Source organism: Tamandua tetradactyla, chromosome 4 (genome assembly GCF_023851605.1).
Source record: "Tamandua tetradactyla isolate mTamTet1 chromosome 4, mTamTet1.pri, whole genome shotgun sequence".
Taxonomy (NCBI): Eukaryota; Metazoa; Chordata; class Mammalia; order Pilosa; family Myrmecophagidae; genus Tamandua; species Tamandua tetradactyla.
Window position 1 is genome coordinate 90,820,162 of NC_135330.1, and position 72,089 is coordinate 90,892,250.

The 72,089-nt window shown below is 35.3% G+C and overlaps 1 protein-coding gene, 1 long non-coding RNA gene and 2 pseudogenes across 2 annotated transcripts; 3 read left to right on the top strand and 1 right to left on the bottom strand.

The window, feature by feature from the left end:
• Positions 1–17,524: 17,524 nt before the first annotated feature.
• On the top strand, positions 17,525–35,048 carry LOC143679159 (uncharacterized). Its single transcript, XR_013173573.1, has 3 exons — positions 17,525–17,638; positions 18,661–18,785; positions 34,948–35,048. It is a non-coding gene; the product is annotated as an uncharacterized LOC143679159 (long non-coding RNA).
• Positions 22,592–23,509, top strand: LOC143679158 (olfactory receptor 9G19-like). The gene has a single exon (XM_077155806.1). It carries the CDS (start codon positions 22,592–22,594, stop codon positions 23,507–23,509), a length of 918 nt encoding a protein of 305 aa, XP_077011921.1.
• A 2,770-nt stretch (positions 35,049–37,818) lies between the features above and the next one.
• On the bottom strand, positions 37,819–38,756 carry LOC143680367 (olfactory receptor 9G4-like; annotated as a pseudogene).
• A 27,663-nt stretch (positions 38,757–66,419) lies between these two features.
• On the top strand, positions 66,420–67,336 carry LOC143679160 (olfactory receptor 9G19-like; annotated as a pseudogene).
• Positions 67,337–72,089: the final 4,753 nt, after the last annotated feature.

A 72,089-nucleotide genomic window follows, 5' to 3' on the forward strand; every position in this document is an offset into this window, starting at 1 on the left:
TTTGATTATGGGAAAATTGAAAAGGTCTATTTTCTCTGACACTATAAAATCAGATGATCATTTTTTGTCATTTTCAATAGGCAAAGTGCCTATTTTGTATAATTCTCTCCTTTTACTTTCATGCTCACTGAGTGTTTAATTAGTAGTTTAATATTTTATTGTGAACATTGATATTTATATATACTTCCTACCAGCTTATATTGTGTTATTAAAAATTAATCCTATGTTTTTATGCCTTCTTATTACAATTTATGCTTTAAATTGTGAATTTGCTAACATATTTCTAGCTCCTGTAGATAGATTTATTCTAATTTCTATTCTTAGTAGATTCCCATAACATTTACTATAAATATCTGACTTAACTGAACTTCCATTTATATGATATCCTGCCTTCGTGTGGAATAAGGTAGTTCATAACCTTCTATAAAAGGAACTTCAGACACAAGGTTTCCACAGTCATGCAGTCACTTTTAAAATCTGTATAGTTTTATAGACCTCTTCAAGAATCAAGGCTACTGGAACACAGTTCAGAAGTTTCAGATACTTCCATCTAGACACTCCAATACACCATAAACTAAAAAGGAATATCTATATGATGCAAAACATTAACCTCCAGGATATCCTGTTGCTTCCATTTGAAATCTTTCCACTGCTCAGATTTTATTTTGTCTCATTTCTCTCAGTGAGTTCACCTGCCTAGTTGCCTTAAAGAGAAAGACCACAGCTGAGCAACAAAAGATTTTTTCTGGGGGTGATTCTTAGGCATAATTATAAGTAGGCTTATCTTCTTCTTTGTAAGAAGAAGATTCATAACTTATTAATACTGAGTGCTAAATCTGTTGAATTGGTTGTCTCTATTGCTTGTGAGAATATCATGAATTCCCCAGATGATGAGTTTAATATTTCCTTTTTTTCTCCTTAGCCCCTGAAGGGGATTTTACAAATGTACATTTTTTTCTCTTCTGAAATTACTCTGGGATATATTGGGGCATCACACTAACCTTCAAAAAAAAAAAGCAAAAATTCAAACTCTATACAATATTCCTTATAATTATGGTGTTCCTTTGATCCTGCATAGAGGTTGCAGTTTGAAAATGTGTGCCATATTATCATTTACCCAGTTTTCTGATTTACCTTATGCCAATCCAGATCAGTTTCATTCATCGCTCTAGATGAAGTCTAATCAATTTTCAGCTTTTAAACAGCTCTGAAGGTGTAGTGGTGACTTTTGTAGCCTCAAGGCTCTAAATCTGAGTATCACATGTCACATAAATACGTGAATTTCAGAGAACAACTAGTTTGTATACCAAGAGGTCATTATCACAGAATTTAGAAATATCAATTACAACTCCTAAATATATGTGAGTGCTGTAAGAATTTATAATCTATGAACCTTTACAACAGTCCCAGAACTGATAATCCATTCTCTCTAATTCAATTATCTGATTTCATATATTATAGTCTGTCCACATGAGGCACGATAATATCTTCTTTTTGTTTCTCACATTTTATTCAACATACTGTCCTAAAGTTCATGCATTAATTTGTATGCTTCAAAACTTCATTCATTCTTGCAGCCACTCAGTAGCCCATTGTATGTAAACATCACAGTTCTCCCTTTCATTTCTCAGTTATTGTACCCTTTGGCCACCTCCATCCATTGAGAATCATTAACACTGCTGCCATAAACACCAGGATACAAATGTCCATTCATGTCCCCACTCTCAGTTCCATCAGGAATATACCTAACAACAGGGTTGCAAGATCATATGGTAACCCTACACCTAGCCTTTTGTGAAGACACCACACTGCCCTCTGGAGGACCTGCACCTCTCAGCTTCACTACCAACAGTGAAGAGGTACACCTGTTTCTCAAAATCATGTTCTCTAGTACATGCTTCTCTCTGTTCATTATTTTTTTTGCATGGACAAGCACCAGGAATCGAACTTGGGTCTCCAGCATGGCAGGTGAGAACTTTATCTATTGAGCCACCATGGCCCATCCTCTCTCTGTTCATTTTTAAACAATTTTATTTACACATCATACAATGCAACCTAAGGAAATACAAGTGCCTTTACCCCATAATTTATATGAAAACATTTCCTTTTCTTCTGCATAAAATCCACACACTACCTCCTGTCTCCTGCCTGTTGACATTTAATTTTGGCATAATGCTTTTGTCATATTCAGTGGAAGCATATTGCAATGTTACTGCTGACTATAGATCCTAGCTTGCATTGATTATACGTATTCCTATATATCATCCATTTTCAAACCCTTTCAATGTCGACATTGATTTGTTCTTTCTCATGGAAAAACATTTTTATATTGGTACATTTAATCACCATCATTGTCTGCTCTAGGCATTCTTAAATTATACTGTCTCAGTCTTTATCCTCTAACTTTCCTCCAGGTTTCATTTGTGCCCCCAGCCCTTCTCCTTCAGCCATACTCACATTCAACTTCATTCAGTATACTTATATTACTGTGCTACAAAAAGGTAGTATTTTGCTATCCATTTCTGAATTATTGTGGTCAGTTCTGTTTCACCACCTCTAGTCTTTTAGCATTAAATGCCTAATTTCAACCCTCTTTCTGTGTCCTCATAACCTGTATTTAACTCTGAAGTTTCACTCATTAATGTTAGTTGATTTTAGTGAGACTATACAGTATTTGTACTTTTGTTTCTGGCTAATTTCATTCATATCATCAAGATTCATTCACCTCATAAATACTTCATGACTTTATTCTGTCTTATAGCTGTTATAGTATTCCATTGTACATAAATATCCACAGTTTGTTTAGTAGGTCATCTTTCAATGGTCATTTGGGCTGTTTCAATCTCTTGGCAATCATAAATAATGCTGCTACAAACATCTGTTTGCAAATGTCCATTTGTTTCCATACCTTCAGGTCCTCTGAATATATACCTAGTAATAGGATTGTCAGATCATATCACAATTCTATACTTAGCCTCCTGAGGAACCATCAAACTGCCTTCCAGAACAGTTGTAACATTCTACATTCCCACAAACAGAGGATAAGTGCTCTTCTCCACACCCTCTCCAGCACATGTTGTTTTCTATTTTTTTTTTGTTAATGGCCATTCTCTTGGGTGTGTGATGTCTCATTGTAGTTTTGATTTGCATTTTTCTAATAGCCAGTGATGGTGAGTATCTTTACATGTGCTTTTTAGCGATTTGTATTTCCTCTTCTTAAAAGTGTCTGTTCATGTCAATTGTTCATTTTTTAAATGGGTCGCTCGTATTTTTATTCTTGAAATGAAGAATCGTTTTATATATTCTGGATGCTAAACACTTATCTGATACGTGATTTCCAAATATTGTCTCCCATTGCATAGGCTTCCTTCTTACTTTCCTGACAAAGTTCTTTGATGCATAAAAGTATTTAATTTTGAGAAGTTCTCATTGATCTATTTCTTTTTTCAGTGCTGATGCTTTGGGTGTAAATTTTAGGAAACCACCTTCTATTACAACATTTATAAGACTTTTCCCTACAGTTTATTTTAACAGTTCTTTTGTCTTATATCTAATGTTTAAGTATTTGAGTCATTTTGAGTTAATTTTTGTATAAAGTATGAGATACGGATTCTTTTTCATTCCTTTACACATGGATATTCAGTTCTCTAAGCACTATTTATTGGAGAAACTGCTCTGTCCCAGATAGATTGGGTTGACCACCTTATCAATTTATGATGTATGGATCAATTGATCTGTGAATGAGAAGGTCTATTTCTGAACACTCAGTTTGATTCTGTTGGTCAATATATCTTTTGTTATGCCTATACCATGATGTTTTGACCACTGTAGTTTTTTTTCTTTCTTTCTTTTTGCCACTATAATTTTGAAATATACTTTAAATTCAGGTAAAGTGAGACCTCCCACTTCATTTTTCTTTCTCCATATATTTTTATCTGTTCTGGGCTTCTTGCCTGTTTTAGTTTGCTACCTCCCAGAATGCAATATACCAGAGATAGGATGGCTTCTTTAAAAAAGTGGAATTTTATAAGTTGCTAGTTTACAGTTCTAAGGCTGAGAAAAATGTCCCATTAAAGCAAGTCTATAGAAATATCCAATCTAAGCCATCTAGGGAAAGATACCTTGGTTCAAGAAGGCTGATGAATTCAGGGTTTTTCTCTTAAGTGAGAAGACACATGGTGAAAACAGTCAAAGTTTTTCTCTCATCTGGAAAGTCATGTGGTGAGCACAGTCAGGGTTCCCCTCTCATCTGGAAGGGCATGTGGCAGACATGGCATCATCTGCTAGCTTCTTCTCTTGGTTTCTGGTTTCATGAAGCTCTCCAGGAGGCATTTTCTTTTTTCATCTCTAAAGGTCACTGACTGATGAACTCACTGCTTCATGGCACTGCAGCATACTCTGATTTCTCCAAATCTCCAATTTTCCAAAATATTTCCTTTTTTAAAGGACTCTAATAAACAATCAAAACCCACCCAAATGGGTAGAGACATGTCATCATCTAATCCATCTTAACAACCCCTCTTGACTAAATCACATCATCCAGGGAGATGATCTGATTACACTTTCAAACATACACTATTGAATATGGATTATTCTACCTTTATGAAATGGGATTTTGATTAAAACATGGCTTTTCTATGGGGTATACTTCCTTTCAAACCAGCACACTGCCCTTCCAAATAAACTTGATTATTAGTTTTTCAATTTTTGCAAAACAAGTTTTGGGATTATAATCAATATTGCATTGAATCTACAAACCAATCCAGGTAGAATGGACATCTTAACTATATTGAGTCTTCCAATCCATGAACATGGATAAACCTTCCATTTGTTTAGGACTTTTGTGATTTCTTTTAGCAATTTCTTGTATATTTCTGTGTATAGGTCTTTTCTATTCTTAGTTAAATTTATTCCCATATATTTTATTGTTTTGTTTGCTATTGTAAATGGAATTTTTTAATTGATTTCCACCTCAGATTATTCATCACCAGTGTATGGAAACATTACTGTTTTTTGGGTGCTGACCTTGTGACCTGCCACTTTGCTGTACTCACTTATGAGCTCTAGTAGCTTTGCTGTAGTTTCTTCAGGATTTTCCAACATATAGTATCAGTCACTGCAAACAGTGAAAATTTTACTTCTTCCTTTCCAATTTCTTTTTCTTGTCAAATTGCTCTGACTAGAACTTCCAGCACTATGTCGAATAGCAATGGTGACAATGAACATTCTTGTCTTGTTCCTGATCTTAGAGGGAAAGTTTTCAGTCTTTCCCCATTGAGAATGATGTTAGGTGTGTGTTTTTCATATATTCCCATTATCATGTTCTTAACTTTGAAGTGTTTTCATTGTGAAAGGATGTTGAATTTTGTCAAATGCCTTTTCTGCATAAATCAGATGATCACGTGGTTTTTTGGCTTTGACTGGATGATATGGTGCCTTACATTATTTTTCTTGTTTTGAACCAGACTTGTGTAACAAGAATAAACAACACTTGGTCATGGGATACAATTCTTTTAATGTGTTGCTGGATTCAACTTGCAAGTATTTTTTGAGGATTTTTGCAGCTATATTCATTAAAAAGTCAGGTCTGTAATTTCATTTCTTGTAGTACTTTTTCTCCAGATTTGGTATTAGGGTGATGTTTTCTTCATATAATGAGTTAGGTAGCCTTCCCTTCTCTTCAGTGACATTTGTGTAGCACATTATCTAATTCAATTTGCATGGTCAGTGTACTTGAACGTGAAAATCACATGCAATCTTTAATAGGGCATGAGATCTTTTTGGTTTATACAGGTTGGTGTGTTTTCCTGCTATAACCTAGAGAATTTGAGCCAAGTATAGAAATGTATATGCAAAGTCCCCTTGTAGGACTGGGTAAAAAGGATAAAATATTAACCTTATCCTTCTGGGGAATTCCTGATATTCTTGAAAACAGTGGGGACAACCTATTCAATAAGCTTAGCCTTCAACCTTGGTGTTTGCCCCTATGAAACATTTTTTCAAAGAAGAAGCTATACTTACTTATGATTATGCTTAAGAGCCACACCCAGAGAACCTCTTTTGTTGCTCAGATATGGCCTCTCTCTCTCTCAGACAACTTTGCAGGTGAATTCACTGCCTCCCCTTTATGTGGGCCATGACTCTCAAGTGTGTAAATCTTCCTGGAAACATGGGACCTGATTCTAGAGATCAGCCAGAACCCAGCATCATTGGAATGAGAAAATGTTCTTGATCAAATGGCAGAAAAGAGATAAAATAAAGTTACAGCAGCTGAGAGATTTCAAACAGAGTTTAGAGGTTATTCTAGAGGTCATTTTTATGCATTGTACAGATATCCTGTTTTTGTTTATAATGTATTGGAAGAGCTAGAGGGAAGTACCCAAAACTATTGATCTGTGTTTCTGTAGCCTTGATTCTTGATGAACACTGTATGACTAAGTAACATTTATAAGTGACTGCATGGTTGGGGAAACCTTGTGTCATATGTTCCTTTTAGCCAACATATGGACAGATGAGTTTATAAAATAAGGATAAATATAAATAATGGGTGAGATAAAGGGTAAAAATTGGGAAGATTGATACACAGTGTGTCAATGAGAGGGAGGGGTATCAGGTATGGTTTGCATGATTCCTTTTTTTTCTTTCATTTCTTTTCTGGAGTGATGCAAATATTGTAAGTAATGATCATGGTGAATGATATACAACCATGAGATGATACTATGTGCCACTGATTGTATAATATTGTTGGACTGTATGTGTGTGGTTCTTTCTCAATAATTTTTTTTTAATTTTTGAAGAATTTGAGTAGGATTGGTACTAAGTCTTTCTTTAATTCTCGGTAAAATTTTATATTTAAATTCATCTGGTTCTTAACTTTTTGTTTTTGGAGCTTATTGATGATTGATTCAATCATTTTACTTATGATTGGCTTGTTGAGGGTATCTATTTCTTATCAAGTCAATAGTGCAATTCATTAGGAAGACATAATGATCACAAATATTTATTCACCAAGCCATAGTTCCTCAAAAATCATGAGGCAAACACTAACAACACTGATGGGAGAAATAGATTCCTGCACCATAATATTTGGAAACTTTTGGAAATTTTCTTGCTCCTATCAATGTATAGAACATCTAAACAGAGGATCAACAAGGAAACAGATTTGGAATAACATAATAAATAAACTAGATTTAACAGAAATTTACAGAACATTACACCCCACAAGAGAAAGATACACATTTTTTTCAAGTGCTCATGGATCATTCTCAAGGATAGATCATATGCAGTGACACAAAGCAAGTCTCAATACATTTAAATAGATTGAAATTATACAAAACTCTTTCTTGGACCCTAATGAAATGAATCTGGAAATCAATCAAGGGCAGAGGGCCAGAATATTCACAAATATATAAACACTAAAGAACACACTCTTAAACAACCAATAGGTCAAGGAAGAAATTGCAAGAGAAATTGGTAAATACCGCGAGGCAAATGAAAATGAAAACACAACACATCAAAATTTATGGGATGCAGCAAATGAAGTATTGAGAGGGAAATTAATGGCATTAAGAGCTTATATTAAAGAAAAAGAAAGAACAAAAATCAATGAATAAGACAATTTCCAGGTAAAGAGAGACACCTGTCCATGAGTCCTACAACTAGAGTATAAACTGTCTGCCGAGTGAAAAAAGTATCCTATGAAAGGCACAATGTAAAATATCATACTTGCCTAAAACCAGAAAATTCCTCTTGGGTTTAGAAATTAGAATTGCCCACATTTAGAAGTAATGAAGAGAGGGGTTTCAATTCATCTAGGAACTTTAATAGTGTATTGCCTTCAACACACCAAATGGTGTCTTCTGCAAATATTATGATCCTGCCTCATGTAAAATCTTATCCTCCTGAACCTGACATATCATAAAAAATCATGAAGTGTAATAGCCACAATGGGGATTTTTTAACGAGTAGTAATATTTTTGAGACATATAACAGGGTTGATTTTGTTGTACAGCTATGTTTTGTCATTTAATTTTAATTCTTGTAACATATATACAAACTACAATTCCCCCTTTTAACTAGATTTACATATGTGATTCAGAGATGTTAATGACATTCACAATGTTGGACTACCATCACCAACAGCCACTACCAAATATTTTCAATCAACCTCAATAGAAATTGTGTATGCTTTGCCAGCCCTTATTCACCTATATTCTGAATTCATACTCTATATATTTTCTCATTCTAATTACTTCATATCCATGAGATCATACAATATTTGTCCTTTTTGCCTTTCTTACATTACTCAACATGATGTCTTCAAGGTTCATTCATATTGTCCCACAAGTCAGAAAGGGACACTTTCCAGACAAGTTAAAGTCCGTTCATGGAGAGCCTTTAACCCCCAACTTGTGCCTTTTGTACTCTTGGTTTTTGCACAGTGTTGATATGTATGGTTAATTTCTTCCAGATCTTGGCAGTTTAACAGTCAAAATTTGGAAAGTTAAGAAGTAATGAGGAAACTGAGAAGCAAGCACAGATACAATAGAAAACAGTGTCTGTCAATCATTCACACATTTCCTCATTCTCTTTTACTTTCCTTTTTAACTCCTCATTTAACTAATGTATTTTTGATAATATAGTTAATACCAGACCTAGATATACATGGATAAACATAACACATTTTTTATACTCTCACAGAATTTGCATAGCACTAGAAAGTTGTACTAAAGTAAGCACACTGGTTTCAGAGAGTTTGTAGATTCTTAGGAAGGAATTTTTGTAAAAATAACTTGCAAGTTATTCTTACCCAATATATCTTCTTAAAAATAATATTGAATAAAAATATTCCATAAATAAATAAAACATAATATTGAATATTATATAATATGTTTGGTTCTTGTATTTTTATTTAAATCATGTCTTTTCAAATCTAATAATTCTCTGAACTCATAAAATAAAATTTACAAGATGGGAAATTAATGGATAAGGGAAGGATGGAAAGAAATAAGGAGAGAGAAACAAAGGCATAGAATCGTTTCCATAAAGAACTGCAGAAAAGTGTTTTACTGAGGTCCTTTCCAAATCCTCCAAAGAGCTGTTAAGATGTTCTCATGTAAATAAGAACTATTTTAATGATTTTTTAGGAGTGATGAAAATAACAACAAATGATAATAACAATTACTTTCTAGTTGACATGCATCATGACAAACTATCGGGGGTTATATACCTAGTGGTAATGCAAGCAGGAATAGATACCTAACTTCACCAATCACCAGTGGAGAGGTCTTATGCAATTCAATTCATCAATCTATGCTTTACTTTCCTTGCCTGTCCTCTTTCCTGGGGCAAGTGTAGCACTAATGTCACAGGTCTGATGGATGGGTTAGATGAGATAATGCATATAAGGAACCTAAAACATAGTTAAGTAGACAGTGAAGACTCAAAATGTGTTAGCTAGTATCATTACGCATTTGATTATAATTGGAACCTTATTAAGTGTGCAGAACAGGAATTATGCCATCCTGCTGAATAAAACAGTGACTAAGACTTCAAGGCTTTGAAAATGAAGGGACTTGAGGAATTATTGTGTTTATGTGCAAGCACCTGTAACACATATGTATATATTATATCTATAAATAATGACAATCCATATGGCTTCCATTCTATTTCACATGATAAAGAGTGCTGTTTCTAAATACATTTTTCCAATTTATCTGCTTTAGAAACTCTTACTCAATTTTACAAAGCCTTCTTGTGCATGATATCCCCTCTCTTATATTTCTCCCTAATTTCTTTCTCCTGAATGTTTAATCAAAGTCTTCTCAAGTAAACCATTTCTATCCTTTGAATATACTCTATTTTTGTGCTTATATTTGCATCTATAAGCATGAAAATTTTTTATTAGTTTAACTTTCCAATTTATATTTTGTTTGTATGGATCCTGCTATATTTTACTTGCTTTTTTCCCCTCCAGTCCCTAGAAATTAATGGGCACTGTGAAATTCTGACAAAATTCATATTAACCATTCATTTTCCCTACTCTTCTTGATTAAACCTTGTGCTCAAGATTACAAAAGAATTCATTCATAGTAACCATGACTTTAGTTAAAAGTGTATAGTTAAGAAAATTAATTTATCCCCAATACCTTCTTTTTCAAAATTACACCATATGATGCTAGGTGAGAATTGTACATAAATTATTTTAAAGGAAAGCATATGACAAAAAGATTAAAACATGTTTAAAAGAATGGGTTCATGTTGATGTCTAAATATTAACTATAAAAAAAAAAATCAGCCATTTGACACACTATTTAGATTTTATTTACTTTAGGGGAGGAGTCATTACATTCTACAAAGGAGAAGAGACAATTTGAGTGTCCAGATTTCCAATCTCAGGTGGTGTAGTAGAATATTCTTGTTTTTTTCTTGAAAGGTTACCTTAATTTCAAAAAAAAATCTAAATATATTTCTAAAACAAGATAAGATCACAACTGATGCTATCAGTAACCATAGGATCTTAGAGCATAAAATAGAGATACAGTGAAAAATTAATTAAGCCTGAAGAATTATGATTTTAATTAGGCTTAATTGATCAGTTATTAACATGTTCTGTTATCAATTAAATTATAATGCTTTGTCTTCACTACGTACTTGAACAGTTCAAAAATCATCTACATTTAATGTTTAGTTAAATTTTCATTTTCTAAGGAAATGTAATTCACCAATAAAAATATGTATAGTACTCAAGAAGATTTAATTTAAACTTAGGTTATAAGTTTAATACAGAGAGCATTAAACATATTCCAGTTAAATTTATGCCTTTCTATGTAATGATACCCATGGGCAGGAAATAATATCAACAGAATATATTATTGAACTTATATATCTATAACCTCAGAAGAAAAAGAGAATTTCAGGACCACAGATTCCTCTTGATGTTCCATGAATCCTATTGCATAGGTTTATGTCTTTACAGTGACCATTATGTCTGTTAACATAGGATATATGAATTAAAGTATTTAGTAATTAGTTCAGAATTAGACAACAATCTACAACTACACTAAATACTACTACAACTAAATAAACTCTTAACTATAGCCTAAGTACAAATTTGCATTCAGAAATTCATTTTCTACAACCAAAAATCATTTTTTCATTTCTGTCTACCATCACCTGAACTGGATGGAGTTACTTGTTCATTGGTTAATCTTAACTTTCATTCTTGTGATATCTGAGCCTTTGTGCTTGGTGTTTTCTTTTTATTTCTTTATGAGTTGTCACACTTTTGCCTTTGACAAGGCCTATTCAGAAAGATAATTTTAAAAAAGCCATCTCATTGAAATCCTAGGGTCCCAAACATGTTCATTCTTAAACCCTTAGTGAGCAGAAACACAATTTCCTCCTCTCTAATTGAAATCAATCATCAAGATTCTATCTTATGTGTCAAAAGTACAAGGTCCCCAAAGGAGCCAGGGTGTAGTCATAGCTTCCAATTCCTCATCAATATGGCTGCATTCTCCTTTGGAACACCTCTTCTTTTAGTACAAGGAAGTTTGTTTCCATGAACCCAAGGTTGAGGGATCAAAAAGTAAAATTTCTTATATTAGACTTCTTTGGTTAATAGTGGAATGGCCCACTCCCACTTCCATGCCTTATTTTCTACACCAAATCACTCTGGCTATTGGGGAGACGGAATCAAATGTTTGCTGTTTATTAACATATATGACAAATCCTGTATCATATTAAACTAATACTCCAATCTCATATGATGTTGGCTTACCACTGTGAGCATAACATCTCTGAGATAACAACTGAAGCATTCTATTAGGCCATCTGCTTCTGGGTAATGCTATAAAATCTGTAAAGTGTTGTGTTTTCCATTGTTCTGTCTTTCCTACTGTATGTTTCTCCTCTTCAGAAATTATGTTGCGTGTGATATCATGTTTAAAAGCAATGTATCTATAAATAAATTTTGGTCTTGATAAAAGTGGCATGCAAAAGGAAAGAAAATACATGTCCAACATTTGTGTTTAACATTATGAAAAAAAAGTGTTGCTGAGCATAATGGATAAGATCAACCCACCCAGCTGGCAAATGACTAGCTCTACCTCAAAGGAATTTGGCATGCTGAGGATATATGATCAGTCTCTGATATTGGGAATTGAGGCACTAGCAGTGTGGTGACCAGAACAGATTTGATGAACATAGGTTTATGCTCTTTGACTATAAATGACCTCCAACCTACTGTCATGATCAGTTTTTATGGGGCCCAATTAAGCAAACACGAGTTTGGATGAAGGAACACTTGATTAACTTTGATGGATAAATCTTGTTGCTACATAATATTTAAATTCTCCTTCTGTGGATTCCTTCTTGTGGGTATTTACAAGGGAGTTGAATTAACTTCATGGTGTGGGCTTATGTGCAATGAACTCTCAACGTACATACTACTCTGCCAGTCTTGCCACTCATTTTTTTATATTTATTTTTGAAATATCTGACAAATGTTTCAACTCATTATCCACTGCCCATGAACAAGGGCAAAGTGCAGAAGAAAACCCATATTTCTTTCCATGAAATTTAACCAACATAATATTCTGTAATCTGTGAAAATGATCAATTTCCCTCTACACTATACAATGACAGGGAACCAAAACTATGACTTCGGTTAAGAGGTCAATGTGACTCCCATTATCTTTGTAGGGAAAGTGGGAGTTTGACATATCCTCAAAAACAAAGAAAAGCCCTTCTGTTCTCTCTTTCATTTGAAGTCGAAATCTCCTGGTTATCTTTGCTGCAGGAACTAAAGAGGCAATCCAGCAAACAAACTATTAAGGTACTCCCAGGTATTTGAGTAAATGTATTTATTCCATGAATCCTGGACAGGTGCAAGTGTGTTCATAAATTCAATTTGATCAAATTTTATTGTTCATCCTGTTTGATATACCACCATGGTAAAAGAATCTCATGTATTTTCCCAACCCCTGTCAATATATATATTTGAGGTTCTATAAATCTTTAGTGTATATATCCTTTAAGTGTAGCTGGATTTTCTTATCTGTGTTAGTTGATATTTGATGCTCATTGTATAAGCCAAATGGAGTGGTCAGTGTTGGCTGCTGAAAGATTTATATAAGCTTATCATAAAACTCACTAAATGTGGTCATTGAAAGCCTATCCAGAGTAAAGCTAGTTCCCTCAGGTAAGGGAAAGTTAGGGACTGCCTGCTCAGAAAGTTTTGCTGTTGTGGTTGTTAGTCGTATCTGTGACTGCCCAGTACCCCTAGCACATATTTTAAGGTCCTAAATCTTCCTTTAACCAATTCTCTCAGACTGCCATAAAACCTGTGGCAATTTTCAAACATAATTGATATTAATACTATGCACAGTCAGGTTGTGGCTTGAACCAAAAAAATCTTTCCTAAAGGACTACCAGAAATTAGAAACTCCTCAATGCTGCAAGTGGAGCATTTCAACTTCCTTTTCAAATTCTCAATAGGATGTTATTACTAGTTTTCAATTAGAAAAACCCCTAATTTATATAATCAATATTAACATGGTAGTAAGTCTGAATCATAACAAAATGGTCTTTCACACCCTGCTCTCTATATACACTTCATAAATTGACATTACTGAAAATAATTTAAATTATCTTAATGCTGCCATATGGCATATTCCATGCATTAACACTGTCGTGTTTACCCAACAAGAGACTTTTCTGCACATCCCTTAAATCTGTTAGCAAATTAATCCAAGAAACACGATCTGAAGAATTGATTCCAAATAACAAATTCTTCATCTGTCACAGTTCTGTCAGGACACACAGGTCACTAAAATTCATTAAATTAAGGAGAATTAGTAAAGGGCCCAATTACAATGATATGAACAGATTATGGGAAAAGTATACATATGCAATAGTCCTTTGTTACAGAATGTTGCTACATCTAGGCCTGAAGGATCAATAGTGAAGAGGAATTACCAGAACTATAAAGATTTTCTACTGAGGACAGAATGACAAAAACTGAGGCTTTGGGAAACAGGTAAATGTGCCTGTCAGCATCATTTTTTTGGCTGGGATTAAGTACTCTGACCTTAGATTTTTTTTTTCATTTTTATTCTTCCCTACTTTCTCTAAATGTAGGAATGTACATACAAGTTCATATTCTTAAGGAGAAAATAAAATAGAAAAATTTAGGAATAGATAAAAAGGAAAATGGAAACTATCAGGATATTAAAGGTGCAAAAGTGTTTATGTCTTTATTAATCTTCAAATGTATATCTAAAGATACATGTGTGCAGTATACATGTGTATACATTATATTTTCATTTGTTGTCATCAAAACTCAACAAATAATGTGAAAATTCATTATAACAAAATACATCTATGAATTGAGTATCATGGTATCCAAACAGATCTTTTTGAACCTTTTTAAATAATGTTTCTGTTTTTAATGCTGCTGGAATGCAATATACCAGAAATTGATTGGCTTTTATAAGGGGGATGTGTTAAGTTAAAGTTTACAGTTCTAAGGCCAAGAAAATATCTGAATTAAGGCATGCAGAGAAAGATATTGTGACTCTGAAAGAAGGCTGGTGGTGTCTGGGCCTTGTCTGTCATGCGGTTGACATCTGCTGGTCCTACTTTTTGGTTTATTGCTGCTCTCATCTTCTGATTCCAGTAATTCTTCATTATCAGTGGTTGCTCATTTAGCTTCTCTGGGGCAGACAAGTTTCATCTTCTCTACTTAGCATCTCCAAATGCCTGATTCTGAGGTTTCTCCCAGAAGTTTCCTTGTGTCAGCTCTTTTCAGGAGTCCTGTCAAATGAAGACTCACATTGAATGAGTGGATCACAGAACCATGGAAATAATATAATCAAGAAATTTCCCTCTACAAAAGGCCTGCCCCACGAGATTTTATAAGATTTAAGAGAACATGGCTTTTGTCTAGTACATAACAGATTTAATCAAGCACATTTAAGATTTTTTCCAACTTTCTCAATGAATATTTTTATCTAATTTCCTTGTTAGACCTTCTTCCATGCTGGAAAACCATGAAAAATTCCTTAAATCCAGTACAGTTGGAATGCAAACTGTTTGAAAAGATTCTGCTGCTGTCAATCTAATAATATTTGATATTCTGGCAGATAGGAGATTACTTGGGCAGACCTGATCAAGTGAATTCTGACCATAAAGAGTGAAACCCCAGAGCTGAAATTTTAATCATCTGTTAGGTGGGGCTTGATATTTCTGAATTATGCCACTGATTTATAAATGTTGCCCATGGTTCAAACCCTTTGCCAAGTAGTTTTAAAACATCATCATCTTTAATATTTTCAAAATTTCCATATAGATATTGTAATTCTTATTCTTTTAAACACACGCAACTGGGGTTTAAAAAGATTAAATCCCTACCAAAAATTACCACAGCTGGTGAACAGTAAGACAAACCTTGAGCCCGTGTCATCTGCCTGAACTGTGCTGTCCCCACTGCAGCACTGCTGTCTCAGGTTTGACTCCACTCAAGACATGCAGGCCAGTGATTCATAACTCATGGTTCCAAATAGCTTTTGTACATAAAAGATAATCTGATTTTATGACTGAAAGGCTGTTTTATATATGTATAACCAGGTATGTAGAGATAAGAATAAAGCCAATCAGGTCAGAATTAAGGTAATTCAGAACAATGGAATAAAGAAGACATTGGCCATATTTTAAAAATTCACCTACTCTTTGAGATCAAAGGTAGAAAGGTTTATTTTATCTAGAACATATTTTCTGTAGCACATAATCTAATCCAACTTGTCTGTATAGATCATTTAAACAATCCAAACACAGGGATCCCAGAATAAGAATGAGAGCCTTTAATCCTGTATAACTTAATGTAATGCCTGGATACCTCTCAGAGTATATTAAGCAGATAATCAAAAAGTATCAGCAAAGTCCCTTGAGGGATGGGAGAAAAAATATGGGACTATTAAACTTTACCACTAAGGAAACCATGGATACTGTGTTAGCCATTAGGGACACCCAAATCAACAGGCCAAGCCCTTGATCTTTAGGCTTGCTTTATGAAGCTTATGTATATAGTGGAGAAACTTAGCCTACCTATAGGCATGCTTAAGAGTTACTTATCAGGGACCTCTTGTTGCTCAGATGTGGCCTCAATCTCTCTAAACCCAACTCTGCAAGTGAAATCATTGCCCTTCACCCCTACATGGGACATGACAAGCAGGGGTGAAAGTCTCCCTGGCAGCATGGGAGATAACTCCCAGAGATGAGCCTGGCCTTGGCACCATAGGATCAGCAACACCATACTGACTAAAAGGGAGAGAAGAAGTATTATAATTATGGTATCAGTATCTGAGAGAGTTCAAATAGATTCAAGAGGCTACTCTGGAGGTCACTTTATGCAAGCTTCAGTTAGACATTGCTACCTATCATAACTTGCTAAACCCAGCCAAAACCATTCCTGCCAATCCTAAAGAATTCCTAGGGAAATATATAAGATTCTACAAAGTTTCCATGCAGTAGGGAAATTTTCAACCTCAGTAGGGAAACCTAAAACCTCCACATGGGTCCCTGGACCAGATTAGTTTTGAAATGCAGAGGGGTCAACTTCTCCAGAACATCAGCTAATTCCATCCCCCCCCTGATATTATCAACAGCCCCTTCAAACATGAGAAAGTTAGAATGGTCATATCCTAAATACCCCTATAGAGTGGGAGAAAGATCAGTGGTGATGGTGGAATTATACAGTAAAGGTAGGGTTTAACAAATAAGTATGATTGCTGAATCCTTATATTGATATTTCCTTTAGTCTCCAAATGAGCGTGATTGCTGAATCATTATACTGATATTTCCTTTAGTCTCCAGTACCTTAGAGAGTTAGAAGTAAAAACCTAAAATTGTGGAATTGTAACCCAACCCAACTCCGAAATCTATTCTACAACTAATTGTTGTTATGTACTTTGAATTTATTGCTTTATTTTGCAAATATGGTATTTTTCACCAAAAAAGAAAACAAAGAGAAGGACTGTAACAGAGAAAATAGCATTTAACAAATGAGTATGACTGCTGAATCACTATATTCATATTTTGTTTGGTCTCCAATGTCTTAGAGCAGCTAGAAGAAAAAAAAGAAAAATCATGGAATTGTCACCCATACCAAACTTTGAAATCTGTTCCATAACTACTTATTAAAATGGAAATTTGTTGCTTTTTTGTATAAATGTTATATTTCACAATAAATTTTTTTAATTATGCAAAAAAAGATAATCTGATGCTTAATTGAAAACTGCTTCTGTCACAAGCCCATTTGATTAGGAAATGCAAGTTGTCTGTATATTTCAATCATTAGCCTATGTACTAGATGACTATTTGTTCTCATTTTTCTGGAACTTGGCTGTGAAGTGGAGAAGAGGATTAGATATTTCTACCTCCAGAAAGTCTAGGGAACAATCAACAATTTTGAGTGAAGAATAAAACATTCTGTGATGTCATCTCATCTGCATTCTTTCCATACATAGACTCTGTATTCCAGACAGATCTGTTAAACTTCCACCAGTTCCTGAACCCTCTGTTCCACTACCAACTTTGATCCTGGTCACTTTTGCCAGAAACACCCTCCTACAACATGGTCAGTGTCCAATCAGTGTTTAAGGATGGATGCATGCTTCCTTTTCCCACATCAACCCCCTCATAGCACACATCTTCCCCTCTACTCCTATCTGGGTCTCCTTTTTGGCCTGTCACCCATTATCAAGTATGATAATTTGATAATGGCTGCTGTACTTATTTGTTAGCAAGATTTCTTTTCATTCTATAAAATATGCCCTTCTTGAGAACAAGGCTTGAGAGAAAACTTTAGATCAACCCTTTGTCCTTACTGCCTGGCAGGGTATCTGGAGCATAGGATGGGTGAAGTGTTCTAGGAGAAATTGTTTTGAGCTTTGGCTTAGTCAGTGTTCACATTTGCAACCTTGTGTAATGTTTGAAAAACCCTTTCTGTGTCTCAGATAACTCATCTCTATATGGGAATTATAATTAATTTTATTTTGCAAGATTATTGAGAGCAGCAAAATGAGATGAAAATTTTACAGCAGTTAAAAGAGTGTCTGGCCCATACTAAATGCTCAGTAACTGTCATTTTGATATATAATGGAAAAACTTGACAAGCTAATAGGGCACTCAATATGACACTGTCCTTTCACTTCAAAATTGGGTAACGATTTGATGGGGAGTGAGGAGGAATAAGGTGGTGCAAAATCTACCTGTATGGAAAATGAGGATAAGTGACAACCATATACACAGCAATATAGTCATACTTGGATAGTCAAAGATGATGCATCTCTGAGTTTATGTGGTAAACAACATATATCCTAAGTATTATAATTTGATCATCTTGAATTGAAATCCTAACTGCACTGAAGTTCTGAGTTTAGCTTGGGCAAAATAATTGATTTCACTTGAAAATCTTGTCTATATGGAAATAAGACATACTTCAAAGTTATTTGACAATTAAATAATGTTCTAGAAAAATGTTTTCTAAGGAGTAGATTACCCATATGTCATAATCATCACTTTATTTTTAATTTACACTTCTGTTGTTTGAGCCATGTTCTCCTAAATGAGGCAAAACATGTTTAATTACCTTTGCAGAGCTTTTCAATGCTATGAACCCCTGAGGTGCCTAAAGGATACAGTACACTGGGGAGAAGGAGCAGTAATAAGTTTCCTGAATCCACCGTGGACACCTTCATAGGTTGAGAATGTAAAAGTTGCAGGTAAGTGTCCTCACACTGGGGGGGGGAAGTGAAATGGATTGTTTCTATGCTCATATCAGTGTTGGTTGCAAATTTAAGATTACAAGAATCATCCAGCAGATGATTTGGATATTGTTGGAAACAATTCTCTGACCTTATGGTTATGAGGTACCCATTTTTGAATAAAATCTTAATCCTCTACATTTTGCTATACTAGTTATGAATTAAGAGCTATTTTCAAAAAGAGAGGGAACCATAGAGTCCAGTAGCATCCTAATATCATATAACAGAGGTGGCTTAGTGGTTAAATAAGTGGGCTCTGGAAAAAGCAACAACAGTTACTGTGCAATTATTTTTTTTAACGTGGGCAAGCACCAGGAATCTAACCCCCATCTTCTGGCATGACAGGCAAGCACTCTTGTCTGCTGAGACACCGTGGCCTTCCCACTGTGTAATTCTTGATACTTATTAAACGTTAATTTAGCCATCTATAAATCACTGCTATTAATCTTTAAACCTACTTATAATGAGTATTGTAGGGAATAAATTAAATGATGTATGGGAAACACTAAGCCAGAACCTGACTCAAAGTGATGGAAATCCTTTGCTTTGATATTTAAAAAATATTTTTATTGTATAAATATAACATATATACAAAGCAAAGAAAGAAAAAAGCAATAATTTTCAGAGCACCCTTCAGCAAGTAGTTCCAGGACAGTTTCCAGAGTTTGTAATGGACTACCATATTACCCTTTTCAAAATTTTCCTTCTAGCTGCTCCAGAAATAGGAGGCAAGAAGAAATAAATATTTTTTATCATTGCAATTAACTTTTTTGTGATAAATAACATTTATTCAAAACAGCAATAAATTTCAAAGCAGGTCACAACAATTAGTTGTAGAATGGATTTCAGAGTTTGGTAAGGGTTACAATTCCACTGCTTTAGGTTTTTACTTCTAGCTGCTCTAACATACTGGAAACTGAAAGAAATATCAATGTAATGATTCAACAATCACATTTCTTTGTTAAACCATACCTTCACATGTTTGATCTTAATATCCCACTCTTTAAGGGTATTTGAGCTATGGCCATTCTAACTTATTCTGATTTGATTCTTATAAATGATGAAATTTCGGGATCATTAAGAGAATCAAAGGATATTAGAATGAGGCAAGATCAAGACTGAGTTTGAATCCAGGTGTTTGCAACTTTCTTCCAGAGGAAACCTTTTTTAATGACATTGGATTCCATATTTTTAAAAGATATTATGCTTCATAAAATCGTTCTCAGTTTGTGCTGGGTTCATTTAAAATAGGCAGCCTAAGTGACCTCATAACAAAGCTACAAATGAACATGAGATAAAGAGTGAACTGATATGTTTCCCATCAAAATCACATGGGGAAGAGCACATTTTAGGGAAGGTGACATAAAAAAAGTGAAATGCAGAAGTAAGATGTTTGTAATATAACAAAATAAGCTGTACTGGAGAAAATAATAATGTAGTAAAAGGACCTAAGAAATGAAAGAGAGGCCACTCATAGTGTGGTGGAAAGGGAAACCTGTAAAAATGGTAAAAAGATACAACCTGTAATCTGATAATGTGAGGGAGGTAGTTATGAGGATACCTTAGATGCGCATTTCTCAAATACAGAGGAATAACTGCAAAAGACATCAGCCTGCTCCTGGCATTCTAGGAAGATGATGGAGGGAAGCAGGCTATAATATAGCAAGCATTGAAGGAGAGAATAGTGGGGGTCAGGAGCAGAGAGATGAAGGTCAGGCCTTACAGAGCTTGGACATCTTTGTGATAATTTAGGCTCTGACTAACTTGAGAATACACTGGAGGGTTCAGAGCAGCAGAATAACAGGATTTAAATGGCATTTTACTGAGACTTCTCTGGCTCCCTGTTGAAAAGTGACTCAACAGTGCTGATGACAGCAAGGGAAAAGCATTCAGTAGCTTCTGTAGTAATGGAAGTGGAGAGGACAGGAGATTAGTCTAAGGTGGAAACACTGGAGTTGGGAAAATCTGGTCAGTTTTTGATATACTTTAAAGATAGAGCCAAGAGAATTTTGCTAATTAATCATGTATGCTGTGAAAGATAGAGAGGATACATGTTGGATGTTTTTTCATGATATTCTGTAGGCTGGATTACAGCTATTTACTGGAAAGGGGAGTGAGGGGCTGACTGGGAAGGTGTGTCAGGAACTTAACTTTGCTTGAGATGCCCAGTAAACATCCAGTAAAATGTGTGAAATAGGCATATGGATGCATGGGTCTGGAGTTTTGGGGAAGGAAAAGGTCAGCAGATAAAAAAGTAACACTTATTCAGAAATAGAGAACATTTAAAGCCATCAGACCAGACAGATCACCAGGAAGTGAATTTACATGGATAAGGAAAGAGCTCAAGTGATTGATTTAGGAGCACTTCAAAATTCAAGGACTGTGAAATAATTCTGAAGAATAAGCAGCAGGAGAAGTAGAAGGAGAACATGCAAGTATGATGATCTGAGAACCAAGTCTTGAGAGTATTTCTAGCAAGAGAATGACAAACTGTGTCAAAAGTTGTAGGTAAATAAAATCAAATGAGTACTGAAATGTGATCATTTGTTTTATCTATATGGTGCTCATTGAGCCTTGATAAGACCATCTTTAGGGAGTTGTAGGAGTAAAACTTTAAATTGAAACTATCTTCCATTGTTCTATATTTTTCTCAGAAAAAAGTCCACTTAATAATACCAGCAATGAGATCCTAGGATAAGCATAACACTTTCTTAGGTCCCAAGAGAATGGGCATACAGCAGCTAATAATCATTTTCACTGCGATTTGTTTATTAAGCTACAAAATGGCTGAGGTAGGTGAGCAGTTAGTGTGACTTGAATTGCCCCTTAATTTGTTTTTAATTCTGTAGTTCTTAGGTGTGTCACTATGTACAAACTTCCTTACGGTATTTCAGTTGTGTATGCAGATAATGCTGAAGAGAGGGGAGAGATTTCTGTTCAGATGGAATACTGAGTCACACAGTCATATTCTATTACATAAATTTTCCTTACATTTTCTATGAAAAAAATCCTTAATAAAACTAAAAACACAAATAATATGTAATATTCAAGGACTGTATGCAAAATATACGTACATTTAAAAATGGCTTTATTAATTATTTTTTAAATTGTGTATATTGTTCAATATGGATAAAATACATTTTATCAGTTAAAAACATATAAACACATCATTGTATATCATCCTTTTGTATATGTATATTTTAAAACTTTGTTTACAAACATTTATTTTTCTTTAAACTATACTGAGTATTTTCTACATATATGTAGATATAATTTTGACATATAAGTCTTAAATGGCTATATGTATATATGTATGTATGATTATTCCAGTAAGTATGTGCACCATAATAAAAGTATTTGATTCACTAAGAAATATGTTAACAAATGATATGAAGTCCAGTGTTTATGGGAAGAAAAGTCACATTTTATTTTAAAAGTCACATAGTTCATAAAAACTAAATTAACATTTGGAAGAGAACCCAAACACAAGAAAATACAAATTGCAAGCCTTCATTTAGTTTAATATTTACATCTAGAAAAAATGAACTAACTTACAAATTCATAATTTCAAATGTAATTTTGAAATCCTGGTGTCAGTTGCAAATATAAAGTATTAAAAATTACTTGTACTGACTAAATCATTCTAAACTTCTAGACGTACCAGTGGTATGATGTTGTCTATTTAAAATATGTTCAGTATATGTAGCACATTGATTCAAGATGAGCACTCATTTACCACCTCTTAGGTGAGATACCTTGTAGCCATGGAGAGGGACAATCACACTGTGACTCACTTCATCCTGATGGGCTTCACCACAGATCCCGTGATGCAGTTGGTTCTTTTTGGGGTGTTCCTTGGAGTTTACTCTGTGACTGTGGTGGGAAACAACACTCTCATTGTGTTGATCTGCAATTACTCCCGGCTACACACACCCATGTATTTTTTCATTGGAAATCTGGCTTTTCTGGATCTGTGGTACTCCTCTGTGTATACCCCAAAGATTCTAGTGACCTGCATCTCTGAAGACAAGAGCATTTCCTTTGTTGGCTGTGTAGCACAGTTCTTCTTCTCTGCCGGGCTGGGCTTCAGTGAGTGTTTCCTGTTGGCTGCCATGGCTTATGACCGCTATGTGGCTATCTCAAAATCACTGCTTTATTCTCAGGTAATGTCCATAAAGCTATGTGCATTTTTGGTGGCTGCCTCATATCTTGGTGGCTTTACTAACTCTGCTATTGGCACAAAAATAATTTTTGGTTTGGAATTCTGTGGGGACAACATCATTGATGACTTTTTCTGTGATTTCCTTCCCTTGGAGAAAATTGCTTGTGGCAGGAAAGATGGTTTCCAGGCTGCAGTGTTCTTCCTGCTGACCTTCAATGTCATTGCACCCACTCTGTTCATCCTGGCGACCTACCTCTTCATCATAGTCATCATCTCAAGGATCGGCTCCACCCAGGGCCGCCTCAAAGCCTTCTCCACCTGCTCCTCCCACCTGACTTCTGTCACCCTATACTACGGCTCTATTCTCTACACATACACTCGGCCCCAGTCTAGCTATTCACTGGATATGGGAAAAATAACCTCTATATTTTACACTGTGGTGTTCCCCATGTTGAACCCCATGATCTACAGTCTGAGGAATAAGGATGTGAAAGAAGCTCTACATAAACTCCTCAAATAAATCCTGTTTCTTTTCCATTAAAAAGATGCAAGCTGGAGCAGTGGTAGAATGCTCATCTTCCATGCGGGAGACCTGGGTACAATTCCTGGACCATGTACCGATAAAAAAAGAAAGATGCAAGCAACATTTTTGTTCTGGTTATTTGTAATCAAGCATAAGTCCTTTTGGCCCTTAATGATCAAGGATTGTTATAGAGTTAAAGAATTTCCTACTCTGAAAGTGTCATTTCAATAGACATAAGAAGAGAAATTAAGGGCAAACTCAGAGATAAAAGTCTAATATAAAATATAAAAATTTGGAATGAATTCCAGGTTACTTACAAACAAACAAGCTAAAACCAAAAAGAACCCTCTTCTTAAAATAAAAGAATAGTGCATTCTCTTTAACATAAATAGATTTTAATAGACTGATAAAAATCATATCTATAAAGCAATTTCCTAAAATAGGGCAAAATATGTTGTGTTAATTTAGATTTTTAATTTATTATATTATAAATATTAATTTTAAATATTTCCCTATGATTGAAAACTAGTCAACAGTGTCACTTTCTAGTCATATTGCAGAATTTAAAAGATAGTTTCAATTTTTTACTATTTACCCCAGAACGTTAACTCAGAGCCCCAGTAGTGCCTAGTAGTAACTTGGGATCAACTTGGCTTAAAATCAGCTCAGAAATCATCACCTCACCTGTCTTTTTGTTTGGGAGGGGGGATTACATGATCTAGGAATTGAACCTGGGTCTCCTGCTTGAAAGGCAGGCTTTGTAACCACTGAACCAGGCACCTGTGTTTTTTCCTCTTACATGTGTTTTTCCATTAAGGAAAAATTAATAAAGAGCCTATAGGTTTTCTTTTTATTAATCAATCAATGGTTTATTTTCTAGAGGCAATTGAATGGATTATTGTCATCAAAATTTTGATTTTCTGAGCACAAAAAGCAATTATTATTATTATAAAACAGATAATAATTACATTGGAATAATGAAGGCAAGAAATTAAAGTCGATGTACACATGTTATTTGAAAGAAAAATGTTCATATAGACAATATAAACAGATGCTATTTTTTAAAATGGGGCAGACATACAAGGTTCCATGTAATTTTGATATATTTTTGATAGTAAGGCAGTGTAAATATAATTAATGTTTATAAAGGATATACATGCTCATGTGTCTATTGTGTAAGCACTGTTTGTTCATTCTGCTAGTTAACCATGAAATTCCAGAAAAAGTAGGAGCATCACATAGAACCAGGGATGAGCACTCAGAACTGATGGCCATACATATATCCTGGAAAAGTGATACCAGTGATGAATAAATTATCAGCTTTTGTATGAGTTAAACAACTGGAAACCCACTAGAAGCAGTAGAATTCTAAAATACTTGATTTAGCCAAATGTTCTAAATAGGAACACTACTTGTACTGACTCAGGCATTTTATAAAATATGAGAGTTCAATAATTCTCACTACTGATATTAAAGTTCATAGAATAATGCACACTTTTTAAATATTAAACTACATCAGCATGTTATGATGATAGAAACTAAATTATTGAATATCAGCCAAAGTAAAGTAGAACATATATTAACTGGAGAGAAATGCTGGTTATAAAAATTAAACTGATATGGAAGTGGCCATGGTGGGTCAGGAGGCAAAGTTCTCACCTGCCATGCCAGAGACCTGGGTTTGATTTGCATTGCCTGTGCTTGCAAAAAAAAAATAATAAATAGATAAATAAATAAAGTGGTGTGAAACAGTTTTCTCTAAGATGACGTATCATCGTAACCCTGAAATGTAACTACAAAACAGAAATTCAAACTGATATCCAGTGACTTTTATTTAATATTTTTAGGAGAAGCAACCATGTTCCAGTGTCCAAAAAACAATCATCATAAATGTAGAGACTAAAACCTTAGCTAATCTAAATGTATATTCTTATTATTCTGTATTTGGAAAGAATATTTCAACTTTAGAATCATGTCTAAATAATAACATCAATACATTAATAAGGAGGTAAATAAAAACTAATAATCACAAGAAGGCATAAAATAAATATTAACTTAATCAATATTTAATTACAAGTATGACATCAATGTTTTGGAATATATATAATTTCAGCAATAGTATTTTAACCAATTGGATTTTATGGCTTTAAAGCATTCAAAAGCACATAGCATATTAAGTTGAAACTACAGTATAACTTATGAGGAAATTTAATTTTCTAATTATAAATAATAAATTTTAAAAAGCAAAAGAAAGTGATTTGCAAGATATGTCTTCTAGATATGAGTTTTATGAATTAAACATTACATGAAGTAAAAATTTGTTTCGGTGTTCATGCAAGAATCTCTTGAAATTAAATCTTTTAAAAGACAATGTACAACTCTTGATGTCCTTTTATAGCAGGACCAGGATCAAGGGGAATTTCTAGATTATGCATTCCTCAAAATCCCCTACATTATAATCTAATGAAGTAACAAAGATCTATATAGGTGAGACATAAAAAATCATGACTATCTATTAAGTAATCACAAGTAAATATCATTGTCTATGGGCCTTCTTGGTTCTATTATATTCACTCTTTCCTAGTCTCTCGGTTGAATGGGAATATTTACTTGGTAAAATATCCTAAACCTTCCTTCTTATGAAAAGAAAGTGTTTGACCATCTTGTTTTTATTGGGTGGTAGAATGGGTCCTTTCAAAGAGCGTATGCTTCCTTTGACAGGGTGTACTAAGAGAACAAGAGGAGGTACATCACTAAATACATGGATTACAAATACAGTTTTCCTTGATCCATTTTTGAGCATTTACTCATTTGCTTCTGGAGATTGGGATCAGCACACTTCTCAGTAAAGTCATTCCTGAGGGTACAGGGCAAGTCCTAGATGGCCAGGGGCATTTCAGATCACAATTGATGAGAACAGTGTTGATGTTCCTTTTGGCAAGCACTCTTTTTGAGTGCATAGACTGCCTAATCAGAGAGACTAGGGTTCTAGAAGCATGAAATAAAAATTCTTGTAAGCTATTTCATATAATAGTAAAGAGACAGTGTAATCCAGAGACCTCTGAGAAACAACATGAAAATGTAATTAAATGTACAGGGATTTTATTAGGGAAACAACTATGACTGTACAGGGCTAAGAGGGGAGGGAAATAGGATGCTGTAGGTGTGGAAACACAAGATACAAATCTGACTCCCAAATGAAAGAGAAAAGGAAGTATAGTTCAAAGCAAACTATACCATTGTTCATTCTAAGTAAAGCTCAGAAAGATCAGCCAGAAGCCCAGAAGGTAAAGCCAGATCAAAGAACTATTTAAGGTCTACAAAACATGCTTCCCTTTGTATTTCTGTCATGCTTATTCATTGACTGTCAGTAGGGTTTGGGAGGGATGATTTTGGTGTGAAAGTGGAAATGGATGTCAGTGCTCAGCTAATAGGTTCTTTGACCAATTACACTCTCTGAACTTGGAGGTCTACAAGACTCACCTTCCTGGCCACTATAAGTCATATCTATTTCATACCCTTAGTTTCTGGAGATGTACATTCTTGATAAAGAAAGATGGCATCATATATAGGCTAACATTTTAAAACAGCATATCTTGGAGAACACCTCAATAATCATGATTGAGCTATTCTCTAACTATTTCACCATTCCAGGAAACCTATTTCTTCTGGATGTGGGTTAATAATAAAGTCAAGGTTTTCTGTGAACAGGAGGCTTTGTTGCTATTCCTTTTATATAATGCATTCCTTCATCCCAGTTAACAGTTAGTGGGATACCGTGTTGATGAATAAGGCATTATAAATTCTAAATCTATAAATGATGACAGGAAAAATGAGGAAGAAAATGGATGCATAAAGGAAACACACTGAAAAAAATATGTATGTCCCAAAAAAGGAAAATCATTGCCCCTGTAATTTTTTTTTATTAATTAAAAAAATTAACTAACACAACAATAGAAATCAATCCATTCTACATATGCAATCAGTAATTCTTAATACCATCACATAGGTGTATGGTCATCATTTCTCAGTACATATGCATCGATTTAGAGAAAGAAATAGCACTACAACAGAAAAAGAAATAAAGTGATAACACAGAGAGAAAACACAAATAAAAATAAAAAGTACAAAAATATATAAGAGAAAAAAAACAAAACAAACAAAAAAAAACTATAGATCAGATGCAGCTTCATTCAGCGTTCCAAGATAATTACATTACAATTAGGCAGTATTGTGCTGACCATTTTTTTTTTTTTAGACGTCATACCATTCTACATATGCAATCAGTAATTCTTAACATCATCACATAGATGCATGATCATCGTTTCTTAGTACATTTGCATCGGTTTAGAAGAACTAGCATTATAACAGAAAAAGATATAGAATGTTAATATAGAGAAAAAAATAAAAGTAATAATAATAAGAACAAAACAAACAAAACAAAACAAAACAAAAACCTATAGCTCGGATGCAGCTTCGTTCAGTATTTTAACATGATTACTTTACAATTAGGTATTATTGTGCTGTCCATTTTTGAGTTTTTGTATCTAGTCCTATTGCACCGTCTGTATTCCATCAGCTCCGATTACCCATTATCTTACCCTGTTTCTAACTCCTGCTGAACTCTGTTACCAATGACATATTTCAAGTTTATTCTCGAGTGTCGATTCACATCATTGGGACCATACAGTATTTGTCTTTTAGCTTTTGGCTAGACTCACTCAGCATAATGTTTTCTAGGTCCATCCATGTTATTACATGCTTCATAAGTTTATCCTGTCTTAACGCTGCATAATATTCCATCGTACGTATATACCACAGTTTGTTTAGCCACTCGTCTGTTGATGGACATTTTGGCTGTTTCCATCTCTTTGCAATTGTAAATAATGCTGCTATAAACATTGGTGTGCAAATGTCTGTTTGAGTTTTTGCCCTTAATTCCTTTGAGTAGATTCCCAGCAATGGTATTGCTGGATCGTATGGCAATTCTATATTCAGCTTTTTGAGGAACCGCCAAACTGCTTTCCACAGTGGTTGCACCATTTGACATTCCCACCAACAGTGTATAAGTGTGCCTCTTTCTCCGCATCCTCTCCAGCACTTGTCATTTTCTGTTTTGTTGATAATGTCCATTCTGGTGGGTGTGAGATGATATCTCATTGTGGTTTTGATTTGCATTTCTCTAATGGCCAGGGACATTGAGCATCTCTTCATGTGTCTTTTGGCCATTTGTATTTCCTCCTCTGAGAGGTGTCTATTCAAGTCTTTTTCCCATTTTGTAATTGGGTTGGCTATCTTTTTGTTGTTGAGTTGAACAATCTCATTATAAATTCTGGATACTAGACCTTTATCTGATATGTCGTTTCCAAATATTGATTCCCATTGTGTAGGCTGTCTTTCTACTTTCTTGATGAAGTTCTTTGATGCACAAAAGTGTTTAATTTTGAGGAGTTCCCATTTATTTATTTCCTTCTTCAGTGCTCTTGCTTTAGGTGTAAGGTCCATAAAACCACCTCCAATTGTAAGATTCATAAGATATCTCCCTACATTTTCCTCTAACTGTTCTATGGTCTTAGACCTAATGTTTAGATCTTTGATCCATTTTGAGTTAACTTTTGTATAGGGTGTGAGAGATGGGTCTTCTTTCATTCTTTTGCATATGGATATCCAGTTCTCTAGGCACCATTTATTGAAGAGACTGCTCTGTCCCAGGTGAGTTGGCTTGACTGCCTTATCAAAGATCAAATGTCCATAGATGAGAGGGTCTATATCTGAGCACTCTATTCGATTCCATTGGTCGATATATCTATCTTTATGCCAATACCATGCTGTTTTGACCACTGTGGCTTCATAATATGCCTTAAAGTCAGGCAGCGCGAGACGTCCAGCTTCGTTTTTTTTCCTCAAGATGTTTTTAGCAATTCGGGGCACCCTGCCCTTCCAGATAAATTTGCTTATTGGTTTTTCTATTTCTGAAAAATAAGTTGTTGGGATTTTGATTGGTATTGCATTGAATCTGTAAATCAATTTAGGTAGGATTGACATCTTAACTATATTTAGTCTTCCAATCCATGAACACGGTATGCCCTTCCATCTGTTTAGGTCTTCTGTGATTTCTTTTAGCAGTTTTTTGTAGTTTTCTTTGTATAGGTCTTTTGTCTCTTTAGTTAAATTTATTCCTAGGTATTTTATTCTTTTAGTTGCAATTGTAAATGGGATTCGTTTCTTGATTTCCCCCTCCGCTTGTTCATTGCTAGTGTATAGAAATGCTACAGATTTTTGAATGTTGATCTTGTAACCTGCTACTTTGCTGTACTCATTTATTAGCTCTAGTAGTTTTGTTGTGGATTTTTCCAGGTTTTCGACGTATAGTATCATATCGTCTGCAAACCGTGATAGTTTTACTTCTTCCTTTCCAATTTTGATGCCTTGTATTTCTTTTTCTTGTCTAATTGCTCTGGCTAGAACCTCCAACACAATGTTGAATAATAGTGGTGATAGTGGACATCCTTGTCTTGTTCCTGATCTTAGGGGGAACGTTTTCAATTTTTCCCCATTAAGGATGATATTAGCTGTGGGTTTTTCATATATTCCCCTATCATTTTAAGGAAGTTCCCTTGTATTCCTATCCTTTGAAGTGTTTTCAACAGGAAAGGATGTTGAATCTTGTCGAATGCCTTCTCTGCATCAATTGAGATGATCATGTGATTTTTCTGCTTTAATTTGTTGATATGGTGTATTACATTAATTGATTTTCTTATGTTGAACCATCCTTGCATACCTGGGATGAATCCTACTTGGTCATGATGAATAATTCTTTTAATGTGTTGTTGGATACGATTTGCTAGAATTTTATTGAGGATTTTTGCATCAGTATTCATTAGAGAGATCGGCCTGTAGTTTTCTTTTCTTGTAATATCTTTGCCTGGTTTTGGGTAATGTTGGCTTCATAGAATGAGTTAGGTAGTTTTCCCTCCACTTCGATTTTTTTGAAGAGTTTGAGGAGAGTTGGTACTAATTCTTTCTGGAATGTTTGATAGAATTCACATGTGAAGCCGTCTGGTCCTGGACTTTTCTTTTTAGGAAGCTTTTGAATGACTGCTTCGATTTCTTTACTTGTGATTGGTTTGTTGAGATCATCTATCTCTTCTTGAGTCAAAGTTGGTTGTTCATGTCTTTCCAGGAACCCGTCCATTTCCTCTAAATTGTTGTATTTATTAGCGTAAAGTTGTTCATAGTATCCTGTTATTACCTCCTTTATTTCTGTGAGGTCAGTAGTTATGTCTCCTCTTCCATTTCTGATCTTATTTATTTGCATCCTCTCTCTTCTTCTTTTTGTCAATCTTGCTAAGGGCCCATCAATCTTATTGATTTTCTCATAGAACCAACTTCTGGCCTTATTGATTTTCTCTATTGTTTTCATGTTTTCAATTTCATTTATTTGTGCTCTAATCTTTGTTATTTCTTTCCTTTTGCTTGCTTTGGGGTTAGCTTGCTGTTCTTTCTCCAGTTCTTCCAAATGGATAGTTAATTCCTGAATTTTTGCCTTTTCTTCTTTTCTGATATAGGCATTTAGAGCAATAAATTTCCCTCTTAGCACTGCCTTTGCTGCGTCCCATAAGTTTTGATATGTTGTGTTTTCATTTTCATTCGCCTCGAGGTATTTGCTAATTTCTCTAGCAATTTCTTCTTTGACCCACTCGTTGTTTAGGAGTGTGTTGTTGAGCCTCCACGTATTTGTGAATTTTCTGGCACTCTGCCTATTATTGATTTCCAACATCATTCCTTTATGGTCCGAGAAAGTGTTGTGTAAGATTTCAATCTTTTTAAATTTGTTAAGACTTGCTTTGTGACCCAGCATATGGTCTATTTTTGAGAATCCATGAGCACTTGAGAAAAAGGTGTATCCTGCTGTTGTGGGATGTAATGTCCTATAAATGTCTATTAAGTCTAGTTCATTTATAGTAATATTCAGATTCTCTATTTCTTTGTTGATCTTCTGTCTAGATGTTCTGTCCCTTGATGAGAGTGGTGAGTTGAAGTCTCCAACTATTATAGTATATGAGTCTATTTCCCTTTTCAGTGTTTGCAGTGTATTCCTCACGTATTTTGGGGCATTCTGGTTCGGTGCGTAAATATTTATGATTGTTATGTCTTCTTGTTTAATTGTTCCTTTTATTAGTATATAGTGTCCTTCTTTGTCTCTTTTAACTGCTTTACATTTGAAGTCTAATTTGTTGGATATTAGTATAGCCACTCCTGCTCTTTTCTGGTTGTTATTTGCATGAAATATCTTTTCCCAACCTTTCACTTTCAACCTATGTTTATCTTTGGGTCTAAGATGTGTTTCCTGTAGACAGCATATAGAAGGATCCTGTTTTTTAATCCATTCTGCCAATCTATGTCTTTTGATTGGGGAATTCAGTCCATTGACATTTAGTGTTATTACTGTTTGGATAATATTTTCCTCTACCATTTTTCCTTTTGTATTATATATATCATATCTGATTTTCCTTCTTTCTACACTCTTTTCCATATCTCTCTCTTCTGTCTTTTTGTATCTGACTCTAGTGCTCCCTTTAGTATTTCTTGCAGAGCTGGTCTCTTGGTCACAAATTCTTTCAGTGACTTTTTGTCTGAGAATGTTTTAATTTCTCCCTCATTTTTGAAGGATAATTTTGCTGGATATAGGAGTCTTGGTTGGCAGTTTTTCTCTTTTAATATTTTAAATATATCATCCCACTGTCTTCTAGCTTCCATGGTTTCTGCTGAGAAATCTACACATAGTCTTATTGGGTTTCCCTTGTATGTGATGGATTGTTTTTCTCTTGCTGCTTTCAAGATCCTCTCTTTCTCATTGACCTCTGACATTCTAACTAGTAAGTGTCTTGGAGAACGCCTATTTGGGTCTAATCTCTTTGGGGTGCGCTGCACTTCTTGGATCTGTAATTTTAGGTCTTTCATAAGAGTTGGGAAATTTTCAGTGAAAATTTCTTCCATTAGTTTTCTCCTCCTTTTCCCTTCTCTTCTCCTTCTGGGACACCCACAACACGTATATTTGTGTGGTTCATATTGTCCTTGAGTTCCCTGATACCCTGTTCAAATTTCTCCATTCTTTTCCCTATAGTTTCTGTTTCTTTTTGGAATTCAGATGTTCCATCCTCCAAATCACTAATTCTATCTTCTGTCTCTTTAAATCTATCATTGTAACTATCCATTATTTTTTCTATGTTTGCTACTTTATCCTTCACTTCCATAAGTTCTGCGATTAGTTTTTTCAGTTTTTCTATTTCTTCTTTATGTTCAGCCCATGTCCTCTTCATGTCCTCCCTCAATTTATCGATTTCATTTTTGAAGAGGTTTTCCATTTCTGTTCGTATATTCAGGATTAGTTGTCTCAGCTCTTGTGTCTCATTTGAGCTATTGGTTTGTTCCTTTGACTGGGTCATATTCTCAATCTTTTGAGCGTGGACAGTTATCTTCTGCTGCTGGCGTCTGGGCATTTATTCAGATTTCTCTGGGTGTTGGACCCAGCAAGGTTGTAAGATTTTTCTGTGAAATCTCTGGGATCTGTTTTTCTTATCTTGCCCAGTACGTGGTGCACGTGGCACACGTTTGTCTCAAGTGTTTGGAATGGGTCTCCCCCAGTCACCGATCTCCGTGGCCTGGGGCTTTCGGATCCAAATCTCTCCGTTGGTTCAGGGGCCGCGCGTGGTGGGGGCATCCGCTGCCGCGGCTTGAGGGGACCCTGTGGCTGGTTGCGGGCCGCAGCGGGCCTGGGGGGTTCCCCACCAGACGAGGAAGCCTCCCGTGTGGGGGGGGGCTTCCGCGACTTGGATAGCCCTCCTATCTGAGACTCGTATCCGCGGACTCGAAGCAGAGACTCGAAGCCGCCCGCAAAAGAGGGGTGCCACCTGCCTCGGCTTGGGAGACTTGCTTCTCCAGTACTCTCAGCCGGCCTGGAAAGGGGGGAGGGAGTAGCTCGGACCACTGCAGCTGCCGCTGATCGGGAGATCGCACGCCGCTCGGGGGTCTCACTGCAGCCGAGTCTCGCAGTCAGTCTAGCCAGCCCAGACTTTGGATAGCCCTCTGATCCGGGACTCATAGCCGCGGACTTAATGCCGAGACTCGAAGCCGCCCGCAAAAGAAGGACGCCACCTGCCTCGGCTTGGGGAACTTACTTCTCCGATACTCTCAGCCGGCCCGGGAAGGAGGGAGGGATTAGCTCGGACCGCCGCAGCTGCGGCCGCTCGGGGGTCTCGCCGCAGCCAAGTCTCGCAATCAGACTTGCCAGCCCAGACTTTGGATAGCCCTCTGATCCGAGACTTGTAGTCGCGGACTTGAAGCCGCCCGCAAAAGTGTGGCGCCGGCCGCCTTGGCTGGGAAGCTTGTCTCTCCGAGTCTCTCAGCCAGCCCCGGAAGGAGGGAGGGATTAGCTCGGACCGCCGCAGCTGCGGCCGCTCGGGGGTCTCGCCGCAGCCAAGACTCGGAATCAGACTTGCCAGCCCAGACTTTGGATAGCCCTCTGATCCGAGACTTGTAGTCGCGGACTCGAAGCCGCCCGCAAAAGTGTGGCGCCGGCTGCCTTGGCTGGGAAGCTTGTCTCTCCGAGTCTCTCAGCCAGCCCCGGAAGGAGGGAGGGATTAGCTCGGACCGCCGCAGCTGCGGCTGCTCGGGAAATCGCCCGCCGCTCGGGGATCTCACTCACCGCAGCTGAGTTTCGCAGTCAGACTAGCCAGCCCAGACTTGGTTACGCTGTGTGTCCATTCCCTGCTGTAGCCCCGGGAGTTGTTTTGTACTGTTTCTGTTCACCTATTAGTTGATTTGGAGTCGGAGGAACTAAGACGCATGTACCTTACTAAGACGCCATCTTAGGTGGGAACCCCCTGTAATTTTTGAATCTTATAAATAGTCTAATCTAATAAGTCTACCACTCAAGGGTCACCAATACTTTCAGAAAATGATGGTGTATCAGAGGCACAGTGGTGGCCTCCCTTGTAGGAACTTTGCAGTGAAGGTAGTCAAGTCAAAAACCTTGATGAGTAGATTACACGTGGTCAAACCCATTCAGCTCTTATGGCCATTTTGTATAGGGCTGATTAATCATGAACTGGTGTGTGTGGGGAAACAGGTTGAATGATATACACAGAACATGTCATCTCATCCACCTGGTTAGTGGGAGCCTCCCTACATATGCATGTGTGGATAGAAGTGTGTTCATATGTTTGAATATAGAGTGTTTGGGGCATATTCTAAACTCTGCCAAAGATTCTGATGAATGAGCAAAATGTGCCAGTGTTTCAGGTTCTTGATCTAAATCAGTAACCTCAGAGTGCATCACTTATCCCTCTAAAACCACAACTGCTGAATGCTACTTTGAGCCTGGTTCAATTGTACAGTTCTTGAGGATCTAAATTTGTTTTTATTCCTTTCAGATCATACAGAACTATAGCTTCTACATGACAAGACCAATGAGGATATTCTGCATGTCAGCTGTCCCCTGCACTTGAATATCATTAACACTAAGAAAACAGCTCACCAAATTAAAGGGGATTGCATGAACACATGTCAAATCACTTTTGACTCTGTGCATATGGGTCATTCTGTGCATATGGATCATTCAATTAAGTGTTTGGTGAAACCACTAATCTCTGCACTTCCCTAAGGATTCAGTGTTTCATTTTGTTCATTATGTCGGCAAAGAGTTTCTAGAGGGAGCAATTTTCTGTAATTCCATTCAAACCTTCAGACAATAATTATCCTCATTCCAGGGTATTTTGATCTAATAGAAAGTAGAAGAATGTGTTATACACCTGGGTTTCCAAATAATTAAATTTTATTTGACGATGTCTTCCAAGATTTATCAAGTATTTTTCCCACCATGGAATGGGTTACAAGTAAATGTGAAAAAAATTTTGAATGGATTTTTGAGATCTAGTGCGTATTCCCAAATTCTTTTGAGAAGCACTCTCAGCATTTCTGTAGTGATAGAAGAACAAGGAATGATAAGAATTTTTTATGAAAAAAAAGGACAAGGTCTGAAGGCTCAACAGACAGAGTTCTCAACTGCCATGCTTGAAATCAGGTACAATTCTTGGTGCCTGCCCATGCAAAAAAGAAAAAGTGTTTGTAAATATTTATACACATGCATATATATATAAAGAGAGGCACACCAGTGAGGTCTTAGAAAATATATGCAAATATATGTGGAAGGAAAGACCAGAAATGCTTGTGCTAATGTGAATGGTGAAATTCCTATGAGTATTTGTACTAAAATTTTATTTTTGATATTTTTGTGAATGTGCTTATTACAGACAAATCTATTAAGCTTGTAATCATAGAAGCTTATTTAGAAGCTTAACTAAATTCCTACTTCTCAGCTTCCAACCTCTCATTTGTAAAATACAATAATTTTTAACTTGCAGTGTTATAGAGAGTATTAGATAAAATATCTATGAAACATTTGATATATGCTCAGACTGAACTGTAGCATTCTTCATACATTCTTCTGGTAACATAAAGTGATCACTGGGTCTAGAATAAGTATGTTTTACTTGCTTATATGTTCAAAATCATTTCAATTGTTCTTAATTTCCCTTAGAGAGGTTATATGTGATGTTGTTCCTTGAAGGAGAATACTGTGGAGTGTCCATTATCTGAGAAAGAGGTCACTCTTTACGTTGATACACAATCTTAAAAGGGTCAGGATATTTTTATAGTGTAAGTAACTCTTTAACACTTTGCTAAATATTATGCTAAAGTAAAAGGCACAGGGGTTAGATAGCTATTTTCTTTATACCCAATTTGATCTTTATAAAGGAATTTGGAGGGGACACTGACAGATTGTGTTAGAAACCCCAAGAAATAATATATGTATGTTCTTAGTCTTAGTCCATTTCTGTTAGTAACATTCTTCTGGTAGGTAGATGGGTTATTTTTAGTTAAGTTGTGACTCATCTGAATGAGATTGGGCATAAATACCAATACAGGAAGCTTTATGAAGAGAAAGTCTGCTGTTTTGAAAGGATATAGGTCCCCTAGAAAAACCATGTTTTAATCTGAATCCCATTTCATAAAGTCAGAATAATCCCTATTCAGTGCTGTATGTTTGAAACTGTAATCGGATCCTCTCCCTGGATGATGTGATTTAATCAAGAGTGGTTGCTAAGCTGGATTAGGTGATGACATGTCTCCACCCATTTGAATGGGTCTTGATTGGTTTATTAGAGTTCTATAAAAGAGGAAGCATTTTAGAATAAGGGAGATTCAGAGAAAGCAAAGCAGAATGAAATAGACACGAGTGGCATAGTCCACCAGCCAGCCATCTTTGGAGATGAATAAGGAAAATGCCTCCCAGGGAGTTTCATGAAACTGGAAGCCAGGAGAGAAATCTAGCAGATGATGTCATTTTCATCTTGTGCCCTTCCCACTGAAATAGAAGCCCTGACTGTGTTGGCCATGTGCTTTCTCACTTGAGAGAGAAATGCTGAACTTCACTGGCCTTGAACCAAGGTACCGTTCCCTGGATGGATGTCTTTGATTGGACAATTTGATAGATTTGTTTTAATTGTGACATTTTCTTGGCCTTAGAACTGTAAATGAGTAACTGATTAATATCTCCTTCTTAAAAGCCATTTCATTTATGGTATATTGCATTGTGGCAGCTACCAAACTAGGGCAGATGGCCACTTCAAGGAGTAAAAACTGAAAATCAACAGAATAGTGAGGGCATTGCCATGTGACATAAAGGTCAAGGAACCTCAGTGATTGTCATTCCACCAGAATGTCACTGACCCATGGGGGAGCAAGGCTTTTAGCCCAGACAATGCTAGAGAAAATTTCATGTTCTTTAAGGCAAAATATCATTTTGACATTTAGTTTAACAGCCAGGAATCTAAGATGGACACCTTGCTTGCAATAAATATTTCAAAATCCTAATCACATTTCTAGTAGTCCAACTATTCTATACCTTCTCTAAAGCAACACAGTTGGTTTATCAACTTCAAAGCCAAAACAAATACAAAATAAATTGAATTCCATGTATTTCTCCTTAAGAACTCCCAAGACAAGTAAAAGGATAAATTTTGAGGAAACCCTTTTTTATTGTGCAAGAGGCACAATTCCATTAGGGAGAATGTCAACAATTCAATATTTTAGGTTTAAATTATTTTACATTATGCCACAATAACAATTGCAGAGTAGTTTGCACAATATTTCATTGTTTTCAGTATAATGTACTTAATTTAAATATTATAAGTTTTAAAAAATATCACAAGGCAATAATTTGGATAGTTCAAAAAGAATGTTCAGCAAAAAGAAAAAATGATGATATTTCGTCTTTGTTTTGCTTTTCTGAAAGCCTCTTTGACATCCTTGTTCCTCAGGCTATAGACGAGAGGGTTGAGTAATGGATTCACCACCATGTAGAACAAGGCAACCACTCTGTCTCACTCTAGGAAAGAGTGGAGCTGGGCCTTGAATACATGAAGACCAGGGCCCATAGAAAACATGACTGAGATCATGTGGGAAGAACAGGTGAAGGAGACCTTGAGCCTCCCAGAGGCAGAGCAGATACTCAGGATAGCCAGGAGGATGCTGAAGTGGGAAATGAGGATGGCAGGTGTGCTGGACAGTACTGTGAAAGCCACCACACCCAGAATGACTTTTTCATAGACCTGGATGTCTGAACAGGACATTTTTAACAGTAGTGGAGCATCCAAGAAAAAGTGGTCAATGATATTTTTACCACAGAATTTCCCGTGAAAAGTATTGGCAGTATGGTCTATGGCATTCCAGAGGTCTCCTGTGCAGGACCCAGCAACAAGGCCAGCACAGAAATAACTAGTCTTGGTACCTGAATAGAGTAGTGGGCTACAAATTGCCATGTGTCAGTATAAGCCATGACTGTTGGGAAATAACACTCAGTGTAGACTACAACTCAGGAAAAGTATAGCTGGGCTCCACATACTGCCAAGGACATACATTTATCTTTAGAGACAGAGATGGCCAGGATTCTGGGGCATACAAAGATATGTACAAGGAAATATAGACTGATAATTAAAAAGTACATGGGTGTGGGCAGGCAATTAGCAGCACAGATTAAGATAACAATGGTCATGTTCCCTGACAAGGTTACCAAGTGGAGTTTCAGAAATATTCCAAATAGTATCAGTTGCAATTGGGGGTTGGATGTGGAGCCCAGCAAGGTGAATTTAGTCAGGTATGTCTGGTTTCCCACTTCCATGTCTAACAGAGGAAAAAATCTGATTGACATTATAACTAAAAAAGCAGTTTTTCCAATATAATAATTTAGCAAGGAGATCAATTAATTCAACAATTACCAAGAGGCTTATTTTTTATTGGTTACAGAAATTTAGTCTCAAAGCTCATAAAAATTACTTATAAATTATTAACAGATTACATGATTGGGTAAAGGAGACATACATGAAAATGCCAGCTCCAGTCATCATGTAGTGAGAACCAAAAAATGTTCAGCATTACTCCTCATATGATTGACAGATTCTTGTGTCCCTGGCACTTTCTTGATATTTATATAAATACCAATATTGTGCTGACACTCCTGCTATTATTCTTAATGTGGCAAAATTATATATTATTCCGTACATGCCAGTTACAATTATTTCTTATTCTTAACCAACGTTATCATCATCACAACCATATAAGGCAGGAATTATTATGATTTTCTCTTTATAGTTAAAGAAACAAGAGAAAAGAACTTAAAAATAATGTTCACATTCACAGGTCTAGAAATAAAATATCAAAGCTGTAACATTCTAGGGTGAAAACCTGAATCTCTTTACTTTTTAAAAACAGCTTTAAAAGTTTTATTTTAATATAAAATAAGTGGTAAATTTTTCTCTGCAATAATTGACGTGAGATTTATATACATGGTTAGTGCTTTTTTTTCTGTGACCATGCATACTGAATATTAGTAAGAGTGCATTTTCCAATATTAAACATTGAAAATCTGGAATCCTTCAAAGATTATGTCCTTGTGTCCAAGTTCCCCAAATAAGGAAAGAGGGAGGCACCCATTTGTAAATATTGCCATTAACAAATTAGAGCTGATGGTTTCAGTAGCCAAGTGACATTCTCCTTGGATATAGTGGCAGTGAGGGTTAGTTGAAGTCAAGAAAGGAATGTGATTTGCTTAATGTTTAAAACATTTAACTTTGAGTTGTATGTAAACAGTTGTTGCAAACAGAAATCCTTTACTTGAGATATAGCATAATGGCTTGTTTGGAAGAAATATGTGGATGTTCTAACTTTTCAAGTAAACCTGCTGATGTTCAGAGACATTGAAAGTTGATTGATGGCACTGGGTAAAAGCAGCCCCAAACCTGGAAAGCTAATTTATTTCTCAAACTCTCAGTGTCATTGGTAACTACTCATTAACATGCAAAATACAGATGTCTTTGCTAGATGCCAAAATTTCTTTACAAGCTGATTTCAGCTTACTTTTCCAACCTTCTGCTTCACTATTTTTGTCCCCATCCACTCAGGACTTCAGAAAAACCTATATTATACAAATGATCAATTTGTCCATGATAATCTCACATAGTTTAAGAGATTCATAGTTAGATACACAGCGGTGTGCCACCATTCATTTGTACATTAAAATATTTTTTCTGAAATTTCCAGGTCCAAATCATGTTATCTTGGCAGGAATTGTTATCTTAAGCATGTGCAAAATGCTGTGGTATAGTCACTGCCTCATTGTTTATTCAGAACATTCTCTATTGCTTATATATTGGTGTTTTTACTCAGTGTTTGAACTTAAACACTGGTGATATGTCACTTTTTCTACATGGAAAATTGTAGTTGGGACAACCCTAAATTCAACATGACTTGGGCAAAAGAAATTAAACTATCTGGACAGAATCAATTACTATTCTTCCTTTTTTCTGCCTTTAAAAAGGATAGCAATGGATAAAATATATTTTCTGGTCTACTGTTTAAACGTTTCCCCAAATAAGAGCTATGAAAATGTGATCTGAAACATGAGAAACATTGATCTCTCACTGTAGGAGAGAAGGAAGAGAAAACCCATGAGAAGAGAATATTTATCACTGTCTTTACCTGGGAGAAATCCTGATGGGTTCAGGGACATATGAGAGATTAGCTAAAGTTGAGGAGACACAAGATACCAGTGTGAGTCAGAAGAGACCCGAAATCAAGAAGCTCATAGGAAGCCATATTGAGGATTTTCATCTTTAAACCAACACAACTGGAAGACATTACCATGATGGGGATGTGACATGATCAGATATACTCAACATTCACTCTGGTTGCTGGTTAAGGAATGAATGAAGAGGAACAAGGATTTCTTCTTAATTGGATAATCTCTGAGAGACTCCTTTGTCTGTCACCTGTTAAGAGGTTAACAGAGACTCATTAAGAAATTCTAGAAAGAATGAATAATGGTTGTATAAACTGCAACCTCACCCTGTATAATCAAACTTTCAAACTTTTTCTAAACAGGAATTTATATTTACACTATAATTCAACCCCAAGGTGCTAGTGAAGTCTTACAAACCAGATTCTTTCAAAGTATGCATTTGTAATGAAAACTTCCTGTCTCTATTTAAACAAGAAACTACAAAGTCTCATAACAGATACAGAAACAAATTTGATGAAATCTTTTCATCTTTCATTAGATCTATAATATTTTAGTCACCATTTTGACTTCTGTGTGTAATACAATTTTACCACAACTTCATCACATTATGTTTTAGTAGCAAATTTCTGTTAAAATAGGAAAAGACTAAATAGCAAACAACTGAGCTGTGGATATATTTTTTTAAAAAGCTACACTTTTGAGGTCCCAATTTGAGGAGTTTGGGTTTTTTCTACCCTTTATCAAAGATGGCATTGTGGTTTATTTGAGTCATAGGTTGTAGCAGAGGATGTAATGGGTGAATTCCAAGCTTAGTTTCAAGAAGCTTTAAAAGCTTCTCTTCTGACTTTTGAAATTCTGCCACTACCAGTTGCACAAAGTTGTGTTTGCATTATAGAAATCTGATCAGGTACATTCTGCTCCCAAAGCTGACAATGAACAAGCCCCTAGACTCATGAGTGGGCCCATTCTAGATAACCTAGGACCATTTGTGTAGACAGTAATACATACACCTGAGTGTCCCCTCTAAGAATAGGTGGGACTGGCATAGACAGAATAGAATAATTAAAATTAATCTGATTTCAAACTCAGATTCCACCTCTTGGAAGCTCTAGATATTGGAAATGTGTTTGAACAACTCCCAATCTAAGATTCCTCACCTCTGAAAAGGAAGAAAATTATCTATTATAAGATAAGCCAAAGATAGGTGAAATGGATACTTCAGTGCTTGACATATGATTATACTCCACAAAATAGCTATTTTTGTTCTGAGTCAGAGGAATATGACCTGATTTATTTATAAAAGTTGAGCATGTGGATGAAGTCAAGGCCAAGTTTTCAGTAGGAAGCAATGTATGCACCATGGGGCTGTCATTCAGATTCTTGCTAAATTCCTGAAATTGAATATTTTTGTCATGTACTCATGTAATTTGACTAAGAAGTTAATTGACGTTAGATTGAGAGGTCCTGTGATTAGTACCTAGCTCCAAAAGTAATCACCAGCATAATTTTAAGAACTTCACCTTTATGCCCTGAATACAATTCACCCATAGGAAAAATTTGGGTTGGCCATTTTTCCAGCACCAGCCTGCTATGAATCCAATATGCTAAACAATCTTGCAAAATACATCATAAATGTAAGAATAAATAACCTTAAATGTCAAAATATGGTATTGGAAAACAATTAATAACACTTGTATATGTGTATATATATATTATATATATATATATATATATGAAATTACCACTATCTGCTCTGAAGCAAACAACTGAATGTATTGAAAACAACAGCATTCTTTCTCCTTCAAAATCTGCATACTTATAGTTTACCTAAGAGTTAATCACATGAACTTGTGTATATCCTCCACCCTTTGAATTTCTTGATGCTTTTCTTCACATATCAATGAATGATTCTTAATGTTTTGGAAATACGGTGATCTTTAAGAACCTGATAAAAGCAAAGAAGGTCCAAAATGCACATCTGTATAAACATAACACTTTAGAGTATTTGTAAATTATCAGAATTATGCCCAGGAAATTTCTCATAATGATACATTAAAAATCCCACAAGCAGAAGATGCTTAAATTGATTTCAAGTATTAACATTCTTTAATTTTAAGGGATGTGTAATAAATTTTGCAAAATTAACATGTTTAAAACTTAATTTCTACATTTCACTTCCAAAAATTTATCTATTTCCCTACTCAATTCTCTTCAAATTTCCACAAAATCCTGGTGTCCTTATCTTTGTAATATATCCTGAATCTACTCAATACTGAGTACCTCCACTGCTACTACCAATCCAAATACTATTACTTTTGATGAGCATATTGCAATAATCTCCTAACTGGACTACACCCTTGTCCCTTACTACCTCCAGCCTGCAGTCGTTTTTCAAAAACATCGAGTCATATTTCCTGTACTTATGCAAACATAAGAAGTTCCCATTTTACTGGGCACTAATGCCAAATTCCATAAAAATGGCCTATCATTTCTTCCTTTAGTGACCTCCATTAACTGAACAGCCTCATCATCTAACACAGTTTCCTCTCATTCATTCTGCTTCAGGCTTGCATGCTTTCTGGTTGTTTCCCCAAAATTCCAACTTTGTCCCAGTATTAGAGATTTTGAACTTTTTGTTCCAACTGACTGGCACATTATTCCCCCATATAATCCATGGCTCACTCCCATCTCCTTTATGATCCTTTCAGTGATGATTTTCTCAATTTTTTCTTAATCATCTATTTACAAAGTTACATGGTCCATCCTTATTACTTTGCTGAGACCCTGTTGCATTTCCCACCCCACCCCTTTAACCATTATGTCTTTCTAACTCTTGTTTATACTGTTAATTGTTAATCTGTTTCAGACAGGAATGCAAAGCCTACAAGGGCAGAAAAAAACTATTTTATTTACTGCTTAATCTCCAGAATCATGAACAGTTCCTAGTACATAATTGGTAGTTCATAAAAAAGTATTAGATGACAAATGCATAGTTATTTCCATATTTTGATGTTGTTTATCTGAAAACACTTTCCAATTCTAACTTAGGTCAAAATATTCAGAAAAAAGTTGCATCCTGGTGGACTTCCTTTATACCATAAGACTTATATGAAAGAAGAATTTTAAAAAGGGAGAGGGTGAGAAATTGTTTCCCCAAACCTCAAATCTATCTTGAATTCAAAACAAATTGCAATTCATTTGAAAATGTGAAATGGAAAGTGCAATAAGTATCAGAGCCAATCCTGCTAAAGCATCCTATATAGAATGGCATGTCAAGATGTATATTCCCTTGCACAAAATCATTTCCTTTACTGGGAGTTATCTAAAATCTCTTACAATTCTCCTACTTAATGAGAAGTAATTGGTCCCACTGGCACAAGAAAATAAAGAACAGGGAGTGAAATATTATCTACTGCTAGCCTGGAGAGTCTGGATAGAACAGAATAATCACTGTTAGAGTAAAAAACATGCTCCTTGTTTTCTTTTCTGTGGCAGTGAACATATGAGGGTCTCAGTTGTTAACTCCCAGACTAAATTTACAATTCTAGATGAGGACCAGATACACTGTTGGCTGAAACCCTTTTAAAACAGGAGCATATGAGCATCTAAGTGAAGGTGTGTGCACATATATGGTTGTGTATGTATGTGTGTTTGTATATGTGTTTGTTTGGTATAGGAGTGATCCTTTGAGGGCAAGACCAGATTCTGCAGCCCCAATCCTAATTTCAGCTGAGGGTACAGAGAGCCCAAAATGTTGAATTACCCCGCTGGCAGGTAGCTATTCTCAGTCAGAAAGGCAATGTCTTGGAAATGACACTCTTTCCCTTGTCCTTTGTTTCTTTGCTTACCTTTGCTGCACATGAAATGTGTATTTCCCCAAAAGTCTTTTGGGTTCTTTCCACAAGCCCCTAGAAATATTTATCTCCATCTCCAAAGACTCATTTAGAATTCCTCATTCTCCATGGACTTAAATGGAATTAATTTTCAGTTTGGGTACATTATATTAACTATAATATAATGAAACAAGGGGTATTTTATTAATTTTATAAATCAAAATATAGACAGGCAATGTAGCTGATAATATGAATTTTCTAAATTTGTACCATCAGCACGTTAGAAAGAAAGCTGCTCACTAAATTAAAGGGGATTGCACAAACACATGTCAAGCTACTATTTTTGATTCTGTACTGCTCTCTCATTCAATCAAGTTTTTTGAATAAATCGTCAACCTCTGCACTTCCCCAGGGGATGCAGTATTCATTTTGTTCATTATCTGAGCCAAGCATTTCTGAAAGAAGCATTTTTTTAAGAATTCCACTTGAACCATCAGATAATAATCCTCATTCTAGGGATCAAATAAAGATAACTAACATAAACATCCTGTTTTATACCATCCATATTCACCCAAAACATTTTCTGAGTCTAGGTAAATAACTGCAGTCTGTTGACCTTGTCCCTGTGGGCCCACAGATTGATTCACTCAATTCACATCAGGAGTGTGGACCTCAGGAGTGTTTTTCAAACTGGAAATTAGTGACACATCAGAAGTAAGCAATAATTTCAAAAAGTGCAGTGTATACTTTTAAAATGTACTTTGAAATTTATTGATTTTTGGGTATATGTTGTATTTTGAAATAAAAAATTCTTAGATATGAGTGGTATAAGTCTCTCCCAGAATATCAACTAGTTGCATCCTCCTTCCCCATAATGTCAGCAATGCATTTCAAAATGAAGAACATAGCATGTCATTGCCCAAATATTACTGAAGATTGGGAGAAGGATCAAATGAGAGGGAGGAGTTGTAACAGGGAAGATAGGATTTAACAAATGATTGTGGCTACCTAATCATTACATTGACATTTCTTTTTTAGTGTCTAGTATATTGGTAAAACTAGAAGGAAATACCTGAAATTGTGGAAAGGTAATCCATACCATACTTTGAAACTCGCTCAACTTCTTGTTAAGCCGTACTTTGAAATTTATCACTTTTCTGCATCTGAGCTATATTTCACAATAAAAAATGCTTGGATAATGGCTACAAGATATCCAATGAATTCTTGGAGGAAGTTATGCAATATGAATCTTGGCTTAGGGTCTTTCCTCACAGGTAGTTGACTTTTCTCTTGGCCAAAGAATTCTGAATTCCCTATCAGGGTTCTGGGCATGTAAAAGGACTTAAGCTATAGAACTGTACAGTGGCTATAATTCTCTCATAGGATATGAGCTAGTTTTCATATAAAACATAACAGAAAATGCATTTTTCTTCACCACAAGAAAATTAACACATGGGTTTGTTTTCTGTCTATAAAACTCCTTAGATGCCACTTGATCCATGAGCCATTGGTAAAGATGTCTGCAAAAGAAAACACAGTGATTGCCAACTTGACTTTATGGTTTATTTTTATAATTGTCCCTATTTGTCTTTGAGAGTTACACATTGCCACCTGGATTCTGCCATTTGAGGAATCTAATTCTACTGAAGCTATCAGTCATCCTTGGAGTACTAATGTTAGCCACTAAAAAGCTGTACAAGGATTCTGATGACCCACTCACCAATGAATTTCTTAATGTCTTGGTAAAATCAACATCCTTGGAGACTTCATGGAACAAGTTGAGAAGTGCCAGGTGATGGTTATGCATGTGCAGAACACATTACACTAATGGATCATTTGAATATCTGTTTTCCTTCACTGTAGACTTCTTCCTTAATATATGTCAGGTTGATCTATCATTTTGATATCACTAATGGTAGAAATTTTGAATTTAAAACTCTGTGATGAAAGGACATTATTAATATTCTTTCATGGATTCATACTTTCAATTTAATCACATAAAATAATTATACAAAATAGAATTATATGGTGAAGAGAAGCAAATGAAGTTCAGAGTTCATTCTGTAGGTTACTCTTATCCAAATCTCAGCCAGATATCAGAAACTTTCAGAGTATGTAAAGACCTGGGCAACAATATTCCTCAAAGCCCTGTGGACATCTGGACACCAAGAAATAGAAGATAGAGAATTCAGTAAACGTTCTAACCTCAAAGAATTTTGATCACCCTGTATATCCACCAGTCATAATTAGTGTAATCTTTTCATTTTCTTCCAAAAACACTTGCCTGGAAGTACCAAGGCAGGACACAATTTGTGTTGCTACCTTAACTGTTTATCCCTGAGTTGCAATTCTACAATGCCAAATAAATGCTTTTCTTGTCTTGCAGCCTGGATTGCTAGTTCTTGATTGCTATTTTTTGGTGTCAGAAGTGGGATCTGAGGAGCCCACCAAATGTAATCCAGCACCACTGATGAATTTATGGAAATCTACTGGTAATTACTCCTTGTACCTCTCTCTGATACCTGAGGGCCCAGGTTCCTATTGGTGAGCCCTCTTGGTAATGAACTTCTGTCTCTTTGTTTGGGGATCTGGCCATTCTTTTGATGTCTTTTGGCAAAGACTTGAAACTTTGGTTCTTTTATTTGGGCTGATAGCTGCAGTCCTTTTCTGTACTAGAATGTTTGTTCTTTTGGTTTTAGCTGCTGACAGCAGCCCTTTTATGTATTTAAACATTTGTTCTTCAGGTTTAATCTTGTGGCAGGAGTCCCTTTTCATTTGCTCTCTTGGTATATGTGAAAAATTTCCTTGCTGGGTGAATATGTGAATAGACCTATGCACTTTATTTTTAAACATTTTTCAGTGAAAGGATGTCACCTTAACAATCAATTGACCTGTGTTCTGACTGTGCTTAAGTGAGCAATTTCTTGGGTGGGCATGAATGGACATTAAAAGGCTAATAGTGTGCCTACCACATTAAAAAAAAATTGTTGAGCAATATCCACACACATACAGTTTCTCTATATTACACAACCAATGGCTCAAAATATCATCACATAGTTGCATATTCTTCACCATGACCATTTTTAGAACATTTCCATCACTCCAGAAAACCAAGTAGAAATAAAAGAAAGGACTCATATATCCCATCAATTACCTTCACACTTATTGACCCACAGAATTTCAATCTACTCAATTTTTAATCTTTAAGATCCCTATTATTTATTTATTTTTACCTTTTTTTTTACTCATCTGTTCATAACCTTGTATAAAATGAGCTTCAGACACAAGTTTTTCACAGTCATGCAGTCACTTTTAAAATCTATGTGGTTATATGGCTCTCTTCAAGAATCAAAGCTACGAGAAGACAGCTTGGAAGTTTCAGGTACTTCCATCTAGCCACTTCAATACACCATAAACTAAAAAGAAATATCTATATCATGCAAAAGAATTGCCTCTAGGATATCCTGTTGCCTCCATTTGAAATTTTTCCACCACTGAGATTTTATTTTGTCTCATTTCTCTCAGTGAGTTCACCTGCATAGTTGGCTTAGAGAGAAAGATCATATTGAGGAACAAAAGAGGGTTTCTGGCGCTGAGTCTTAGGCATATTATACATAGGCTTAACTTCTCCTTTGAAGGAAGAAGATTCATAACTTATTAAGATTGAGTGCTCAGTGTGCCGGAATGGTGTCTCTATTGCTTGTGAGAATATCAGGAATTCCCCAGATGGGAAAGTTTAATATTTCCTTTTTTTCTCCCCAACGTCCCAAGGGAATTCTGCAAATGCATCTTAATTCTCTGCTGAAATTACTCTGGGATATATTGGGGCATCCTACTAACCTTTAGAAAACAGTGAGAAATCAAACCCTATATAAGATTCCATATAATTATGGTGTTCCTTTGATCTTGCACAGAGGTTGCAGTTTGAAAATATGGGTCATATCATCCTTTACCCAGATTTCTGATTTACCTTATTCCTGTTCAGATCAGCGACATTCATATTTCTAGACAAAGTCTGATTACTTTTTCCAGCTTTTAAGCAATTCCTGAAGGGGTTATTGTGACTTTTGTAGCTTCAGTGTTCTAAATATGAGTATCAGGTGTCACACAAATACCTGAATTTCAGAAACAACTAGTTTGTATACCAAGAGCTCATTATCACAGAATTAGAAATATCAATTACAGTTCCTAAATATATGTGAGTGCTGTAAGAATTTATAATCTAGGAACCTTTATAACAGTTCCAAAACTGATAATCCATTCTCTGAAGTTCAATTCTTTGAATTTATATACTATACTTATTCCATATGAGTCATGATAATATTTTCTTTCTGGTTCTGGCATATTATTCAACATACTGTCCTAAAGTTTCATGCACTAATTTGCAAGCCTCACAACTTCATTCATTCTCAGCCACTAATTAGTCCATTGTATGTAAACCACAGTTCCCTGTTCCATTTCTCAGTCATTGTACTCTTACACTGCCTCATCAATTGAGAATCATTAACACTGCTGCCCTAAACACCAGTGTGCAAATATCCATTCTTGTCCCCACTCTCAGTTCCATCAGGTATATACTTTAGAAATGGGTTGCAACATCATATGGTTACCCTATACCTAAACTTTTGTGAATACACCACACTGCCCTCTGGAGGGGCTGCACCTCTCAGCTTCACTACCAACAGTGAATAGGGACATCTCTTTCTCCACATCATTTTTTCTAGCACTGGCTTCTCTCTTTTCATTTTTTTCACATTGGCAGGCACCAGGAATTGAACCTGGGTCTCCACATGACAGGTGAGAACTCTACCTATTGTGCCACCATGGTCCATCTTATCTCTGTTCATTTTTAAACAATTCTTTTCACACATCATACAATCCAACCTAAGGAAATAGAAGTGCCTTTGCTACCATAATGTCTATGAAGACATTTCCTTTTAATCTGCATAGAATCCACACCCCACCCTCATGCCCCCTGTTTGTTGACTTTTAATTTTAGCAGAATGGTCTTGTCACATTCAATGAAAGCATATTACAATGTTACTGCTGACTGTAGACCTTAGCTTGCATTGATTATACATATTCCTGTATACCATCCACTTTCAAATCCTTCCAATGTTGACATTGAATTGATTTGTTCTCTCTCGTGGAGAAACATTTTTATATTTATATATTTAATCACCATCATTGTCTACTCTAGGCATTCTTAAGTTATACCATCTCAGTCTTTATCCTCTATCTTTCCTCCTGGATTCATTTTTGCTCCCAACCCTTTTCCCTCAGCCATGGTCACATTCAACTTCATTCAGTATACTTATATTACTGTGCTATGATCAGGTAATATTTTGCTATCAATTTCTGAATTGTTGCATTCAGTTCTGTTTCACCATCTCTTGTCTTTTAGCATCAAATGCCTAATCCCAACCCTTTTTCTATGTCCTCATAACCCATATTTAATTCTCAAAGTTCGCTCATTAATAATAGTTCATTTTAGTGAGAATATACAATATTTGTTCTTTTGTTTCTGGTGAATTTCACTCATCATCATCAAGATTCATTCACATCATAAATGCTTCATGAATTTATTCTGTCTTACAGCTGTTATAGTATTCCATTGTATGTATATATCCACAGCTTGTTTAGTCACTCAACTTTTGATAGTCATTTGGGCTGTTTCAATCTCTTGGCAATCATAAATAATGCTGGTGTAAACATCTGTTTACAAATGTGCATTTGTTTCCTTACCTTCAGTTCCTCTGAATATAAACCTAGTAATAGGAATGATGGATCATATGGCAATTCTGTACTCAACTTCCTGAGGAACCGTCAAACAGCCTTCCAGAGCAGTTATAACATTTCACATTCCCACAAACAGAGGATAAGTGCACTTCTCTACCTCCTGTCCAGCACATATTGTTTTCTATTTTTTTGTTAATGGCCATTCTCTCAGGTATGGGATGATGTCTCATTGTAGTTTTGATTTGTATTTATCTAATATCCAGTGAAGGTGAATATTTTCATGTGCTTTTTAGCAATTTGCATTTCCTTTTCTGAAAAGTGTCAGTTCATGTCATTTGCCCATTTTTAAAAATGGGTTGTTTGCATTTTTATTCTTTAAATGAAGAATCTCTTTGTATGTTCTGGATACTAAACAGTTATATGACATGTGATTTCCAAGTATTGTCTCCCATTGCATGGCTTCCTTTTTACCCTTCTGACAAAGTTCTTTGATGTACAAGAATGTTTAATTTTGAGAAGTTCTCATTGATCTGTTTCTTTTTTCAGTGTTCATGCTTTGGGAGTAAAATCTAGAAAACCACCTTCTATTACAAGATTTATAAGATATTTCCCTACAGTTTCTTTTGACAGTTTTATCATATTATCTCTAATGTTTATGCCTTTGATCCACTTTGCATTAATTTTTGTATAAGGTGTGAGATGTGGATCCTTTTTCATTCTTTTACATATGGATATTCAGTTCTCTAAGCACTATTTCTTGGAGAAGCTGCTCTGTCCCAGGTTGTTTGGCTTGACCATCTTATCAATTTATGAGGTATGGAGAAATTGATCTAAGAATGAGAAGGTCTATTTCTGAAATCTCAATTTGAGTCTGTTGGTCAATACATCCATTGTAATGTCTGTACCATGATGTTTGGACCACTGTAGTTTTTCTTCTTTTTTTTAAACCACTGTAGTTTTGAAATACACTTTAAAGTCAGGTAAAATGTGACCTCTCACTTCATTTTTCTTTTCAATATGTTTTTAGTTATTCTGGGCATCCTGCCCTTCCAAATAAATTTGGTTATTAGTTTTTGTATTTCCACAAAGTAAGTTACTGGGATTATAATTGGTATTGCATTGAATTTACAAATCAATTCAAGCAAAATTGACATCTTAACTATATTTAGTCTTCCAGTCCATGAACATGGATTGACCTCCCATTTGTTTACATCTTTTGTGATTTCTTTTAGCAATTTCTTGTAGTTTTCTGCATTAGGTCTTTCCTATTCTTCATTAAATTTATTCCTATATATCTTATTCTTTTGATTGCTATTGAAAATGGAACTATTTTCTTGATTTCTTCCTCAGATTGTCCATCACTAAAGTACAGAAACATTACTGTTTTTTTGGATGCTGATTTTGTACCCTGCCACTTTGCTGTACTCACCTTATGAGCTCTAGTAGCTTTGCTGTAGATTTTTCATGATTTTCAACATATAGTATCAGTCACTGCAAACAGTGAAAGTTTTACTTCCTTCTTTATGATTTGTTTTTCTTGTCTAATTACTCTGGCTAGAACTTTAAACACTTTGTCGAATAACAATGATGACAATGAAGATTCTTGTCTTTTTCCCAATCTTTGATGGAAAGTTGGCAGTCTTTCCCCATTGAAGACATTGTTAGCAGTGTGTTTCTCATATATTCCCTTCATCATGCTCTTATGCTTTGAAGTATTAAGTATTTTCATCAGGAAAGATGTTGAATTTTATCAAATGCCTTGTCTGCATCAATCCAGATGATCATGTGATTTTTTGGCTTTGACTGGCTGATTTGGTGCATTACATCATTTTTCTTGTTTTGACCCAGACTTGCATAATAAGAATAAATACCACTTGGTCATGGGATTTAATCCTTTTAATGTGTTGCTAGATTCAATTTGCAAGTATTCCTTTGAAAATTTTTGCAGCTATAATCATTAAAATGTTTGGTCTGTAATTTTATTTCTTGTAGTACTTTTCTCTGGATTTGGTATTAGGGTGATGTTTTGTCATGTAATAAGTTAGGTAGCTTTTCCTCCTCTTCAATTTTATTTGAGTAACACATTATGTAATAGAATTTGCATGATCAATGTACTTGAGCATGATAACCACATTTAATCTTTAATAGGGCATGAGATCTTGTTGGTTTATACAGGTTTGTATGCTGTCCTTCTATAACCCAGATTAATTTGGGCCAAGAATACAAAAGTATTTGCTAAATCCCCTTGTAAGACTTGGTAAAAATGAGAAAATATTAACCTTATCTTTCTAGGGAATTCCTGATATTCTTGCAAGCAGTGGGGACAATCAATTCAATAAGCTTAGCCTACAACCTTGGTGTTTGCCTCTATGAAACTTATTTTTTCAAAGAAGAAGCTATGCTTACTTATAATGATGCATAAGTATCACCCCCAGAGAACCTCTTTGTTGCTCAGATATGGCCTCTCTCTCTCTCAAACCACTTTGCCGGTGAACTCACTGCTTCCCCTTTATGTGGGGCATGACTCTCAAGGATGTAAATCTTCCTGGAAACATGGAACCTGACTTCCAGGGATCAGCCAGGACCCAGAATCATTGGAATGAGAAACTGTTCAAATAGAGTTGAGAGGCTATTCTGGAGGTTATTTTTATGCATTATACATATATTCCTTTTTCATTTTTAATGTACTGGAGGGGCTCTAGGGAAGTACCCAAAACTATTGATCTGCGTCCCAGTAGCCTTGATTCTTGATGAACACTGTATAACTAGGTAACATTTACAAGTGACTGCGTGGTTGGGGAAACCTTGCATCATATGTTTATTTTATCTGCAATATAGACAGATGAGTTCATAAAATAAGCAAAATAATAAACAATGGGGGATATAAAGTGTAAAAATTGGGTAGATTGATATACTATGTGTCAATGAGAGTGAGGGATATGAGGTATGGTATGCATGATTTCTTTTCTTTTTTTCCCTTTCATTTAGTTTCCTGGAGTGATGCAAATATTATTAGTAATTATCATGGTGAATAATGCACATCCATGAGGTGATATCATGTGTCACTGATTGTATAATATTGTTGGACTGCATGTGTATGGAGCTTTCTCAATAAAAAGTGTTTTAAAAAGTTTTTAAAAGTTTGAGTAGGTTTAATGCTTGGTAAAATTTTACCTGTAAAACCATCTGGTTCTGAACTTTTCTTTTTTTGAGCTATTGATGACTAATTCAATCCTTTTACTTGTGATTGGTTTGTTGGAGAGCATCTATTTCTTTTCAAGTCAATAGGGCATTTAATTAGGAAGAAATAAGAATTACAAATATTTATTCACCAAACCACAGTGCCTCAACATTCATGGGGCAAACACTAACAAGACTGATGGAAGAAGTAGATGCCTCCACTATAATATTTGGAAACTTCAATTTCTTGTTATTATCAGTGGATAGAATATCTAAACAGAGGATCAACAAGGAAACAGAGATTTTGAATAACATGATAAATAAATAAACTAGCTTTAACAGACATTTACAGAACACTACACCCCACAACAGAAAGATACACATATTTTTCAAATGCTCATAGATCATTCTCAAGAATAGATCATATGCTGTCACAAAGTAAGTCTCAATAAATTTAAAAAGATTGAAATTATACGACACTATTTCTTAGATCACAATGGAATGAAGCTGGATTGCAATAAAAGGCAGATGGCCAGAATTTTCACAAATATATGAAGACTAAACAACACACTCTTAAACAACCAGTAGGTCAAAGATGAAATTGCAAGAGAAATCAGTAAATATCTTGAGTCAAATAAAAATGAAAACACAACATATCAAAATTTATGGGATTCAGCAAATGAAGTACAGAGAGGGAAATTTATGACATTAAGTGGTTATATTAAAGAAAAAGAAAGAGCAACAATCAATGAATAAGATAATTTTCTGGTAAAGAGAGACAACTGTCCACGAGTCCTACAACTAGAGTATAAACTGTCCACAAGTGAAACAAGTATCTTATGAAAGGTCCAATGTAAAATATCACACTTGCCTAAAATCAGAAATTTCCTGTTGGGTTTAGGAATTAGAATTGCCAACATTTAGAAGTAATGAAGAGAGGGGCTCAATTCATCTAGGAACTCTGATAGTGTATTGTCTTCAACACACCAGATGGTTTCTTGTGCAAATATTATGATCCTGCCTCATGTAAAATCTTATCTTCCAGAACCTGACATATCAGAAAAAATCATGAAGTGTCATGTCTTTTCAAATCTAATAATTCTCTGAACTCACAGAATAAAATTTCCAAAATAGGAGCTTCATGGATAAGGGAAGGATGGAAAGGAATAAGGAGAAAGAAACAAAGGCACAGCCTTGTTTTCATCAAGAACAGCAGAAATGTGTTTTACTGAGGTCCTTTCTAAATCCTCCAAAGAGCTGATAAGATGTTCTCATGTAAATAAGAACTATTTTAATGTTTTTTAGGAGTGATGAAATCTGCAACAAATGATATAACAATTTGTATCTAGTTGACACACATCATGACACACTATCAGGGGTTATATCCTAGTGGTAACACACACAGGAATGGATGGATGTCTAACTCCACCAACCACTAGTGGAATGGTCTTATGCAATTCACTTCATCAATCTCTGCCTTATTTTCCTTGCTTGTCCTCCTTCCTGGGGAAAGTGTAGCACTTATCTCACAGATCTGAGGATGGACTAGGTGAGATAATGCATATAAAGCATCTAAAACATAGTTAAGTAGATAGTGAAGGCTCAAATATGTTAACTAGTATAGTTATGCATTTGATTATAATTGGAACCTTACTGAGCATGCAGAACAGGAATTGCATCATCCTCTTTAATAAAACAGTGACTAAGGCTTCGAGGCATTGAAAATGAGAGGACTTGAGGAATTACTGAGTACAAGTGCAAGCACCTGCAACACATTTGTATATAGTATATCTATAAATAATAGCACAATCCATCTGCCTTCTATTCTATTTCACAGGGCAAGAAGTACTGTTTCTAAATGCATTCTTCCAATTTATCTGCTAGAAACTCTTACTCAATTTAGAAGGCCTTGTTTTGCACGATATTCCCTCTCTTTAAATTTCTCTCTAATTTCTTTCTTTTGAAGGTTTAATCAAAGTCTTCTCAAGTAAACCATTTTTTATCCTTTGAATATACTCTATTTTCATGCTTATATTTGCATGTGAAAGCATGAACATTTTTTCATTAGTTTAACTTTCCAATTTACATTTGGTTTCTAGGGATCCTGCTATGTTTTTTTTTCCTCCAGTCCCTAGGACTTAATAAGCACTGTGAAATTATGACAAAATTCAAATTAACCCTTCCTTTTCCCTACTGTTCTTGACTAAACCTTGTACTCAAGATTACAAAAGAATTCACTCACAGTAACCACAACTTTAGTTAAAGGTGTATAGTTAAGAAAATTAATTTACTCCCTAATCTTATCTTTTCCAAAATTACACTATCTGATGCTAGATGAGAATTGAAAGTAAATTATTTTCAAGGGAAGCATATGGCAAGAAGACTAAAACATGTTTAAAGAATGGATTTATATTGACATCTAAATATTAACTATAAAAAGAAAAATCCACCATTTGACACACTATTCAGATTTTATTTACTTTAGGAGGAGAGCTATTACATTCTCCAATTGAGAAGAAACAATTTGAGGGTCCAGATTTCTAATTTCAGGTGGTGTAGGAGAACATTCTTGTTTTTCTTTTGAAAGGTTGCCTTAATTCCAAGAAAGAGTCTAAATATATTCCTAAAACAAGGAAAGATCAAAACTGATGTTATCCGTAATCTTAGGAACTTAGAGCACAAAATAGAGATACACTGAATAAATTAATTAAGCCTTCACAATTATGATTTTAATTGAACTTAATTGATCAGTTATTAACATGTAGTCTCATCAGTGAAATTACAAACTTTGTCTTTTGCATGTAGTCGATTGGTTTAAAAAATCATGTGCATTAAATGTTTAATTAAATTTCAATTTTCGAAGAAAATGTAATTCATAAATAAAAAACATGTATAAGACTCAAGAAGATTTAATTTAAGTTTAGGTTATAAGTTTGATATAGAGAATATTAAACATATTCCAGTTAAATTTATGCCTTTCCAAATCATTATACTCCCTGGACATGCAATAATATCAATAGTGTATTATTGAAATAATATCAATAGATTGATGGTGTGACAATCTATAATTTCAGTGGAAGAAGGGAATTTCCGGACCACAGAGACCTCTTGACGTCCCATGAATCCTATTGCATAGGTTTCTGTCTTTACAGTGACCATTATGTCTGTTAACATAGGATATATGAATTTAAGTATTTAGTAACCAGTTCCAACTTAGATAACAATCTACAACTACATTAAATACTATTACAACTAAATAAACTCTTAACTACAGCTGAAGCACAAATTTGCAGTCAGAAATTCATTTTCTACAACCCAAAACTATTTTCTCTTTTCTGTCTACCATCACCTGAAGTGGATGGAGTGCCTTGTTAATTGGGTAATCTAAACTTCAATTCTTGTGAGATCTGAGCCCTTGTATTTTCTGTTTTCTTTTTATTTCTTTATGAGTTGTCACAGTTTTGCCTTTGACAAGGCCTATAGGGAAAGAGAATTTTTCAAAAGGCATCCCATTGAAACCCTAGGGTTCCAAACATGTTCATTCTTAAACCCTTTGTTAGAAGCAACTCCATTTCCTCCTTTGTAATGGAAATCAGTCATCAAGCCTCTAACTGATGTTACAACAGTACAAGGTCCCCAAAGGAGCCAGGGTGTAGTTATAGCTTCCAACTCCTCAACAATATGGCTGCATTCTCCATTGGAAACATTTCTTCTTTTAGTGCTAAGAAATTTGATCCCATGAACCCAAGGTTGAGGGATCAAAAAGTAAAATTTCCTATATTAGACTTATTTGGTTAAGTGTGGAATGGCACACTTTCACTTTCACGCCTTGTTTTCTACACAAAGCCACTCTGGTTATTGGGGAGATGGAATCAAATGTTGACCTTTTATTACATAAATAACAAATCCTGTATTATGTAATATAATACAGGATACTAGTACTCCAATCTCATAGGATGTTGTCTTCCCACTATCAACATAAGATCTCTGAGATAACAACTGAAGCATTCTATAAGGTCATCTGTTTCTGGGTGATGTTATAAAATCTGTAAAAGTGTTGTGCTCTTCATTGATCTCTCTTTTTTATAGTATGTTTCTCTTCTTCAAAAATGATGTTGGGTGTGATATGTTGAAAAGTAATGTATTCTATAAATAAATTTTGGTTTTGATAAAAATGACATGCAAAGCAAAAGAAAGTACATGTCCAACATTTGTGTTTAACCCCATGAAAAAAATAAGCATTGCTCAACATAATGGGTAAGATCAGTTCACCCAACTGACAAATAACTGGCTCTACCTCAAAGAAATTAGGCATACTGAGGATATATGATTAGTCTCTGAAACTTGCAATTTGGGCACTCAGCAGTGTGGCTACCAGAACAAATTTGGTGAACATAGGTTTATGCTCTTTTACTATAAATGACCTCCAACTCTACTGTCATGATCAGTTTGCATGGAGTCCAAGTAAGCAAATACTAGTTTGGATGAGGGAATACTTGATTAACATTGATGGATAAATCTCATTGCCAGCATGATTTTTAAATTCTTCCTTTGCGGATTCCTTTTTGTAGGTATTTACAAAGGAGTTGAATTAACTTCATAGTATTGGATTAAGTGCAATGAACTCTAGACATACATATTGCTCTGCCAGTCTTGCCACTCATTTTTCAATATTTATTTTTTCAAATATCTGACCAATGCTTCAACTCATTATCCACTGCTCATGAACCAGGGCAAAGTGCAGGAGAAAACACATGTTTCTTTCCATGAAAATTGATCAACATAATTTCCTGCCATCTGTGAAATTTATCAATTTCCCTCTAGACTATATAATGACAGGGAGCCAAAACTATGACTTTGAATAAGAGGCAAATGTGACTCCCACTATTTTTGTAGGGAAAGTGGAAGTTTGACATATCCTCAATAAGAAACAAAAATTCTTCTGTTCTTTCTGACATTTAAAGCAAAATCTCCTGGTTATCTTTGCTGTAGGAATTAAAGAGGTAATCTGGCAAACAAACTATTAAGGTACTCCCAGGGATTTGAGTAAATGCATTTAGTCCATGAATCCTGGACAGGTGCAGGTGTGTTGATAAATTCAGCTTGATCAGGTTTTATTGTTTATCTTGTTTGATATACCAGTATGCTAACTGAATCTCATGCATTTTCCCAACCCTTGCCAATATATATTTTTCAGGTCCTATACATCTTTAGTGCATATATCCTTTAAGTACAGGTTGGATTTATTTATCTGTGTTAGTTGATATTTGACTCCCCTTGTATGAGCAAAATGGAGTGGTGGTGTTGACTGCTGAAAGGTTTATATAAGCTTATCATGCAAGTCACTAAATACAGCCATTGAAAGCCTATCCAGAGTAAAGCTAGTTCCCTCAGGTAAGGGAAAGTTCGGAACTGCCTGCTCAGAAAGTTTTGCTGTTGTTGTTGTTAGTCTTATCCATGACTGTCCAATACACCTAGCACTCATTTTAAGGTCCTAACTCTTCCTTCAACCAATTCTCTCAGGCTGCCATAAAACCTGTGGCAATTTTAGAATGTAATTGATATTAATACTTTGCACAATCAGGTCCTGGATTGAACCAAAATCAAATCTTTCCTAAAGGACTACCAGAAATTAGAAACTCAAGTGTTGCAAATGGAGTTTTCCAACTTCCTTTTCAAATTCTCAATAAGATGTTATTACTAGTTTTCAATCAGAAAGTCCCTTAATTTATATAATCAATATTATCATGGTAGTAAGTCTGAACTGTAACCAAATGGTCTTTCAGACCTTGCTCTCTATATACAGTTCATAAATTGACATTACTGAAAATAATTTAAATTAGCTTAATGCTACCATATGCCATATGCCACGCATTCCCAGTGTCCTGTTTACCCAACAAGAGAGTTCTCTGCATATTCTTTAAATCTGTGAAAAAAATTAATCTAAGAAACACCATTTGAGGTATTGATTCCAAATACAAATTGCAACATCTGTCAAAGTTCTGTCAGGACACAGAGGCCACTCAAATTGGTTAAATTAAGGAGAATTAGTAGAGGGACCAATTACAAAGATATGAACTGAGTATAGGAAAACTATACATACATAATAGTCCTTTGCTACAGAATTTTGTTACATCTAGACCTTAAGGATCAATAGTGAAGAGAAGTTACCAAAACTATAGAGATTTTGTACTGAGAACAGAAGGACCAAAACTGAGGCCTTGGTAAAGAGGTAAATGTGGATCTCAGTATCATTATATTACTGGCATTAAGTACTCTGACCTTAGGCTTTCCTTAATTTTTATTCCTCCCTACCTTGTCTGAATGTAATAATGTAGAAACAAGTTCATCTTCTGCAGCAGAAAGCAGAGTGGCAAAATGTAGGAAAATATCTAAAAGGGAAAATGGAAAATATCAGCACCTTAAAGGAGTATGTGTGTCTATGTATTTATTAATCTTGACATGTATATCTAAAGATACGTGTGTGCAGTATACATGTATATATATTATATTTTCATTTGTTGTCATCAAAACTCAACAAATAATGTGAAAAGTCATTATAACTAAATACATCTATGAATTGAGTATCATAGTACACAAACAAAACTTTTTGAACTTTATTAAAAAAGGTTTCAGTTTGCTAATTCTGCTGGAATGCATTATACCAGAAATGGATTGGCTTTTATAAGGGGATGCATTAAGTTAAAGTTTACAGTTCTAAGTCCAAGAAAATACCTGAATTAAGGCATCCAGAGAAAGATACCATGACTCTGAAAGAAGGCTGGTGGTGTCTGGGCCTTGTCTGTCAGCTAGAAAGACATGTGGCTGACATCTGCTGGTCCTACTTTTTGGTGTATTGCTGCTCTCATCTTCTGATTCCAGTAATTCTCCAATATCAGTGGTTCCTCACTTAGCTTTTCTGGGGCAGATAAGTTTCATATTCTCAACTTAGCATCTCCAGATATCTGAGTCAGAAGTTTCTCCCAGAAGTTTCCTTGTGTCAGCTCTTTTTAGGAGTTCTTTAAAATGGAGGCCCACATTTAATGAGTGGATCACAGTTCCATGGAAACAATATAATCATGAAACTTCATCCTACAAAAGGTCTGCCCCCACGAGATTTGATAAGGATTAAGAGAACATGGCTTTTGTCTATTATGTAACAGTTTTAAGCCAACACACAAAAAGATTTTTCCAACTTTCTCAATTAATACTTCAGTTTCATTTCCTTGTTAGACTTTTGCCCATGCTGGAAAACCTTGAAAAATTCCTTAAATCCAGTACACTTGGAATGCAAACTGTTTGAAAAGATTCTGCTGCTGTCAATCTAATAATAGTTGATATTCTGGCAGATAGGAGATTCCTTGAACAAACCTGATCAAATGAAGTCTAACAATAAGGAGTGAGACCACAGAGCTGAAATTTTAGTCATCTGTTAGGTGGGGCTTGATATTTCTGAATTACACCACGGATTTTGAAATGTTGCCCATGCTTTAAACCCTTTGCTAAGTAGTTTTAAAACATCATCACCTTTAATACTTACAAAATCTCCATATAAATAGTATAATTCTTCTTATTTTTTTTAAACACAGGCAAATGATGTTTAAAGAGAGTAAATCACCACTATAAAGTACCACATCTGGTGAACAGTTGACACAAACCTTGAGCCCTTAGTCATCTGCCTGACCTGTCCTGTCCCCACTGCAACACTGCTGTCTCAGGTTTGACTCCACTTAAGGCATGCAGGCCTGTGATTCCTAACTCATGGTTCCAAATAACTTTTGTACACAAAAGATAATCTGATGCTTAATGAAAACTGCATCTGTCAAAAGCCCATTCTATTAGGAAATGCAAATTGTCCATATATTTCAGTCATTAGCCTATGTACTATGTGACTATTTGTTCCCATTTTTCTGGAACTTGGCTGTGAAGTGCACAAGAAAATTAGAAATTTCTACCTCCAGAAAGTCTAGGGAGTAATCAACAATTTTGAGTGTAGAATAAAACATTCTGTTATGTCATCTCATCTGTATACTTTCAATACATGAATTCTGCATTCCTGACAGATCTGCTAAACTTCTGACAGTTCCTCAACCCTCTGTTCCATTACTAGAATTGAACCTGGTCTCTTTTGCCAGAAATAAACTCCTACCACAAGGCCAGTGTCCACTCATGGTTTAATGACAGATGCATGCTTCCTCTTCCCACTTCAACCCTCTCATAGCACACAACTACTCCCCTACCCCTAGCTGGGTTTCCTCTTTGGCCTGTCACCCATGATCAAGTATGATAATTTGACCATCCCTACTGCACTTACTTGTTAGCAAGATTTGTTTTCATTCTATAAAATACGCCCTTCTCGAGAACAAAGCCTGAGAGCAAACTTTAGATCAACCCATTGTCCTTACTGCCTGACTGTGTATCTGAAGCATAGGATGGGCAAAGCATGCTAGAAGAAATGGTTTTGAGCCTTGGCTTTGTCAGTCTCCACATTTGTAACCTTTTCTAATGTATGAACAACGCTTTCTGTGTCTCAGATAACTCATCTGTAGACGGGAATTATAATTAATTTTATTTCACAGGACTATTGAGAGCAGCAAAATTAGATGAAAATTCTACTGCAGTTAGAAGAGTGGCTGGCCCATGCTAAATGCTCTGTAACTGTTATCATGATACATAATGGAAAACCTTGACAAGCCAATAGGGCACTCATCAATATGAAACTGTCCTTTCACTTCAAAATTCAGTAATGATTTGATGGGGAGTTAGGATGCATAAGGCTGTGCAAAATCTACCTGTGTAGACACTGAAGATAAGTGACAACTATATATACAACAATATAGTCGTACTTGGATAGTCAAAGATGGTGCATCTCTAAGTTTTGCATGATAAACAACATATATCCTAAGTATTATAATTTGATCATTTTGGATTGAATTCCTCACTGTACTGAAGTTCTGTGTTTAGCTTGAGCAAGATAATTGACTGCACTTGAAAATCTTTTCTCTATATGAAAAGTCTGAAATATACTTCAAAGTTATATGACAATTAAATAATGTTCTAGGAAGATATTTTCTAAGCAGTAGGATCCCAATATGTCATAACCATCATCACATTTTTTTAAATTTACCCTTCTATTGTTTGAGCCACATTCTCTTAATTGAGCAAAAACATGTTTAATCACTTTTGTAGAGCTTTTCAATGCTATGAACCCCTGAGTGCTTAAAGGATCCAGTACACTGGGGAGAAGGAGCAGTTATAATTTTCTGGATCCGCAGGGTACACCTTCATAGGTTGAGATGATAAATTTGCAGGTAAGTGTCCTCACACTGAGTAGAGTGAAATGGAATGTTTCTATGCTCATATCAGCATTGGTTGCAAATGTAAGTTTGCAGGAATCATCCAGCAGATGATTTGGACATTTTTGGAAACATTTTTCTGACATTATAGTTATGAGATAACCATTTGTAAATAAAATCTAAATCCACTACATTTTGTTATATTGGTTATGAATTAAGTGCTATGTCGAAAAACAGAGGGAATCATAGAGTCAGTAGCATCCTAATATCATATTACAAAGAGATAGCTTAGTAGATAATAAGAGGGCTCTGGAAAAAAAAACAGTTACTGTGTAAAATTGATACTTATTAAACTTTAACTTGGCCATCTATAAATCACTGCTATTAATCTGTAAACCTACTTATAATGAGTATTGGGAATAAATTAAATGATGCATGAGAAACACTAAGCCAGAATTTGTCTCAAAGTGATGGAATCCTTTGCTTTGATATTTTTAAATGTATTTATTGCATAAATATAACATATATAAAAAGAAAAGAAAGAAAAAAGCAATAATTTTCAGAGCACTCTTCAACAGGTAGTTTCAGGACAGATCCCAGAGTTTGTCATGGACTACCATAGTATCCTTTCAGAATTTTCCTTCTAGCTGCTCCAGAATATAGGAAGGAGGCTAGAAGGAATAAATATTTTTTATTATTACAACTGACTTTTTTTCTTTTTTGTGCTAAATAACATCTATACAGAAAAAGCAATAGATTTCAAAGCAGAGCACAACAATTAGTTGCAGAACAGATTTCAGAGTTTGCTATGGGTTACAATTCCATTCTTTTAGATTTTTACTTCTAGGTGCTCTAAGATACTGGAAACTGAAAGAAATATCAGTGTAATGATTCAACAGTCACATTTGTTTGTTACACCATACCTTCTCATGTTTGATCTTTATATCCCACTCTTTAAGGGTATTTGAGCTATGGCCATTCTAACTTATTCCAATCTGATTTTTATAATGATGAAATTTGGGGATCATTCAGACAATCAGAGAATATTAGAATGAGGCAAGATCAAGACTGAGATTGAATCCAGGAGTTTGCAACTTTCTTCCAAAGGTAATCCTTTTTAGTTACATTGGATTCTATATTTTCAAAGATATTACCTTCCATAAAATAGTGCACAGTTTGTACTAGGTGATTCATTTAAAATAGGCAGCCTAAGTGACCTCATAACAAATCTACAAATGAACATGAAATAAAGAGTGAACTGATATGTTTCCCATCAAAATCACATGGGGAAGAGCACGTTCTAGGGAAAATGACATAAAAAAAGTGAAATACAGAAGTGAGATGTTTGTAATATAACTGAATGAGCTGTCCCAGAGAAAATATAATGTAGTAAAAGGGCCTAAGAAATGAAAGAGAGGCCAATCATAGTGTAGTGGAAAGGGAAATCCCTAAAAATGGTAAAAAGATACAAATTGTAATTCAATAATGTGAGGAAACTAGTTATGAGGATACCTCAGACAGGCATTTCTCAAATACAGAGGAACAACTGCAAAAGCCATCAGCCTGCTCCTGGCATTCTAGGAAGATAACGGAGGGTAGTGTGGCTATAATATAGCAAGTATTGAAGGGAAGAATGGTGGGGTTCAGGAGCAGAGAGATGAAGGTCAGGGCTTCCAGGGCTTGGACATCTTTCTTACATTTTATGCTTTGACTAACTTGAGAAGACACTGAAGGGTTCAGAGTAATGGAATAACAGGATTTAAATGGCATTTTACTGGGGCTGCTCTGGCTCCCTGTGGAAATGACTTAACCGGGCTAATGACAGAAATGGAAGAGTACTCAATAGCATCTGTAATAGTACAAGTGCAGAGGACAGGGGCTTATTCTAAGGTGAAAACTATGGAGTTGGGAAAATCTGGTCAGCTTCCAATATACATTAAATATAGAGCCAAGAGAATTTTGCTAATTAATCAGGAATAAAGTGGAAGATAGAGAGGATACATGTTGGAAGTTTTTTTCTTGAATTTCTGTAGGCTAGATTAGAGCCATTTACTGGAAAGAGGAGTGAGAAGCAGACTGGGAAGTTTTGTCAGGAACGTAACTCTGCTTGAGATGCCTGGTAAACATCCCATAAAAGTTGCAAAATAGGCATATGGATGAATGGGTCTGGATTTTGGTGGAAGGAGGAGGTCAGCCAATAGAAAATTAAGACATACAGAAATAGATAACATCTGTCAGACCAGACTGATCACCAGGGCGTGAATGTAGATGGATAAGTGAAGGGGTCAAATGATTGATTTAGGAGAACTTTAAAATTCAAGGAATGTGGCAGTAATGCTGAGAACAAGCAGCAAGAGAAGTAGAAGTAGAACATACAATTATGATGACCTGAGAATCAAATGTAGAGAGTTTTTATAGCAAGAGAGAGTGATAAACTGTGTCAAAATTTGCAGGTAGATCAAATCAAATGAGGACTGTAATTTGATCATATGTTTTATCTACATGGTGTTCATTGGGCTTTGATAGGTCTATCTTTAGGAAGTTGTAGAAGTAAAACTTTAAATTGAAACTATCTTCCATTGTTCTATATTTGCTCAGAAGGAAGTCCACTTAATAATACCAGTAATGAGATCCTAGGACGAGCAGAGCACTTTATTAGGTCCCAAGAAAATGGGCCTGCAGTGGCTAATAATCATCTTCACTGAGACTTACATTTATTTAGCTCCAAAATGGCTGAGGTTGGTGGGCATTTAGTGGGACTGGAATTGCCCATTAATTTGCTTTTAATTATGTAGTTTTTGCATTTATCAGTATGTACACATTTGTTATAATATTTCAGTTGTGTGTACAGATAATGCTAAAGGGTGTGGAGAGACTTCTGTTCCAGATAGAATACTGAGTTGCATAGTCATATTCTAATGCATAAGTTTTCCTTACTTTACATGTGAAAAAAATCCTTAATAAAACTTAAAAATAGTAAAAAAACAAATAATATGTAATATTCAAGAACTGGATGTAACATATACTTACATTTAAAAATGGCTTTATAAATTATTTTATATATTATGTGTCTATTGTTTAATATGGATAAAGTACATTTTATCAGGTAAAAACATATAAACCCATCATTGTGTATCACTCTTCTGAATATGCAGATTTTAAACTTTGCATCCAAACGTTTACTTTTCCTTATAATATCCTGAATATTTCCTATATATATATACAGATATCATTTTGAGATATGATTCTAAAATGGCTACATGTATGTATGGTTACTCTAGTAACAATGTGCATCATAAGAAAAATGTATTATTCACTAAGAAATATGTTAAGAAGTGATACAAAATCCAGTATTTATGGGAATACAAGTCACAATTTATTTTAAAAATCACAAAGTTAATGAAAACTAAATTAACATAAGGAAAAATACCCAAACACAAGAAAATACAAATTACAAGTCTTCATTTAGTTTAATATTCAAATCTAGAAAAAAAATGAACTAGCTTATGAATTCATAATTTGCATATGTAATTTTAAATTCCTAGTGATAGTTGAAATTTAAAAGCATTAAATGAGTACTTCTACTGACTAAATCATTCTAAACGTCTAGATACACCAGTGTTGTGTTGTTATTTATTTAACATATGTTCAGTATATGCAGCACCATGATTCATTATGAACACCCATTTACCCCCTCTTAGGTGAGATTCCTTGTAGCCATGGAGAGGGGTAATCACACCATGACTCAGTTCATCCTGTTGGGCTTCACCACAGATCCAGTGATGCAGTTGGTTCTGTTTGGGGTGTTCCTTGGAGTTTACTCTGTGACTGTGGTGGGAAACAACGCTCTCACTGTGTTGATCTGCAATGACTGCTGGCTCCACACACCCATGTATTTTTTCATTGGAAATCTGGCTTTCCTGGATCTGTGGTATTCCTCTGTCTACACCCCAAAGATTCTAGTGATCTGCATCTCTGAAGACAAGAGCATCTCCTTTGTTGGTTGTGTAGCACAGTTCTTCTTTTCTGCTGGGCTGGGCTACAGTGAGTGTTTCCTGTTGGCTGTCATGGCTTATGACTGCTATATGACCATCTCAAAACCACTGCTTTATTCTCAAGCAATGTCCACAAAGCTATGTGCATTTTTGGTGGCTGCCTCATATCTCATTGGCTTTAGTAACTCTGCTATTGTTACAAAAAGAACTTTTGCTTTGGAATTCTGTGGGGACAACATCATTGATGTTTTTCTGTGATTTTCTTCCCTTGGTGAAAATCACTTGTGGCAGGAAGGGTGGTTACCAGGCTGCACAGTTCTTTCTCCTGACTTCCAATGTCATTGCCCCCACTCAGTTCATCCTGGCCACCTACCTTTACATCATCATCATCATCTCAAAGATCCACCCCACCCAGGACCGCCTGAAAGCCTTCTCCACCTGTTTCTCCCACCTGACCTCTGTCACCTTATATCTATGGCTCTCTTCTCTAATACATATGCTCGGCACTGATCTAGCTATTCACTGGACAGGGACAAAAATCTTCTATATTTTCCAATGTGGTGTTCCCCATGTTGAACCCCATGATCTACAGTCTGAGGAATAAGGATGTGAAAGAAACTCTGCACAAACTCCTCAATTAAATCCTGTTTCTTTTCCATGAAAAAGATGCGAGCAGGTACCAGTGGTAGAATGCTGATCTTCCATGCAGGAGACCTGGGTTCAATTCCTGGACAATGTACAAAAAAAAAAAAACAAAAAAAGATGCAAGCAACGTTTTTGTTCTGGTTGTTTGTATCTTGAGCATAAGTCATTTGGGTCCTTAATGATCAAGGATTTTTATAGAGTTAAAGAGTTTCACACCCTGACAAGTGTCATTTCAGTAGACATAAAAGGAAACAAGGGCAACCTCAGAGACAAAAGTCTAATATAAAATATAACAATTTGGCATGAATTCCATGTTAATTTCAAAGCAAACAATGTCAAACATGAAAGAACCCTGTTCTTAAAATAATGGAACAGTACATTTTCTTTAACATAAGTAGATTTAATAGACTGATAAATATCATGTCTATATAGTAATTTCTTAAAAATAAGGCAAATATGTTGAATTAATTTAGAGTATTTAATTTATAATATTATAAATATTAATTTATAATATATTCCTATGATTGAAAACCAGTCAACTGTTTCACTTTCTAGTCATGTTGCAGAATTTAAATTTTTGCTGTTTACTCCAGAGCATTAACTCAGAGATCCAGTAGTACCCAGTAGTACCTTGGGATCAACTTGGCTTAAAATCAGCTCAGAAATCATCATCTCACCCCTCTTTTTGTTTGGGGGGTGGTGCATGGTCCTGGAATTGAACCCAGGTCTCCTGCTTGAAAGACAGGCATTCTGATCACTGAACCAGCCACCTGTACTTTTTTTCTTACATGTATTTTTCCATAAAGGAAAAAAAATTAATAAAGAGTCTATAGGTTTTCTATTTATAAATCAGTCTATGGGCTTATGGTTTATTTTCTAGAGGCAATTGAATGGATTATTGTCCTTACAATTGTGATTTTTCTGAGCAAAAAATGCAGTTATTATTAAAAAACAGAAAATAATTATGGTGGAGTAATCAAGGAAAGAAATGAAAATCTATGTACACATGTTATTTGAAAGAAAAATGTTCATATAGAGAATACAAACAGATAGTGATTTTTAAAATGGAACAAATATATGAGGTTCCAGGTAATTTTGATTTATTATTAGAAGTAAGGTAGTGCTAATATAATTAATGTTTCTAAAGGGTATATATATGGTCACGTGTCTATCATGTAAGCATTGTTATGTTCATTCTACTAGTTAACCATGAAATTCCCGAAAATGTACAAGTGTCCCTCAGAACCAGAAAGAAGCACTCATAACTGATGGCCATACATATAACCCTGGAAAGTGATACAAAGGGATGCATAAATTATCAGCTTTTGCATGTGTTAAGCTACTAGAAATCCACTAGAAACAGTGGAATTCTAAAATACTTGATTTAGCCAAATGTTCTAAAGAGGAACACTACTTAGTCTGATTCAGGCATTTTCTAAAACATGAAAATTCAATAATTCTCACTATTGATATTGAAGTTCATAGAATAATGCACACTTTTTAAGTGATCAATTAAATCAGTATGTTATGATGGCAGAAAATAAATTATTGAATATCAACTAAGTAAGTAGAACAAATATTAACTGGAAATAAATGCTGGTTATAAAAATTTAACTGGTATAGGGCAGGCCAGGGTGGCTCAGGAGGCAGAGTTCTCACATGCCATGCCAGAGACCAAGGTTTGATTCCTGTTGCCTTCTCATGCAAGAAAATATAAAAATAAATAAATAAACAGATGTGACAGATTTTAGTAAGATGTGATATTACTGTAATCCTGAAATTTCACTACAAAACAGAAACTCAAACTGATAACCTGTTGCTTTTTTTAAAAAATATTTTTAGGAGGAGCAACCATGTTCCAGTGTCCAAACAAGTATCAACAGAAATGCAGAGAGAAATCTTAGCTAAGCTAAATATATACTCTTATTATATTGTATCTGGAAAGAATATCTCAACTCTAAAATCATGTCTAAATAATAACACCAATACCTCAATAAGGAGTTAAAGAAAAGCTAATAATTATCACAAGAAGGCATAAAAATAAATATTAACTTAATCAATATTTAATTACAAATATGTCATGAATGTTGTTCAAAATATATAAGTTTAGCAATAGGTTTTCAATTTCTTTTCTGGAATAACCCATCTATACTTTATGGTTTTAAAGCATTCAAAAACATTTGGAATATTAAGTTGAAACTACAGTATAACTTATGGGGAAATTTAATTTTTCTAATTATAAATAGCAGTTTTAAAATATCAAAAGAAAGCGATTTACAAGGTATGGTCCTTTAGATATGAGTTTTATGAATTACACATTGCATGAAGTAAAAAATAGTTTGGGTCTTCAACCAAGGATATCTTGAAATTAAATCTTCTAAAAGAAAATGTACAACTCTTGATGGCCTTTTATAGAAGCACCAGAAAAGAGGGGAATTTCTATGTAGCAGGTTCTTTATAATCCCCTACATTATAATCTGATGAAGAAACAAAGATCTACAAAGCTGAAACACACAAAATCATGACTATTAATTTATTGCAAGTAAATATCATTGTCTATGGACCTTACTGGTTCTGTTATATTCATTCCTTCCTAGTCTCTCAGTTGAATGAGAATATTTACTTGGTAAAATATCCTAAACCATTCTTCTTATGAGATGCAAGTGTTTGCCCATCTTGTTTTTATTGAGTGGTAGAATGTGTCCTTTCAAAGGATGTAGGTCTCCTCTGACAGGATGTTCTAAGAGAGCATGAAGAGGTACAACACTAAATACATGGATTACAAATGAGTTTTCCTATACCCATTTTGCAGCATTTACTCATTTACTTCTGGTGATTGAGGTCAACACACTTCTCAGTAAAGTGATCCCTGTTGGTTCAGGGTCAGTTGAGCCCTAGAAGGCCAGGGGCATTTCAGATTCCAATGGGTGAGAATACTCTAGATGTTCCTTTGGGCAAGCACTCTACTTGAGTGCATAGGCTGCCTGAAAACTGAGACTAGGGTAATAGAAGCATGAAATAAAAATTCTGTAAGCTATTTCATATAATAATAAAGAGACAATGTAATCCAGAGTTCTCTGAGAAACGACAAGGAAATGTAATTAAATGTACAAGGATTTTATTAGGGAAACAACTACGACTGTGCAAAGCAAAGTGGGGAGGGAAACAGGATGCTCTAGGTGTGGAAACAGAAGATGCAAGTCTGACTCCCAAAAGAAGAGAGTTGAAAGCAAACTACAACATTGTTCAATATAAGGAAAGCTCAGAACGATCAGCCAGAAGCCCACAAGGCAAAGTCAGCTCTGAGAAGAGTTTAGGATCTACAAAACAGACTTTCCTTTGTATCTCTGTCATGGTTATTCATTGACTGTCAGTGGTGTTTGGAGGGATAATTTTGGTGCAAAAGTGGAAATAGATGTCAGAGAACAGCTAATAGTCCTTTTCTCAATTACACTCTCTGAACTTGGAGGTCTACAAGACTCACCTTCCTGGCCACTATAGGTCACATTTATTTCATGCTCTTAGTTTCTGGAGATGTACATTCTTGATAAACAAAGATGGCATCATGTAAAGACCAACATTTTAAAACCTAGCACTTCTTGGAGAACACCTCAAGAATCATGATTCGGCTTTTTCTAACTATTTCTTCACTCTATGAAACCTATTTCATCTGGATATGGGCTAATAATAAAGTCAATATTTTCTGTGAACAGGAGGAATTTTGTTATTCCTTTTATATAATGCATACCTCCATCCCAGTTAATGGTAGGTGGGATACCACATTGAAAAATAAGCCATTATAAAGTCTACATCTAGAAATGATGACAGGAAAAATGAGAAAGAAAATGGATGCATAAAAAAACATGCTGAATAAATGTATATGTCCTAAGAAGGAAAATCATTGCCCCTGTATTTTTTGAATCTTAGATGCAGTCTAATCTAATTAGTCTACTACTCAAGGGTAAGAAATACTTCAAGAAAATGATGGTATGTCAGAGGCATAACGGTGGCCTCCATTGTAGGAACTTTGCAGTGGAGGTAGCCAAATAAAAAGCCTTTATGAGTAGATTCCATGCAGTTGAACACATGCCGACTGTTTTGGCCATTTTGTATACTGCTGATGGAGCATGAACTGATGTGTCTGGGGAATCAAGTTGAATGATATACACAGAACATATCATCCCATCCAACTGATTAGTGAGAGCCTCCTTAAATATGCATGTGTGGATAAAAATGTGTTCATATGTTTGAATATAGAGTGTTTGGGGCATATTCTAAACTCTGCCAAAGATTCTGATGAATGAGCAAAATGTGCCAGTGTTTCAGGTTCTTGATCTAAATCAGTAACCTCAGAGTGCATCACCTATCCCTCTAAGACCACAACTGCTGAACACTACTTTGAGCCTGGTTCAACTGTACAGTTCTTGAGGATCTGAATTTTGTTTTTATTCCTTTCAGATCGTACAGAGCTATAGCTTCTACATGACAAGACCAATGAGAACATTCTCCATGTCAGCTGTCCCCTGCACTTGAATACCATTTACACTAAGGAAACAGCTCACCAAATTAAAGGGAACTGCATGACACAAGTCAAATTACTTTTGACTCTGTGCATACCGGTCTTTTGTGCATATGTGTCATTCAATCAAGTGTTTGGAGAAAACACAAAACTCTGCACTTCCCTAAGGACTCAATGTTTCATTTTGTTCATTACGTTGGCAAAGGGTTTCTAGAGGGAACAATTTTATA

What these genes read in the sequence shown, in the direction of transcription:
- LOC143679158 (XM_077155806.1), top strand. Translation starts at nt 22,592, where the DNA reads ATGGAGAGGGACAATCACACTGTGACTCACTTCATCCTGATGGGCTTC.